This window comes from Eschrichtius robustus, chromosome X (genome assembly GCF_028021215.1).
Source record: "Eschrichtius robustus isolate mEscRob2 chromosome X, mEscRob2.pri, whole genome shotgun sequence".
Taxonomy (NCBI): Eukaryota; Metazoa; Chordata; class Mammalia; order Artiodactyla; family Eschrichtiidae; genus Eschrichtius; species Eschrichtius robustus.
Genome location: NC_090845.1, coordinates 92,573,286 through 92,645,374, shown reverse-complemented (window position 1 = coordinate 92,645,374; position 72,089 = coordinate 92,573,286). Strand labels below are relative to the sequence as shown.

Below are 72,089 nucleotides of genomic sequence, written 5' to 3'. Positions count from 1 at the left end.
TCTGACCACAATGCTATGAGACTAGATATCAATTACCTGAAAAAAAAAAAACTGTAAAAAATACAAACTCACGGAGGCTAAACAATACACTACTAAATAACCAACAGATCACTGAAGAAATCAAAGAGGAAATCAAAAAATACCTGGAAACAAATGACAATGAAAACACGATGACACAAAACCTATGGGATGCAGCAAAAGCAGTTCTAAGAGGGAAGTTTATAGCCATACAACCCTACCTCAAGAAACAAGAAACATCTTAAATAAACCACCTAACCTTACACCTAAAGCAATTAGAGAAAGAACAACAACAACAAAAAAAGAAACCAAAGTTAGCAGAACAAAAGAAATCATAAAGATAAGATCAGAAATAAATTAAAAAAATGAAGGAAATGATTGCAAAGATCAATAAAACTAAAAGCTGGTTCTTTCAGAAGATAAACAAAACTGATAAACCATTTGCCAGACTCATCAAGAAAAAAAGTTAGAAGACTCAAATCAACAGAATTAGAAATGAAAAAGAAGTAACAACTGACACTGCAGAAATATAAAGCATCATGAGGGATTACTACAAGCAACTATATGCCAATAAATTGGACAACCTGGAAGAAATGGACAAATTCTTGGACATGCACAACCTTCCGAGACTGAACCAGGAAGAAATAGAAAATATAAACAGACCAATCACAAACACTGGAATTGAGACTGTGATTAAAATTCTTCCAACAAATGAAAGCCCAGGACCAGATGGATTCACAGGCGAATTCTATCAAACATTTAGAGAATAATTAAAACCTATCCTTCTCAAACTCTTCCAAAATACAGCAGAGGGAGGAACACTCCCAAACTCATTCTAAAAGGTCACCATCACCCTGACACCAAAACCAGACAATGATGCCACAGGAAAAGAAAACTACAGGCCAATATCACTGATGAACGTAGATGCAAAAATCCTCAACAAAATACTAGCAAACAGAATCCAACAACACATTAAAAGAATCATACACTGTGATTAAGTGGGGTTTATCCCAGGAATGCAAGGATTCATCAATATACACAAATCAATCAATATGATAAACCATATTAACGAATTGAAGGAGAAAAAACATATGATCATCTCAATAGATGCAGAAAAAGCTTTCGAAAGCATTCAACGCCCATCTATGATAAAAAACCCTCCAGAGAGTAGGCACAGAGGGAACTTACCTCAACATAATAAAGGCCATATGTGGCAAACCCACAGCCAACATTGTCCTCAATGGTGAAAAACTGAAACCATTTCCACTAAGATCAGGAACAAGACAAGGTTGCCCACTCTCACCACTATTATTCAACATGGTTTGGAAGTTTTAGCCACAGCAATCAGAGAAGAAAAAGAAATAAAAGGAATCCAAATCAGAAAAGAAGAAGTAAAGCTGTCCCTGTTTTCAGATGACATGATACTATACATAGAGAATCCTCAAGATGCTACCAGAAAACTACTAGAGCTAATCAATGAATTTGGTAAAGTAGCAGGATACAAAATTAATGCACAGAAATCTCTTGCATTCCTATACACTAATGATGAAAAATCTGAAAGAGAAATTAAGGAAACACTCCCATTTACCATTGCAACAAAGAGAATGAAATACCTAGGAATAAACCTACCTAAGGAGACAAAAGACCTGTATGTAGAAAACTATAAGACACTGATGAAAGAAATTACAGACGTTACAAACAGATGGAGAGATATACTATGTTCTTGGATTGGAAGAATCAACATTGTGAAAACGACTATACTACCCAAAGCAATCTACAGATTCAGTGCAATTCGTATCAAACTACCACTGGCATTTTTCACAGAACTAGAACAAAACTTTTCACAATTTGTATGGAAACATAAAAAACTCCGAATAGCCAAAGCAATCTTGAGAAAGAAAAATGGAGCTGGAGGAATCAGGCTCCCTGAGTTCAGACTATACTACAAAACTACAGTAATCAAGACAGTATGGTACTGGCACTAAGACAGAAATGTAGATCAAAGGAACAGGATAGAAAGCCCAGAGATAAACCCACGCACATATGGTCACCTTATCTTTGATAAAGTAGGCAAGAATATACAATGGAGGAAAGACAGCATCTGCAATAAGTGGTGCTGGGAAAACTGGACAGGTACATGTAAAAGAATGAAATTAGAACACTCCCTAAAACCATACACAAAAATAAACTCAAAATGAGTTAAAGACCTAAATGTAAGGCCAGACACTATCAAACTCTTACAGGAAAACATAGGCAGAACACTCCATGACATAAATCACAGCACTATCCTTTTTGACCCACCTCGTAGAGAAATGGAAATAAAAACAAAAATAAACAAATGGGACCTAATGAAACTTAAAAGAGTTTGCACAGCAAAGGAAACCATAAACAAGATGAAAAGACAACCCTCAGAATGGGAGAAAATATTTGCAAGCGAAACAACTGACGAAAGATTAATCTCCAAAATATATACAAGCAGCTCATGCAGCTCAATATCAAAAAAACAAACAACCCAATCCAAAAATGGGCAGAAGAACTAAATAGACATTTCTCCAAAGACGATATACAGATTGCCAACAAACACGTGAAAGGATGCCCAACATCACTGATCATTAGAGAAATACAAATCAAAACTACAATGAGGTATCACTCACACCAGTCAGAATGGCCATCATCAAAAAATCTACAAATAATAAGTGCTGGAGAGTGTGTGGAGAAAAGGGAACCCTCTTGCACTTTTGGTGGGAATGTAAATTGATGAAGACACTATGGAAAACACTACGGAGGTTCCTTAAAAAATTAAAAATATAACTACCATATAACCTAGCAATTCCACTACTGGGCATATACCCTGAAGAAACTGTAATTCAAAAAGAGTCATGTACCACAATGTTCATTGCAGCACTATTTACAATAGCCAGGACATGGAAGCAACCTAAGTGTCCATCGACAGGTGAAAGGATAAAGAAGATGTGGCACATACAATGGAATATTACTCGACCATAAAAAGAAATGAAATTGAGTTATTTGTAGTGAGGTGGATGAACCTAGAGTCTGTCATACAGAGTGAAGTAAGTCAGAAAGAGAAAAACAAATACCGTATGCTAACACATATATATGGAATATAAAAAAAATGGTTCTGAAGAACCTAGGGGCAGGATAGGAATAAAGATGCAGACGTGGAAAATGGACTTGAGGACATAGGGAGGGTAAAGGGTAAGCTGAGATGAAGTGAGAGAGTAGCATGGACATATATACACTACCAGATGTAAAATAGATAGCTAGTGGGAAGCAGCTGCATTGCACAGGGAGATCATGTTGGTGCTTTGTGACCACCTAGAGGGGTGGGATGCTGAGTGTGGGAGGGAGACGCAAGAGGGAGGGGATATGGGGATATATGTATATGTATAGCTGATTCACTTTGTTATACAGCAGAAACTAACACACCATTGGAAAGCAATTATACTCCAATAAAGATGTTTTAAAAAAAATCTGTGTGCAGGTTTTTGTGTCGACATACTTTCCACTCCTTTGGGTAAATACCAAGGGCTGTAACTGCTGGATCATATGGTAAGTGTATGTTTAGTTTTGTAAGAAACTGCTAAACTGTCCTCCAGCATGACTTAACATTTAGATTTTCAGCTACTAGATTGTAATTCACAAGACCAGGTGCTGTGACTGTTTTTGCTCATCACCAAACTCCTACATTCTAAAGCAGGGCCAGACACAAAGTCAGCAAGTATATTTGCTGAATAGATGGATGAATAATTACCTGAATTGTGGAATCAAGAACATGCTCACAAAATTTGCAAATAAAACCAAATTAGATGAGTCTAGCATCTTAAAATACATAGTAAGAATTTTCTGTGACCCTGACAAATGGGTGAAATGTCCAGAAATGAAACATAATAAACATTGATAGGGCAAAAGAAGTAACCATTTTCAGAAATGATTGTTAATATTATAGATGTGGTCAATGCATATTTGTACTGACTTCATGTCTAGCCACCATATTTCTAGAGGAATAGTGACAAAGTTGTGGGTGTTTAGTGAAGAAGAGAAGAATGAAGGATGTAAAAGTCAGGTCCACATGAAGACTGATTAAATGACTTGCACATAATTAATCTGGGAAAGAGGAGACTTAAAGGGTGTATGAAAGTAATCCAGATATTTAGAGGTTTGTTACATTGAATAGGGATCGCACTGGTTAGCACGTGGTGTGCAGATTGCCACCATCCCAGTCCTGTCCCCACAGCAGATATCACAACACATTTTCACATTGTGACATAAACAGTAAGTTTCAATTGATCTAAATTGGCAAATGAGGTGAAACTGTCAGATATTAACTAAGCAAACAGATTTTATGCTATATATAAAATTTAAGAAAACTATTTTTATTTCTACAGCAATAGGAAGATGAAACTTTACCTTAACTTTAAAATTACAGTCAATATAAACTGATCTTTCATAGGCTTAAAACAAAATGCTTTCTTTGCTTTTCAATTTTTTTTAATTAATTTTTTATTGGAGTATAGTTGCTTTACAATGTTGTGTTAGTTTCTACTGTACAGCAAGATGAATCAGCTATACATACACATATATCCCCTCTTTTGGGGATTTCCTTCCCATTTAAGTCACCACAGTGCATTAAGTAGAGTTCCCTGTGCTATACAGTATGTTCTCATTAGTTATCTATTTTATACATAGTAGTGCATATATGTCAATCCCAATCTCCCAGTTCCTCCCACTCCCCCCTTTCCCCCTAGGTATCCATACATTTGTTCTCTACGTCTGTCTCTATTTCTGTTTTGCAAATAAGATCATCTATACCATTTTTCTAGATTCCACATATATGCGTTAATATACAATATTTGTTTTTCTCTTTCTGACTTACTTCACTCTGTATGACACTCTCTAGGTCTATCCACGTCTCTACAAATGACCCAATTTTGTTTCTTTTTATGGCTGTGTAATATTCCATTGTATATATGTACCACGTCTTCTCTATCCATTCCTCTGTTGATGGACATTTAGGAACAATTCTCATAGAGCACCTGTTGAACATTAGTGGAAGACTTCAGACACCTAAAAGGACAAGAAAAATCCCCTCACAACTGGGTAGGATGAAAGAAAGAAGGAAAAAAGGGAAGAGGAATCAAAAAAGGGACCAGCAACCCTAGCGGGAAGCTGAAAGTGAGGGGAGGTCTCCGCACTCAGAAAAACTCCCTCATGGTTGGGAAATCAAGCTGAGACAGAAAAGGACCTTTCGGGGAATCAAAGGAGAATGCAGCAGAAGGTCTGTGGAAGGCAGGACAAAGTAAGAACTGCACACATGGTCTACACTGCAACTCTGTGCATTCCAGCCTGAGTCGTGAGTCGCCCGCTGGGGAGGGGGTTTGGGTGCTGGGAAGTGGGGTTTGGATCGTGGACAGAGGGAGGGAACAGCTGTTGGCTGTGAAAAGACAGCGTGAAGGGACAGGAGTAAGGAGCTCCACAACCAGGAAAGTTTTCGGAAAACGTGCGGGACCCCATAGAAGAAAGGCGTCATTGTTCAGTGGCATGCAAGGGGTGGGACCACTATCACACTGCTTTCTTTAAGAAAAGTGAGTGACTTCCCTGGTGGTCCATTGGTTAAGAATCCGCCTTCTAATGCAGGGGACGCGGGTTCAGTCCCTAGTCGAGGAACTAAGATCCCACATGCCGGAGAGCAACTAAGCCCAGGCACCGCAACTACTGAGCATGCGGGCCACAACTAGAGAGCCTGCGTGCAGCAACTACAGAGCCTACGCGCTCTGGAGCCAGCGCACCACAATGAGGAGCCCACGCACCACAGCGGAGGATCCCGAGTGCTGCAACGAAGATCCTGCGGGCCACAACTAAGATCCAACACAACCAAAAGTAAAATAAATAAATAAGTATTTTAAAAAAAGAAAAGTGAGTAACCTTACTTTGGATGTTTTACATTAGCCAACACAATTTTCAAAACATTAACTTTTACACAAACCATCATGTTATGACTTACACATTCATCTGAACAATGTTTTGCAGCATTTGCAATAACTATAAGACAACAGATCTGTAATGATCTCAAAAGAAATAAAAGTAAAGTGTTGAATGTTTCAGCCTTAAGAAAATTCTTATCTTTTAAAAGAGAAAGTTTGGGTATTTTAGGGAACAATAACTTTTTGCACAGAGATGCTGAACATTGTATTCGCTTTGAATTTTTTTCTTTTGCTGACAAGTACTCTATTTTTAGAAGCTACTCACCATCATCAAAAGAGGAACTTGTATTTCTGATTTTATTTTTCTTTCAATTAAGAGAGACTTCTACAAAACCTATCGGCCATCTCTGAGGTCAGAACTAGTGCCAAAATAAGGAGAGCTAGAGGTTGCAGATTTCATCATTTCATAAGAAAGAACTTCCTAACAAAGTAAACTGTCTAAATAATGGAATGGGCTGCTTGTGAAGTCATTATTCAGAGGCTGAATGACTACAAGTCAGAGAGTTGTCAAAGGAATTCCTGTAGTAGGTGAGAGGCTACAAAAAGTTCAGGGTTCCTAAATACTTGTACATGGGCCAGCTTATCACAATCCCCTAGGGAACTTGTTAAAAACATACATTTGTGGGCCCCACCACAGAGATTTCAAAGTCAGGGACTTGAAATCTATAGTTTTGATAAATCCTCTATGTGATTTTAATGCGCAGCTAAGTTCGGAAATCAGTGGATTCAATCAGTCACTCTAAAAGCCCTGCCAAAACCAAGAGTCTATATATTGAATTCTGAAGGTACCAGGGGGAAGTGGGTTTTCTATTAAAGGGGAACGTCAAAGGGTAGAAAGGCTTCAGTGAATGGGCAAGATGTAGGATACTATCCTTAGTTTTTCAGGTTCCAGAAACTTGAAAGGAGACTGATACATGCTATTCAAACTCATGATGGCCATGTGCCAATTTATCCGCTTACAATGGTTAAATTGTAAACTTACAAAATTTCCATATGGATTTTAGGAACAGCTTATAAATATCTACAAAGGCACTAGCTGGAATTCTGGTAGGGACTGCACTGAATCTGTAGATCAATTTGGAGAGTATTGCCATCTTAATAATATTAAGTCTTCTGATCCACAAACATGGAATGTCTTTCCATTTATTTAGATCTTTTTAATTTCTTTCAACATTTTGTTGTTTTTAAGAGTATATGTTTTGCACTTCTTTTTATAATTACTCCTAAATATTTTGGTTTTGATGTCATTATAAATACAAATTTCAGATTCTCCTTGCAATTTATTTATTGAAGAAACCATGCTGTTTTCTGTGGAGTTCCCCTTCCCAACCTCCCAACTCTAAACTCAAGTCTTACATGTTCTTGCTTACATTCTTGTGATGTTATTTAACATCTTTGTCCTTTTTCCTAAAAATTCATAGTTATATCTAGAGGTTTGATCGGATTCAAATTTTACTTTTTTAGCAAAATACTTCATAGGCACTGCTTTGTTTTTCCATTAAGAGTCAGATGATATTTGGTTATTACTCTTGTAATGTTAGCAGACTTTGATGATCATTGCCTATATCCATTAATTCATTAGCCATTGTAAAATTCTATCATTCCTTCTGAATTTATTAGGTGGAAATCTTCCACTGAAACATTCTCCTCATGAACTATTTGGTTACACAGAGAAAGAATGTATATAAGAAAGGCAGGTTAAATGTTCAGTTCATTATTTTATTTACCAGTTTTAAAATAATGAGCTAGTTTCATAACTTTCTCCAAGTTGACAAATTACATTTTTAAGTGTCATCGTGAATTCATGTATTTAAACATATTTGATATATTTCAATCCATTGTAGTTATTGTGTTTACTGATGTTCAAATTGCTTCATGTTTGGCTAGTGAGACTCTCTTCAATTTGGCTCCTAAGTCCTTTTGACACAGCCCTAGTAGTGTACCTGTATAGGGAAAAAGCCAATCATAAGTCCAGGCTGTTATCTGTGCTTCTGACCAATCAGCTATAAAACAGAGGTTCCCATGACCTCCTCTCCATTGAATTTTATTATTTGCTAGAGCGGCTCACAGATCTCAGGGAGACACTTAAGTTTACCAGTTTACTTGAGGATATGATAAAGGATACAGTAAACAGTCAGATGAAGAGCTACATAGGGCGAGGTCTGGGAGGCTCCCGGTGGAGGAGCTTCTGTCCCTGTGGAGCTGGGGTGCATCACTCTCCCAGTATGTGGATGTGTTCGCCAACCTGGAAGATCTCCAAACCCTATAATTTGGGGTATTTTTATGGAGGCTTCCTCACATAGGCATGATCAGTTATTAACTCCATTTCCAGCCCCTCTCCCCTCTCTAGAGAAGTGGAGGATGGGGATGAAATTCCAAGCTTCTAGTTATGGCTTGGTCTTTCTGGAGATCAGCCCCCATCCAGAAGCCATGCAAGAACCCACCCAGAGTTGCCTCATTAGAACAAAAGATACTCCAATCACTCAGGAAATTCTAGGGGATTTAGGAGCCTTGTCAGGAACTGGGGTCAAAGACCAAATATTAGAACAAAAGATAGCATTCTTATCACTCAGGAATTTACAAGCATTTCAGGGGCTCTGTGCCAGAAACTGGGGGTAGAGACCAATACATATATTTTCTATTATCTTGGGGTTCCATAGCTTCTTTGCTATCTGGTGTGACAAGATATTCCAGATTCATCTTGGACATATCTTGCCACAGACCTAGAATCAGCCATTTCTCTAAGAAACCTTGATTCCTTTTACTGGGAAATGATATTTAGAATCTCAGTCTGGGCACTAGTGGTGCTCTTTGGTACTGGGATTTTCACTGTTTTGAACTGTTTTCAGTGAACAGAGCTTGAAAATACATGCATTTTTAAAATAATAAAACTGAGTTCATACTGATGTTTTCAATAATTGGATTATCTTCAGAGATCTTTCCTTCAGGCTATGGAAAATCTTGCAAAGCATCCCTATTCCACAAGATTATTCACATACCAAGTGATAAAAAATTATTGTGCCACCAGAACAAATGACTTGCTTTTGGACAATGATAGGTAAATATTGACAAATTCTTACTGCCCAATTTCCTTTTTACAAATCTGTGCTACTATATTTTCTGAATAAAACATCAGATGGTCCCATAAGTATTATTGTAAATGTGGGGAAAACAGAAGAAAATACTCAAAATCAGAATTATCTGGATATATGACATGTATAGTTGCCATGTAAATACTCTAGGCCAAGGATGCCAAACACATTGCCTCATCCATGGCAGCCACCACTAACTAATCACTCTTTTCTACTGAGCTAGATGTGCCTTAGAATCTTGCACAGCACAAGTCTCCAGGAAGCCACTATAAATTAATCTGAGTGGCCAAGCAAGATGACATATACTACCATCCACGTTTAAGGCAAGCCAATGTTCTGTTATCACATTACAACTTTGTACAATTAAGACAGCAGTTGCCAAATTGGGTTCTGAGGTATACTAGTCCTGTTGACAGATGTTCAATAAACAAAAGGAATTTGTCACAGAAGTTTGGTTTTTAAAAAATGCTTTCTTCACTGCAAGATTCCAAGAGCCTTTAATGCTCTAATATGCATTGTGATTCTCCAGGAAAGGAAATAGTATGTGGTGTTTATGAATTTATTTGAACCCTTCATGGAACTCTTTTTTTCATAAGCATCTTATGAACATGAAATCAGGCTTTTCTTTTATATTAGTCACATTCAAATTATGTCTTCTTTAAGCCCAGATCAATGTATTTAAAACCGAATTAGGATGGGGGGCTTTTGGACATAATAGATTTCATACACTGAATGCTGATTTTTGCATGTGTGTGTCACTCTCCAAAGGTAACTTTTTCTCCAGCACCTAGAGACAATTTTGGTTTAGTCTCCAACCTACTGACTACAGTATGATTCTCGCTTTGGTAGAAAAGTGGTGTTTGGGTGTGTGTGGAGGCGTGTGTGTGTGTGTGTGTGTAACTGTGTTACAAGGATAGGATTATATTATTTCATTATGCATGGAAGCATCATTGATGGAGGGCATGGTTTGACAGATCTCAATGATGGATCATTTAGAATAGTCCAGTCCAAGAGCCACAAAACCTACAGCTGGTATTTTGAAACTTGAGCTATCCACCTTGTGCTGTTCCCTCCTAACTAGTGGTAGTCATGTTGCTTCTATTCTACGTGGATGGTAGTTGCTTTTCAAGTAACCTCTAGAGAGTCTTTTAATATAGGATTTGTTTAAGAGTCTTTGGGCTAACATAGGATTTTGCTTAATCCTAAGGATTAATTAATTAATCCCTAAGGACTCCAACATTCTGCAAATATGTAATGCCTTCAGCAGTTATGAGCTTCTGACTACAGAACTGGGTATCCAAGCCTAGCAATTAAAAGGCCCTTAAAACTTGCAAATAGGTTTGGGGAGATTCTCAGAGATGACTAAACTGTTGAAAAATAGCATCTACGAGAAAAGGACAAAAAAATCTAGATTCACATAAAGATGAGACTCTAATTTGAAGGACTGTTATTTTGAGCAGTTCACAAAACAGTTCAATACAGTGCAGAAAGAAAACATTGGAACATCAACATGTTTGGTTTTTTTGTCATTCTTTTAAAATTTCTGTGTTGGAGTATTTTCAATGTATATGTATTATAATGTATATATAAAATAGATATGCACAGTAGGACATGTATAAAATCTATAAATACATATATGGGGGCCCATGCTCAGAAGTTTTCTTTTATCACAGATAAGAATGTGTGAGTAAAAAATTTCTTTAAAGGATTATGTGCATTTCTTCTCCAACAGAAGAGTGTTTTAGTGTGTTTGTGTAGCGGGCAGGACTGGTTTAAGTAGGAGCACATTCATATTCAACAAATATTTTCTGAGCATGTCCTATGTAACAAGCACTGCCCTAGGCTCTGCAGGTATGGTGGTGAATCTAAACAGTCACAGTCCTTGACTTTATAGTGCAATACAGTATAGTGGAGGAAGGCAGTTATCAAGCAAATAATCATACATTTAAATATCTCATCATAAAGACAAGCTACAGAATGGGAGAAAATATTTGCAAATGATATGACCAATAAGGGGTTAATATCCAAAATATATAAACAGCTCATACAATTCAACATCAAAAAATCAAACAACCCAATCCAAAAATGGGCAGAAGACCTGAATAGACATTTTTCCAAAGAAGACATTCAGGTAGCGAACAGGCACATGAAAAGATGCTCAACATCACTAATCATCAGAGAAATGCAAACTAAAGTCAAAACGAGATATCACCTCACACCTGTCAGAATGGCTATCATCAAAACGAACACAAATGACGAATATTGGAGAGGATGTGGAGAAAAGGGAACTCTCGTCCATTGTTGGTGAGAATGTAAATTGGTGCAACCACTGTGAAAAACAGTATGGAGGTTTCTCAAAAAACTAAAAATAGAACTACCATATGACCCAGCAATTCCACTCCTGGGCACATATCCAAAAAGAAGGGAAAACACTAATTCAAAAAGATGCACACACCCCAATGTTCATAGCAACATTATTTACAATTGCCAAGATATGGAAGCAACCTAAGTGTAAGTGTCCATCAACAGATGAATGGACAAACAAGATGTGGTGTGTATATATATATATATTATATATATATATATATAAATATATAATATATATATAGGAATACTACTCAGCTGTAAAAAAGAATGAAATTTTGCCATTCGCAACAACATAGGTGGACTTGGAAGGTATTATGCTAAGTGAAATAAGTCAGACAGAAAAAGACAAATACCGTATGATATCACTTACATGTGGAATCTAAAAAATGAAACCAACCAGTGAATATAATAAAAAAAAAAAAAAAGCAGACTCACAGAGAGAACAAACTAGTGGTTACCAGTGTGGAGAGGGAAGAAGGAAGCAGCAAGATGGGGGTAAGGGATTAAGAGGTACAAACTATTATGTATAAAATAAGCTACAAGGATATATTTTACAACACAGGGAATTTAACCAATATTTTATAATAACTATAAATGGAGTATAACCTTTAAAATTGTGAATCACTATGTTGTACACCTGTAACTTATACAATATTGTATATCAACTATACTTCAATTAAAAAATTTTTTTTTATAAATTTATTTATTTTTATTTATTTATTTTTGGCTGTGTTGGGTCTTCGTTTCTGTGCGAGGGCTTTCTCTAGTTGCGGCGAGTGGGGGCCACTCTTCATCGCGGTGCGCGGGCCTCTCACTGTCGCGGCCTCTCTTGTTGGTGGAGCACAGGCTCCAGACGCGCAGGCTCAGTAGTTGTGGCTCACGGGCCCAGTTGCTCCGCGGCATGTGGGATCTTCCCGGACCAGGGCTCGAACCCGTGTCCCCTGCATTGGCAGGCGGATTCTTAACCACTGCGCCACCAGGGAAGCCCCTAAAATTTTTTTAATTAAAAAATTTTTAAATAAATATCTCATCATAAACTGCTAAGTATTACAAAGAAAAGTACAGCAGGCTATATAGGAGGCTACGAGAGAATAAATTGGGGCACTTACTCTATTCTGGGGTTGAGGTTACCCTGAGAAAGTGACATTTAAGCTGGGGTTTATGGAATTGACTGAGTGGTTGACTTGGGAAGAGGCAGAAAGAGCGTGGCCTAGGTAGAGGGAGGGTGCGTGAGGGCCATGACGGGGCACGTGGAGAGTGAGGCATAGTGCCACTTTAGGGACGGGTTATCAGACAACAGGAAAGCTTCAAAGATGAATCTGCCTGACAGAGATGGAGTGCAGGCTAAATGACCCCAGGAGCTCCACCCTCCTTTGATTTCAGGGGAAAAAATCACGAATTAGTTGGAGGAACCAGAGGGGCACAGGAGACAAAAAGAAATGACTGGTTGGGTGGCTAGGCACTATTGGAACATTGCATTCTACCCCAGCAACATTTCTGGGAACCTCAGATAATGCTCTTAGGATGGCCCTCTAGAACGGTAACCTGTAAGGGTAAATGGCAGTGTGTCTTCTATGCCTGAGCTACAGATGTGAACCTTTCCTTTTGGATTGCCATGAGAATTTCATGAGCAGTAGCCAGCTAGAGGGCCTAGTAATGTTTCGTGATCATGTGTTTCCCTGAGTTATTTTAAACAAGAGTGTGTATGTGCTATCCTCTTGGCAAAAGCAGAGGGTTTGGAGGTAGGATAAATGAGGTAGGTCGAAGAGTAATTGCCAGAAATGGGGCTGTGGCTACAGAGGAGCTAAGTGGGAGAGCAATATTTGACGGTCCATTGTCGCTGTGCCTACTGATCTGCAAGGGGAGAGGAGGAGGACAAAGGAGACCAGGGTTGGACACTGATCATGAAAGAAGTGTGAGCGAGCCAGGGAGCGCTCTCGACGCGCAAGGGCGGGAGGCGTCTACCCCGGGTCCCTGGCGCCGAAAAAGGGGCGCGAGGAGGCGGTGCGGGCCCCGCCCCCTCCCCTGGCGGGCGCGGGCGCGAGACGCTGCGCGGCGGCAGCAGCGGGCGCGAGCGGCAGCTGTCAGGCCACCTAGGTCCAAGCTGCACTTGCCGCCTCGTTGAGGACGAGGAGGCGGCAGGAGCAGTGACGGTGTCGCCGAAGAGCCGGACTGCCGGCACGCAGAGCTGACCGGCCTGGCCCCCGCGGCCCTCTCCCGCCTCTCTCCCATTGTGTTGGGTAAGGTGCCGGTGCGGGGGCAGCGAGAGTGGCTTAGCGGCCAGAGGACGCGGGAGGCCAGAAGGTGGGAGGCCCGGGGCCAGAGGGAGAGAGGGAGGTCTGGGTGATCCCCCGGGGGCAGTTGCATCTTGGGAAAGGGGCCTAGGCGCCGCGGGGTCGGAGTTGGGGTTGGGTGGGTGACGGTGGAGGGGGGCGTTGCTGAGTAATCAAGAGCAGCTGCCAAAGCCCGGCAGAGAGGCGCAGGGCTCTGTGGGGAGCGGGCGTGGCTCAGTGCGCATGCGCCACAGCCGCTGGTTCTCAGAGCTGGGGGCGAGGTGAGACTACCTGGGTCCGAGGTAGTTGGAACTATGCGTGACATATCACTTTCTGGGTCCCCGATGCTAACAGTACCCCTGTCATGGAGATGCCAGCGTTCCCAGCCTCCTAAGGAAGCTTCTTTTCCCTGTACCCTGCTCACTTAATGTCACCCAAACCTTACCTATTCGTCTCCAGGCGGTCTACTCAGGAAGAAGTGACCTGTGGACAGTGCCAAATTGCTATCTAGTGTGCCTTCGGGCTCACAGCCCCAGAGCTGTCGTTGTGAGGAGTGAAATGTTGGAGGTGAAATTCCACATTGCACGCTTCTAGTTGCATGTAGGATATAAATATGGGCATAAATGTAGGAATATGCATGACAGCTGCGGAATGACAGCTGTGGCATTTGCACTCAGGGTATAGATGTAGCTGATAACTTGTTAGCTCTACAAAATGAATCCAGTGCGTCAGAGGGCTTCCCTGCTACGGAACCCTCCCCCAGCCCCAGCCCCACGCATCAGGTTGTATTGGAAACAATCTACACCATTTAAGGTCGAGGGTCTCAAAATCCAATCATTTCTTATTTGTATTGATTTTTACGTAGATTAAAGAAAGCCCCACCCAGTTCTCCAGTGCAGTATTTCCAAATATTGTTCCAGGAATCAACAGCGAGTTGAAGAGCCTCAACCGGTGTGTCACCATAAGATGGGCTTTCCCCACAGCTCTAACTACGGCTCCTCGCCTGTGCAGATTGCCACCAGGGCCACTCTCACCCACTGCCTAGCCCTCCCCTGTTTCTCTTCCCCCACCCTTAGCCCTGTAGTACACATCCCTCTCAAAACTTGCTCCCAAACAATCTGCACTATGGATTTGAGCATCATTCTACCCATGGCAACCGAACTGGTGTTGCCAGTTCGCTTTTCTTTTTCATCATTATCACACTAAAATGTACTATTTTCAAAGGTTCAACCTCCTTCTTATCATTGTACTGCCTCCTCCCTCACCTCCATCCCCACCCCCAAGCATCCCCAACTAAATACAGTAATTTTAATAAGCCTGTGTGGGTGCAGACACAGCAAATTCAGAAAGTTTCAAGTGTGTTGAACAAAGAAAGCTAGGGAGTATCAGTTATATCAATTTCTAATTCACCTTACTGTCTAAGACGTAGACCCTAATTGGGAAAAAAACAGTGAATAAACTATCCTTAGAGAATGATTGTTATTAGAGAATGATTGTTACTCTGTTTTGGGGAGTGGGGTAGGAAAGGGGAATGGCATCTCTGGGATATTTGAATCATTTAAAGCCAGATCTTTCTCTGAATAGGATCAAAATTAGAATAAACATTTTAGTCCAAATCCTAACCTGATATGGGATCCTTAAGGGAGTTGACTTTCCTATTAAATGTACTTAGGGTTATCAAAGAATTCCTTTGCCTACTTAATGCTATCTTCTTTTAAGTTTTGATTTAAATTTGGCATATTTTGGGGGAGAAAAAAAATTGTCTGGTTTGCTTTTGTACTGTGCTAGTTCTTTTTAATTTAAGTATGTACTAAAGGATATCACACTCAAATGAGGATGATGATGATGGTGATGATGGGGATGCCAGCAGCCACTGTAAACATAATGTGGAGATAATTATTCTGCTCTTGTTTTTGGTGGGAGTGGAGAAATTTATATATTTATTTTTTAAATGTGAAGGGAGATGAAGGGAAACTGGAGCATTTCCACTGGCTTTCAACAGGTGGAATTCCTGTTAAGTCCCATCTAGAAAGTGATCCAGATAAGTCCATAACTTCTGCTCTTTAGTCACCTTGTAAATAATAATATTTGGATACCTTACAGAACTGTGGATCTGTTGTACCTGTGCATCAATTCAGAGGCATTAGTTCTGGGTACTTATCTAATTAATAAACAAATATTTATTGATTATCCATATGGAGGACTCTGGTGCTGCATGAAGAGGCTTCAAAGACACATACACACTAGGGCCTTATGATCCAGGAATTTAGAATTTGGTTGTGCAGAAAAAAAAAGATTTTGTTAACAAAATAAGACAGTATAATGATACTATTTCAACTGTAAACTATGAGATCTGAAGCTTATATGTGAATTTATAAACTCCTTGAGGGTAAGACCTTGCCTTAAACATGTATGATTTCCAACAGGGTCTACATTCAGTGGGTGCTCAAGCGATGACGCTTTGCAAAGTAGATTAGGTAGGGAGAAACTAGAGGCAGGGACAGAAGAGCCAGGAAGCTTTCACAGTAGATTAGATACAAGGAGATGTGGACCAAAATGAGGATGGTAGCAGAAGACTAGAAAAGGATATTGCAAAGAAAAATCATCAGGATTTAGTGACTGAAAGCAAGGAGACAAGCCTAACTGTATTCATTTTTACCTCCAGCAAATAAATGGGAGTTGGAGACAGCAGAGGAAAGTGTAGGGTCACCTTAGTAAGGACACAGCACACAAGAGGCACTCAAATGTTTTCTCAAGCATCAGTTTCAGGATTGGACAAGAAGACCCTTAAGGTCCCTCCAACGCTGAGATTCTGTGGTATATGCAAATGCTCAAAACTGTTGGGGAACAAGGCATTCTCAGATATGGAAGAAAGAGAAAAGGAAGAATTGTTATCCTCCCACTGGCAGGCGCTTTCTGAGAAAGGTTAATATTGAGTCACAAGGGCCCCACCAGTGAATGAAAGGAGGTGGAGAGCAAGAGGAACAAAAATACCAAACTAAAAATTTCAATAAGTGCTTACAAATCTTTGCAAACTTCATAAGTTGTTTCCTCCCAAATCCTGTGAGTTAAGTAGGGCAGGTATTACCAGCTCTATTTTTATATAGGAATAAACACAGCAAGATTAAGTGACCTGTCCAAGTTCATAAAATCAATGAATGGGAAAGCAGTGATGAAGACTGTCCTGATTGCTGCCAGCCCAGTGCACTTGACACTGAACTGCATTGTCCTTCCCTGGTATAGACCCTATGCACCCAGAAGTTATGTGTGCACATGACCAAATAGGGGATGCACGAGCAAAGGCAGCAATATCTCAGATAGTTATTAATACTTCATTATTCCTGGAGCCGAGTATTTGGTTTCCATATTCACTCAGTCCTTGACCCGTCATTTGCGTTTATTCGCAGCAGCCGGGAAAGTAGAGTTAGTGAGCCGTTTAATGATATGGACACCTGTTTGCTAGGAACTTAAGGAAGCTCACTTGGCATGGGCGCGTAATACTGTCAATATTGTGCCCAAGTTTGTACTTCCTTCAAGTGAGAGTTCAAGAGTTCTGCTCTGTAAAATTATCCTACAGACCAGTATAAAAAAGAAGTGTGCTAACACTTGGTTCATCTCCATTTAAAGAAATGTTTGTTACTTGAGCTAGTTCCAAAGACAGCAATTTGAGAGCAGAAGAAAAAACAGGACAAAAATCAGGAATTGTAGGAAACTTGAAAATTTTTTTAGAATAGATATAGACCAAGAAGGAGGATAAAACCTATCAGTTTAAAAGACATTATTTAAATTCATAATTACTGATTTAGATCTCTGATGAATCCCTTATTATATGCTTTTTTTACATTTGAAAAAAATAACATGAGATTGTTAAGCAGCAGAGATTTCTTAAAAGCTTCTTTATTCCTCAGTAAGAAAGAACACTCAGCAAATGTAGGAACTGTTTTTTCTTTTTAGAACAGTACTCTTGATGCTGCTGAAATAAGACACTTGCCATAATTAACTATAATTTTAAATGAAGTTGTGTTGGAATTTAATAAAGCCAGTTAAATGCTAAAACCTGTGTTCAAGACAGATGACTGAAATTAATGAGTAAAATAATTAGCCAAGATTATATATTGTAAACAAGGAGTCCCCAAACATATTTTTTCTTCTCTGATCTTGTGGAATCAGTTGCAGAGACACCCTCAAGGCTGAGTGTATTAATAACTTTCTTGGAGATGGGAACATTGGTAGGTAGAAAGGTAAGGAGTTTCATCTCTGACTTAGAATTTCAACATGTCTTAGACTCCTCTGTGCTTTCTCTTTCCTGAATATCATCTATTGTGAATATCATCTACTTTCTTTGATTTACTTTTACTTTGAATGGAAAGCTCAATAGAGAGACAATATAAAACTTTAAAAAATCATATAAAGTACACTCAAGTTAGGACAAGTTAAAGTCCATGCAATAAAATTATTTTGTCCATGTTAGGTATTTGTAGTATTTGAACTCTCAAGTATATTTGTGAAAAGCATCCTCTGTAGGTAAGTTGAGGTTGGTCTGTTTTTTTTTTTCCTGACTTGAGTATATTTATATATAGATAGCCTTAACTTTATTTTACATAAATTTTTATAAATAATGTTTCCCAATCTGTTTTTTAGAATCCTAAAAAGAAAGAATATAGCAACAACAAGAAAAAGACTAAGATTGTGACAAAGACCCAACTGGGTAGGTTTACATTTTATTCTCAACTAGGTAGGTATATATATTATATGTTTTTATTTGATCATCACTGTTGAGTTCCCACAATGGACCTCGTTTGAAAGAACCTAACAAAATCTAGTACAAGGTAGTTGTTCAGTAAACATTTGATCTTTTTATTTTAAGATGCATTCTAGGTATTTCATGTACAGAATGTGGAGGTAACAAGACGGATACTGTATAATTATTAGCTGTTTAGAGTTTACAGTATGTTTTGATTGGTGTTATTATGGAATTAGAACCTAAATCCAGAAATTAATAAGCTATTCAAGATTTTCTTCTTCAATGATAGCTGTTATAATGATACCAATCAACAATCATCAACTTGAGTGCCATTGTTCCATGAAGAAAAGATTATGGAAGATCTTTTACTTGTGAGGGTATCCATATCAATGCAAGTATAATGGGGCAAATGCCTGAAGAAACCTGATCTTTTTCTCTTTTCCAAGTTCTGGGGTCCAATGTAATTCTAACCTAAACCTCTACTAAGAGAATCAAGATTCCAGCTTACACAGCTTTCTCTCCTCAACAGTTCTTGGGTCCATCAGGAACAGACTTCAAACCCCTCTAATCAATTTCATACTCTTTGCCTCTTGTTTGGAACTGTCCAAACCAGAAGCTAATATGTTACACATTTGAGTAGCATTCCTGTTCTAGGCTTTCTCCCCTAGAATAGGGTCAGAACTGAACCAGATGACAGCACCATCTGCTAGTCCATTTATGCATGGCATTCAGCCATTTTCCTGGCACAGGCAAGAGACTTCAGAAAAACAAGACATATTTTCTCCCTTATGGAAAAAGAGTTTTATTCCTTCTGCTGTACTATATCATTTAATGAGCATGAATTAAGAAAAGTTAAATAATAAGGCCTTGTAATTCAGAGAAATTTACTATGAAGTTGATTTCAGTTTCAGGTTTAACTGTTTTCCCTTCTACTTTTTCTTTTATTTTCAGGTTCTCTTGGTTATAAACTCTTCTCCATCTGGTGCTACAACAATGAGTGGGAAATCCCTGCTCTTAAAGGTCATTCTCTTGGGTGATGGTGGAGTTGGGAAAAGCTCGCTCATGAACCGTTATGTAACCAATAAATTTGACTCCCAGGCTTTTCACACCATAGGGGTAGAGTTCTTAAATCGAGATCTGGAGGTAGATGGACGTTTTGTAACTCTCCAGATCTGGGACACTGCAGGGCAGGAACGCTTCAAGAGCCTTAGGACACCCTTCTACAGGGGAGCAGACTGCTGCCTCTTGACTTTCAGCGTGGATGACCGGCAGAGCTTTGAGAACCTTGGTAATTGGCAGAAAGAATTCATCTACTACGCAGATGTGAAAGACCCTGAGCACTTCCCCTTTGTAGTTCTGGGTAACAAAGTAGACAAAGAGGATAGGCAAGTGACTACTGAGGAGGCACAGGCCTGGTGCATGGAGAATGGAGATTACCCTTATCTAGAAACAAGTGCCAAAGATGATACTAATGTGACAGTGGCCTTTGAAGAAGCTGTCAGGCAGGTGTTAGCTGTAGAGGAACAGCTGGAGCATTGCATGTTAGGTCACACTATTGACTTGAACAGTGGTTCCAAAGCAGGATCTTCATGCTGTTAAAAGTGGGAAGCCTTTTAAAAGTGTGCCCCAACTGGTCAGTGAGTAGTGTAAGAATAACTGTGCCCCTCTAAGACTGCACACACATACAAAAGGGTAAGAGATAAGGTTATGATTGTAAATCAGAGCCTTTCAAATTGAAGTTGTAGAGCGATTAAAAAAAAAAAAAAGCTTTATCAAGCCAAGTGTATTTTGCGTGATTTCTGCTATTTCCTTCTTGTGTGTTTCAGGACATTTCAGAAAGCTTTAGTTCTGAAAGATTTAGATATTTTTCAAATCACAGTTTAAACTTAGAACCCAGCCGCATGAAGGAGTTAAAGAGCTACAGCTATCCCTTAAAGCATTCCATTAATCAACTAACAAATGTCACCATCAACTCTTGCCAAGCAGTTTCTGACATGTCTGCCAAAGGGGAAAAAAATAAGACTCTGAGTCGTATTACAATAAAGATTATAATGCAAACTAGGATGTCCTAAGCTTGAATTATAAAGAGGTTGTAATGATTAGGAATGCAAAAGTATAATGATGTACACTGCCTTGTTTAAATCCTTATGTACGGTTTGCTCCCATCCGAGCTTTTCAAAAAAATACCATCTCAATAAGAGATACACTAATGACACTGGAGATTTATTATACTCCTTGTGTTTGAAGTAACAGGGTCCTAGTGAATGGATTATGTTTAAATATGCCAACCACCCTTGCAAGTAAAAGGTTGGTCTGCTTTCACTTCATAAGTCTACTTTTGCTGCACAGGGATGTTGCTTCTCTGACAACCTCTTATTAATTTAGCAATGCTGCTTAGTATATGGCTTTGGATGCAGTGCACTCTGCTCATAATTTTGATGGTCCTTTGGTCCACCATACTGTGCTCTCAGAGAAGCCTTCAGAACAGGTTGGAGGATACTGGGCTTTTCTCCTAAGGTTCCGTAACTCGAATATTTATTGTAGAAGAAGGAACTGATTTCTTGTATGCACTGTATGTTGAGCTGGCCAAACTAGGACGTTGAAAGTAACAAGAGAACATACTTTAACCCAGCATTAGAATGAACTTATGAGAGTTGTCCAACAATAGAATGGACTGCCTTAATAGTGAACCCCCTTCCAGTGAAAATATTCAAGATGCTGGATGACCATCTGTTAAAATATCATAAAAATAATTTCTGTACTGGCTAGATGTTTGGTTTAAGGTCCCTTCCAGCTCTGAGTTCTAGGAATCTATGAGCTACAAACTACGTTTCAGTGCCATGTTATAGTTAGATATATCTTAAGACAACAGCTAAGACTATGGAAAGGGACTTTAAAATTTCTCAAACTACTCTGGGATCAGCATTTAACAGCAACTACATAGCTCTTTCTTTTGCTTTTGCACTATGGCAGGAAAAATTCTTGAGCTCTGAGTAATCATTATGTGCCCAATATAAACATCCTGAAGATACCATATTAAAATACAAAAACAGTTTGTCAAATTTTGATTACCATGACTGCCAGCTATATACTATATTATGAATATGCAGCTAGTTCTTGTCAGTTGATATATTTGCCCTGCATAGCTTTTAATCTATACTTTTACAACATCTATGATAAAAATAGTGACCCAAGGTAGTGAGAGACAGTTAGAAATGACCCCAAAAAGAGACCTAGGTTGGGAAGGGGGCAGGAGCTTTCACAGGAATATAGCCTAGCACTCTCCATTGTAGCCACATATGGAATCAGCCTTACATGTGGGACCTTATGTGCTTTAAGAGCTCTGGGACTTTTTGGCCACATTGATAAGTGGAAGATGATATTTTAACCCAGTAATGCTCAATATTTCCAATTTAAATATAGTCCAGACCCCATTGTCCAACTAATTTTGATGCCAGAAGTCAAAGCCAGAACTGGGACCCCACAGCTCTCAAGTATTGGTCTCTATCCTGCCTATGCCTATAGCCAGCCACACTGGTTTCCAAGTTCTATGATCATTTTGCTACAATCATGTTAGGGTGAAAATATGTATGTCGGAACTATTAAATGCTAATTGTTTTTAAGTGCATGAGACCTGGGGCCTTCTCTTTCTACTTGCACTCTGCTTATAATAGTTTCTATTTGTAGATCTCAGGCCTTCATAAAGACCTCCATCCACTCACAAAAGTACTTGTCACTATTAGAATGGCATGTGATCATTTAAGTAAAAAAAATTACTTAGGTATCCCATTCATAGGCCTCCTGTCCATACAAGACAAGTGTTAAGTCATTTGAAGCCCCTTTCCTCTTAGCCATACCAATTTTTTTTTCTGCCATATCACTACACAATATCTTAATGAAAGCACTTAATATTCAGTGACAAAAAATAGTGGCATTTTGGTGAGTAATACTCAGTGGGTTGTGGACATATAGTTTGCGTAAAATTTTAAAAAACACCAAAGGCTGAAATCTGTGAGTACAAGAAACTGTGCATATAGGCTTAGAAATTGTTTACTCTAGAATGTGCAGTGCAATATTTTCAGTAGGTGTTTTTTTTTTTTTTAATGAACACTAGATTTTTTGGAACAAGATATTTCTAATTGGAACTATATTGGTTTTCAATGGTCCATTAAAACATCATACAGAATATCTATTTAATTTATTTTCATGTGTTGGGCTAACATTCAGGGGGCCTCAGATTCCATATGTCTTCAGTGGATTGATGAATTTCAGGTTAATTTGTGCCTGCCTCAGCCATCTCTACTTTACCCTGAGGTATTCCACAATCCTCTTGTTGCAGGTGCTGCTAAAAACTCAAAATTGTGTATCAGATATTTTGTTTCAACTGTAAAAATATCATCTGTGTTAAAGTGAATAAAAAGTGCATTTTGAATAACCAGTATACAATGTTTGTGCTTCTTTTCTCCCTTTCCCTTTTTGAGCAACTGGTGGGTGTGACAGAGAGTATTTATCAATCAAGTCACTCTTTCAGGCTGCCCTACATGTGGCTCTGGATCATTTTTTCACATGGTACTCCAAGCAGCCACTACCTACTGATCAGACAGATACCATTCTACTGATTGGGAAACAAACTCAAAAGATTAAGGTGGGGAAGTTCCTTTTATTTTATGCCATTTTTTAAATACATGAAGAGTATTGGAACTAGAACTTGGATCTTGACTCTCCACTTTATATCTTCATTATAATTTAAAACAAAATTAGACCATCACAAAATATAAACAGAATATACATATTCCCTTCATTGTCTTGACTGGAATACTGTCCAGATCTTAGGAAAACATGAAAATATAGGCAAAACAAATCAGAAAGCAAAGGATAATTTTGTTAAATATTCTGTTCTGTTGCTTCTCACATATTGGACTTTAAAGAGACTTGGATTAGCATCGAACGGCTTGAATATACAGTACGTAGTGGTGACTTTTAAATTACAGACACAAGTCTCTCCACAGCAAATAATTACATTACAGTGATTCCATCTGTCACAGATTTAGCCCTCTTCTCCCCTCCCTCTATTTTTGCCTATTGGAACTTTGGGCAGTCGAAATCACAGCGGGTAAAAAACAGATTTTTTTTGCCACATGTACTGTTTCCATCGCTAAGGATAATCATTTAACAAGTTATCAGACCAACCTCAACTACAGCACCCGAAATCCTTTTGATTAGGCTATAATGATGTAACTTTTAGGCTAAAAGGTCATAGGTTTAAAGCTCTTAAAAAGGATTTGCTCAGCCAAAACTGATACTTTAAAAGCAGAAAACTAACTTTCTGTCTTTGCAGGTTTTCTACCTGATTCATAGCCCAGTAGGAAATCTCTTTCTCTTTATGTCTCAAGAAATGGTATAGTGGGAGGCAGGGGCGGGATTGAATGAAGGCAGTCAAAAAGTTCAAACTTCCAGTTATAAGATAAATAAGTCCTAGGGATGTAATGTATAGCATGAGAAATATAATTAACTCTGATGTATGTTATATATGAAAGCTGTAAAGAGAGCAAATCCTAAGAATGAGAGAGAGAGAGAGAGAAAGAGAAAGAAAGGAAAGAAGAAAGAAAGAAAAAGAAAGAAGGAAAGGAAGACAGAAAGAAAGGAAGGAAGGAAAAGAAATAGTATAGATTCTCATATTTTGGAAATAGTTTGGCTATGGTTCTTCCAGGAAGTGGAAGGTGTGGAATAGATGGTTTCTCCTCAATTCTATAATTAAATTTTTAAAACACACTGGAAAAATTGAAGCACCAATCTGAGTAATTTCAGGCTGGGAGTGGCATCTCTACTTTCCTTTGAATTACCTGTAGTAGTTCTAAGTGCAATATATATATATTTTTACCTCGGTGATCCAGATAATCATTACACTTTTTTACCTCCTTGCTATGGAGATGTAGGATTCATTACCGCAGAGTGCTTTTCTTACACTTGATTTTAGGGCAGATAAACTGATACATTTTTTGATAAAATATTCATATATGTGTATGTCTTTTTCCAAACTGGTCTCTTTTTTCCCCCAGCTTTATTGAGGTATGATTGACAAATAAGAGTTGTATATATTTAAGGTGTTCAACTTGATGATTTGATACATGTATACACTGTGATATAATCACCACAATCAAGCTAATTAATATATCCATCACCATTCAGAGTTACCTTTTTTTTTGCTGTCTTTTTAATTTCCTCAAGTTAAAATCACCAATAAAGCCCCCATTCTTTACTCTTTTCTCTTTAGGAGAAGGAAAGGATAATGATAGAAACTAGGCATAAAGAATGAAAGTAAAGTTATTAAATTATTAAATGTCCCCTTATTGGTATGTTTGCAAAAACTGGTAAGCAAAGATCTGGCTTTTATTTTGCTGATGGAGGTGGTGATGTTTGTGTGAGGATTGGTGAGGGCTTTTTTTTTTTTTGGAGGGGGTTGAAGGTTTATTTAGTGCTTTCCCAGCTAGAATAAGCATCTTCGAGGCTCAAGATGTAAAGGAATTATCACCTTTAGTCATATAGGAACTGCTGCAGTGATCTGTGTGTCTTCATAAATCACTTTGTCTTCTCCAAGGCAACACAGAGAATTTTGGTTCAGCCATATTTAAGTGCATTTTTAAATGGTGGGTTCTGTGAGTACAAGTAAGTGTATTTTTGAGCAATCTGTGAATTCCTTTCATGCTTTATGAATTATGGGTAAATGTGTAATGTGTAATGAGTCTTACCATAGCACTCCTGAATTTTAGCCAGACATGCCAAGCTGTGCTTCTTCTACTTAATTGATTGATGGAAAGGACTTCAGAAACGTTGCCTTGATGAAAGAAACGCTAGCTGTATTGATTAGTGTTAAAATACAAATCATGCCTTCCTGTGGTGCATTCGTGAAGAAGCAAGAGACAGGCTCATCTCTTCTCTTTTCTCTTTCATTGTTCTTGGCTGCCGTAGAAACAGCCAAGGGTGTGTCCTGTAATATATTGTTCAATATGGAGTCTAATGAACAAGTATTGGTATAACCTTTGAATTGTCTCTTTTTCCATTTCTTCCCAACAGGAAAACAGTGTCACCAGTAAACACTTTAAAACTTTGTCTTTATTTTTTTCTGATTACAAAAGTTATACACACCTGTGGTAAAAAAAACAGAAAGAACAAAAGAAACAGAAAAACAAGACAAAGAAAATAAAAGTTTTCTGTAATCCTATTATCCTGAGGTAACCAGATTTTTTTAATATTACTTTTTAGTGTGGTTATGTGTGTGTTTTAATATATTTATGTAATAAAGAAAATTGATGTCATATTGCACATACTGACTGTAATCTTTTTCACTTAACATACATGACACTTTTCTCTAAGTCATTATATATTCTTCTAGGGATTATATTTAACGCTTGCAAAATAGTCTATTGAAGGATTTACCATAATATATGTAATCAGGGACTTCCCTGGTGATACAGTGGTTAAGAATCTGCCTGCCAATACAGGGGACACAGGTTCGATCCCTAGTCTGGGAAGATCCCACATGCCGCAGCTAAGCTAGTGCGCCACAACTACTGGGCCTGTGCTCTAGAGCCTGCAAGCCACAACTACTAAGCCCACACGCCTAGAGCCTGTGCTCTGCAACAAGAGAAACCACAGCAATGAGAAGCCCACACACCACAATGAAGAGTAGCCCCCACTCACTGCAACTAGAGAAAGCCCGCACACAGCAACGAAGACCCAACACAGCCAAAAATAAATAAATAAAAAATAAATAAATTTTAAAAAAATATATATGTAATCAAACACTTATTGCTAGACATTTAGGTAGTTTTCCAACAGTCTCCTTTTTATAAAATAAAGCAGCAGTGCACGTCCCTAATATTTATCTTAATTCACATCTCTATTTCCTATAAGTAAAATTTCTGGGCCAAAGAGTATGAATATTTTTATGGCTTTTAATATATATTAGCAGATTGCCCTCTAGAAGAAAGTTGTCCCAAGTTACATCAATGAGAGCCGAATAAGAGAAGGCCTATTTCTCTAAACAATCTCTCATGGAATATTATCATCACAAACCACATTTGCCTAATTTGATGAATGAAAAATAATCTCATGTTTTGATTTGCATTTCTTTCATTCTTTGATAGTAAATAGTTGTTCATGTATTTATTTATTGACTTTTTATTTTTTCTTGAGTAAATAGCCCATTCTAGTCCTGAGCCCATTTGGGATGAGGAACATTCATTTTTGTTTCTTATTGATTTCTAGAAACTCCTTTTTTATATAAATATTATGGGCATTAACCTTTCATCTTATCTGTATTGCTGGTTTTCTGCAGTCCTCTCCCATATCTCTTCCCTTTTAATTTTGTTTATGATATATTTAAAACCACTGACAGACTATTGAAAGGGTTGTGTTCTAATAAAATAGAAAACCAGGATGGTGGGGGAGAGAGAAATGCCTACTTGATCTGTCCTTTTTTCCTGACCACATTTGAGACTGTAGTTATTTTTGTTTAGAAAGGTTATGAGTCTAAGCTTGTGCCACCATGATAAAAAAATGATAGAAAGCAAAATATTCATTCACTCTTCTTTATCTGCATGATGTCAAATGGCTGGTTTGATTTGGGTTTATTGCTGTTATTTTAATGAAGATTATTCTGAAATCTTACACGAATACAGAGATAGTAACAGTTCAGCTTTCACCCACAAGGGGGCAAAGAAGACCAGTTAGTGTTCGGTGGTAGACTAAACACATGACTGCAGACTGTTAAGAGCTGAAGAAGAGCCTGGAAATCATCCAGCTAGTCTACCTCTCCCTTATTTTATAGATGGGAAGACTGGAATCTGGAGGGGTGAAATGACTTGCTCATGGTTGCAGAGCTGGCCAGTCAAAGAGCTGAGTCCTAAGCATTTTCCAGTTGACCATACTGTGATTTAGTTAAATTGACACACACTATAAACACATATAATTTTTCTGATTTTTAATATTTATTTTGCCTTTTGAAATAAGAATTACATAACATTAACCATTTTAAAGTGTACAGTGCAGTAGCATTTAGTATATTCACACTGTTGTAATCATATACATTTTAATCTTCTGGGTTCAAATCCCAGTCCTGCCACTAAATAGATGCGTTACCTTAGGTTAATTGGGTAACCTTGCTGATCTTCAATTTCTTCAGCTTGTGTAGTGAGAAAATGTCTTCCATAACAGGTTGTTGTGAGGATTACCAGAAATAATATTCACAAGGGCATAGCAATGTTCTTGGCACAGAGTAGATGACAAATAAATTCTTTCTTTCCTTCAAGATATTAATCAGCTACTCCCCATCTAGTATTAATATATTTATTTCACATTAAGAATAAAAACAGATTCCAGGGTAGATTTTTTTCTCTTCTCATCACTATTACTGCATTATTTATACTGAACTTTAAATGTGCTCAGAGGTTAAAAATGACTTCAAAAAACTTTACAACATAGGTTCTTGTGACATAATTGGCAAAGGATTGCAGTATTTAATATATGCAAAGACCCTCTTTAAGAAAAACAAGTTTCTTAGAGGAATTTTGAAAACTGGAAAAAGATTCTGGTGAGGTGTGGAAAGCATGGTAATGTGTGTGCTACTTTGGGTCAAATTTTGGAACTGACTCTAAGGTAATACGATCCAGTCCCCTTTTTATAGATAATAAAACTGAGGAATAGAGAAATTAAGCAAATTCCTGAAGGCCACACCACTAGCCAGTGACAGATCAGGCCTTAGAACTCTTATCTCCTACTTCTCACTCCAGTGCTATTTTCTGTACAACTCACAGTCTGGGGCCAGGATTTTTTTCATGTTTTCCCCAGCATTATTGAGATATAACTGACATATAACATTGTGTAAGTTTAAGGTATACATGATGACTTGATACACATATATATTGTGAAAGTTTTGCTAACAATAAAGTTAGTGAGCACATTCTTCACATTATATAATTACCATTTTGTTGTTGTTGTTGTTGTTGTTGTTGTTGTTATGGCGAGAACATGAAACTCTACCCTCTTAGCAACTTTCAAGTATACGACATAGTATTGTTGTCTAGTCTCCATGTTGTACAATATATCCTTAGAATTTAGTCATCTGATGTAGTTTGAAAGATGCAGAAGAGATAGGGATAGGGAGGGAATGAAACTAGAGGGGCAAAGAAAGGAAAGGTGGGCAAGTTTCTAAGCAGAGCAGGATTTAGTCTTCACATAGTGGAAGAGGAAGAAGCCAACAGTAGCAAGCAGCTCTGGTCTGGGAGAAATTTCCTTAAGAGTCAGTCATGTCCTTACTATGCCTCCCAAGGAAATAACCCTAGGAACTACCAAGAAAGTGTGCCTCCCCACAGCATTTGCCTTATTGAACAAACAAAAGCTACTGAAAATTGTTGTTGTTGAAATCAGAGCTGTCGGGTTTTGTTAGCATCCCAAGTCTTTAAAACTCTGACTAAAAATTACCCAAGTGACTAAAATCTAAGTGTCCCTAATAAACAGAGCAAGGAAAGAGGTACCTGACAGAGAGGTTCAAAAAAATCCTGTTCTTCAGCCCCACATTTTCTCTCCTTTATTTTATGTAGGTACAATAAGAAAAAAAGGTACTGGCAATCAATTGTGAAAATTGCTGTTAATTATGTACCTACCAGGTGTTAGCTTTTGTTATTAGCTATATCTCAGCCAAGTGAGTTTTCTGATCTGTAGTGTTATTCTTTTTTATATATATAAATTTATTTATTTTATTTTTGGTTGAGTTGGGTCTTCGTTGCCGCGTGCAGGCTTTCTTTAGTTGTGGTGAGCAAGGGTTACTCTTCATTGTGGTGCTCGGGCTTCTCTTGTTGCGGAGCACAGACTCTAGGCACGCGGACTTCAGTAGTTGTGGCTCGCGGGCTTAGTTGCTCTGCAGCATGTGGGATCTTCCCGGACCAGGGCTCGAACCCATGACCCCTGCATTGGCAGGTGGATCCTTAACCACTGCACCACCAGGGAAGCCCCTGTAGTGTTATTCTTTAGTTTGTCATGGCTCTTTGTTTAATAAAAAAAACTTGTGACATAATAAATTGAGCTGAAGAATTATTATCTCTGCATGATGCACTTGTTTTTTTTTTTCTAGAATATTTCTTTAGTTACAGTAATAAAAGCTGATTTATCTGACATTCTGGCAGAGATTTTTGTTATCTGGTACTTCCATACTTCAATATTATAATGAGAATTACTTATTGGATCATCAAAGAAAAAATAAGGAATATTACGGTTTGGTCTATTCTGTAGTATGGAAAACAGGTATTCCATATATGATGTATATGGGTATGGTGTGTATGGTAACATAAACCATAATACTCTACTTACCTGAAATGGAGAGTTCATTTTCTTTCCTTCTCCCTTTCACCTTTATTCCACAGAATCCTAGCTCAAGAATGGTAGGTTATTTCTTCCCAATTTCACCAAATGCCTGCCAAGTGGTCATAGAATCAATGCTGAATTACTACAGGAGACAAGAAACGTAACCGTTTTACAAATGCAGGTGATTACATCTTTGCAAAAATGGCACACACTTCCTTATATGGAGACCTCTTATGACTTCCACTGACTGGTCCTAGGGCTATTCAAAACAAGTGTTTTACATGACACAGACCTCCCAATATTTGAAAACAGCTCTATTTTTATGACTTGAAATATCCCCAGGTCCCTAAGTAAAATATGATATGTTTTAAATTCCTCATTTTCATAGTAATAAATAATTTTTTGTCCAGTGTCTACCCCGCACCAGGCACTATTGGAGATGAAGAGGGTAAATGGGAAGAAGCAGGAGCAGAAGTTGACGCAGACACAAAAGCACAAAGAACCATTTAATCCCTACTAAAGAATGTGGATGTATTTTGAAAGTAATAGGCAATAAAAGAAGAGGTTCTAAGAAAAGAGGTAGGAAGCTCAGGTTTGTGTTATAGAATGATTCCTCCAGTGATGTGGTGGGAGTGGGGGTGAGCAGCACAGACACAGGTGACCAGTGACAATAGCAATAGACATGCCAGTTACTCCAAGAATATCCCACAGAGCAGCAGACCACCTATAACAGAAGCACCTGAAGGCCTTGTTAAAAATACAAATTCTTGAGCCCGCCCTGATCTGCTAAATCCAAGTCTCTGGGGGGCTGTGCAGCCCAGGCATCTACCTGTTATCAAGTTTTCTCTCAGACTCTCATGCCCATGGTCTGAGGGCTAGGTGTTGAAAAGCCTCGGCGGCGGCAGTCAGAGTCTGTTTGTCAAGTGAAAGCCAACAGGCACCCAGACCCCAGAGTCTGACCCACAAAGGCAGAATGCTAGGAAACACCCTGACCCGGGGCAGGGACACACCTGGCCCTCCTGCACCCTCTCCCCTCACTCATTGCCTGGCTGGTACCTTCTCTCCCTCGGGGTCAGGCCTAAGCATCACCTCCTTGGACTTCTTTCCTGGCTTCCTACTCCATCTTACACGTGTTCACAACACCTCTCTATTTATTTCTTGGTGTTTCTCACAATTTGTAATCTCACATCCATGTGTGTGGCTCCTCCTAAGTCCCCCCCACCACTAGACTGTAAGCTCCCTGAGGCCCAGGCCTGTGTTGTTCTCATTGCTGAGCTCCCACAGCACCTAGTGCAGGGCCAGGCACAGATACGTGGCAGCTAAATATTTGGGGATGAATGCATGCATCAATGGATGGATGGATGGATGGGTGGGTGGGTGGATGGGGAGGCACTGCTGGCAGCCCCTGCTTGGACGGCAGTGCTGAGTGGCAATCTTCTGTGGAGTCAGTCCTGGCTGCTCTGTTGGCGAGGTTGCCTACAACACCTTTAATGGGCTTGAAGGTGACAGGACCCAGGGCCCTTCTCTGAAGGTTCCTGGCTCTTGGCAGAATCCTCGGTCACTCCCCAAATGGAAAGCAAACAGAAGCCAAGGCAGCCAGGTCTGGGGTAAGAGGCCAAGGGAAGCAGCCCATTTCTGGCTGGTTGGTTGGGTACCCGGAGGCCAGCGGAGGAGGGGCCTGGGACTTGCTGCCCTCTTGCCCTGGCCCTGGCCTCCCTGGCTGTGGCTCCCCCAGGGTGGGCACAGAGCGGGGCAGAATTTACCACCCCAAAATACGTCTCTTTGGCCTAAGGATTATCTTAGGCTGATTATATCTGAGAAACAGCAGACCAGAAAAAGCTCTGAAAACCTAGTAGAAGTTACTCTTTTGTAAGAGACATTTACATTTACAAGGGAAATCTCCATTTGGAAGGGAGTCTCTCTTTCTGTACCAGGAACAGAGAGAAGGATGACCAAATGTCTAGAAACTCTTATCAATGGAGAAGGCAACAACTTAAATATGCATAACACTCTTACCCTTGTTCAATGAGCTTTTCCTGAAAATCTCCCATAACTGGCTCTTCCCCGCCCCCTCATCATCTTCTTTTGTTTTTAGCTGGAGATGGTATTTAAGTTGGTGGCTTGGACCATTTCGGGGTGTCGCTCAATTTTCCTGGGTCTCTCTCATAAATACAGGAGGTATATAGGTTTCTAAGCGTCTGTTTGTTTTTCTCCTGTTAATCTGTCTTTTATTACAGGGTGGGGGTGGTCTCAGCCAAGAACCCAGAAGGATAGAGGGAAATCATGTTTCCTCCCCCACAGCCCTTGCTCTGTCCTATTCAGAGTTGTGGGCAAATGTCCTGTAAGCCCGGGAGCACTGGTCTCCATGGCAGTGTTCCCCAGGATGCCTCGAAAGTGAGGAGCCCCCACGAGCGTTTGCAGGACATCACACGGGGAGTGCACCCATAGGGACATACGCTGCGTATTCTGAAGGGCTGGCCCAGGCAACTTGCAAACCACATGTTCTCATCACTAGAATGTCGTGCTCCTTCTGGAATGAAAAGCCAGGTCCCAGGGACTTGAACAGATCAAACTCTGGAGAACGAAGACCTCTGATGAGATGCACATAGCTACCGTCTACTGAGTGTCTCTCAAGGCTGTGTGCTGACTGCTGTACAGTTTGCAGCGATCTTTTGAGGTGGGCACTACTGTTGTTCCTGTTTTACAGATGGGAAGACTGAGGCTTTGTCGGGCCAAGCAGGTTTGTTACTGTCACGTACCTCGGAAGAGACAGAGCTGAGATGTGAACCTGGGCAGCCTGGTTCCAGAGCCCACGCCCTGGGCAGCCTGGTTCCAGAGCCCACGCCCTGAATCGCCGCACTGTCTGTATTGCCTCCCTTGTCCAAGTGAAAACTCAGGCACAGAGAAGCCAAGCGGTGTGCCCAGGGTCTGGCTAATGGCAGAGCTGGAACCAGAAATTAGGTCTCGTCTCCCCACTCCGGCTCTCTACCCCACATGGCTCTGTCCCTCTAGGTACAATAGGGATGGACAACTTGTCCTACTTTACCCAGCCAAGCAGAGTCCTAACGGCAGAGACCGAGTTCTCTTCAATTCCGTGACAGTATTTTTTGACTGCTCAGCATTTGGACGTTCTAGGGCTGAGAAGCATGGTGGGTCAGGCCTTCTGTGTTTGTCCAAAGCTTTTGAGAAGGCTGAAGCCCCAGACCACCACGCTGGTCACCCCACAGTGAAGAGCCTGCCTGTGCCCCATCACCCTCTCGAGTCCCCGGGTCTCAAGGACTCCGTCTCACAGGCCCTTTGGGGGAACCTCCCACGCCGGCCACTGTGTCTCTTCCTCCCCTTGGCTTTCTCTCTGGCTAGCTGTGTGGCCTGGGGCCCGGTGGGTCACCCCCACCCAGGGCTTTTAGTGAGAAGTTTTGTCATGCTCAGTCAGCAAAGATGAATAATTCAGCAAAGGGAGCTCAGGAAATGTTATTCTTTCAGTCCCTTGACAGTGGGAGAGACAGAAAGGACTGCATCTTATTCTGGGAGGGATGGGGTAGGGGTGACAGCCATACAGGAGAGGAGGGGGAGGAGAAAGAAGGCTGTACAGAAGTCACTAACAGTGTAGGCTTGCAGTAGAGTTTTAAACAGAGAAGTTACTGGAGATCAGAATTGCCTTTTTAAAGAGTCCTCTGACTCCAGTGAGGAGGGCAGATGGGATTGGAGGCTAGAATAGAGGCAGGAAGAGCAGAGAGGAGGCTACTGCAGTCATTCAGGTTTCAGTCGTAACAAAAGGAAAAAGGTAGAACGGACAGTACTAGGTGTGGTTCACGAAGGTAGAGTCTAGGATGATTCTTCGGTTTCTGAGCACTGACCTCAGAGAAAACTCTAATTTGTTAATTTCTCTCTTAAAATGTGTCATTTTAGGTGTGTTTGGCGCACCACAGAGTAAATTTTGACCATCAGCTACTTTCTTCACCAGCATGGGATCTAGTGACAGCCTATGTCCTGGCACATAGAGGGAAGGTGGGGCAAGCTTTGGGTGGTAAGTGGTCCTCCACCTTCAAACTATTCCTCTCCCAGGAACTTCATTGCTGTGGGATTTTCTTGAGATAATCAACTCCTGCTACTTCAACCTAAACTTACATTACCTTTCTTTGCAGTTACACCAAGCTTTCTTCTTGCCTTCCTCCTTTCTTTTCTTTCCTTTTCCCTTCCTCAAATAGTTATTGCCAGGCACTTGGCTAGGTACAAGGAGCTCATTATTCATTATACCTCCTAGGTGGCTTTCTCATGTGGTACTGATCAACCTTGTACCCTCATCTTGTATTAATTCAATTCACTAGAGGAGATAGGGATAGGAGGCTATTACTATATTCAACGTATGGCACTTAATGCTGTGGGAATACACTTACCCCTGCTAAATTGCGTCTTGTTAGACTCAGCCCATGGTCACAATTTGTTAAGACGATTTCTTTTCCTAATTCTAGCAGCCAGTATATTTGCTATCACTCTCAACTCTTGTCATCCTCAGATTTAATATGCAAGCCTTTTATTTTTTTACCTTAGTCATTGATCAAAATTTTGAACAGGACATGCTGAAGGACAGAGCCTTTCAGGTTGACATAAACCTGCTAACCTGCTAATTAGCACTTTTATGATACAATCACTCAACTTATTACAAACCCACCTAAGTATATCATCCAAAAACCAGTATTTTTCCATCTTATCTGCAAGACTATCATGAGGAGTCCCAGTTAAATTTCTTCTTGAAATCTGGATATATTCTCCTATTACTTTGACATAGATGGTAGCTGAGCAACCTTCAAGAATCTATCCAATATATGCATCTAACAACAGAGCCCCAAAATACATGATGCAAAAAACTGACAGAATTGAAGGAAGAAATAAACAATTTAACAATAATCACAGAGGACTTCAATACTTGACTTCCAACAATAGATAGAACAACTAGACAAGTGATCAGTAAAGAGATAGAAAACTGGAACAACACTATAGACCAAGTAGACCTAACAAGCATCTATAGAAAACTTGATCCAAAACAGCAGAATACATATTCTTCTCCAGTGCACAAGGAACATATTTCAGGATAGGTCATATGTTACACAATTACAGAAAAGTCTCAATAAATTTAAAAGGATTGGAATTATGCAAAGAATGTTTCTCTGACCACAGCAGAATGAAATTAGAAATCAACAACAGAAGGAAATTTGGGAAATTCACAAAGATGTGGAAATTAAATACTACTCACCTAAGTAACCAATAGATAAAAGGAGAAATCACAGGAAAATTAGAAAATACTTCAAGATGAGTGAAAATGAAAGTATGACATGCCTGAACTTAGGGAATGCAGTAAAAGCAGTGCTTAGAGGGAAATTTATAGCTGTAAACACCTATATTAAAAGAAGCAAGCTCTCAAATCAGTAGCTTAACTTTCACCTTAAGAAACCAGAAAGAGTAAATGAAAAACAAAACAACTAAAAGAAAGGAAATAACAAAGATTAGAGTGTAAATAAATGAAATTGAGAATAGGAAAACAACAAAATCAATGAAATCAAAAAGTTGGTTCTTTGAAAAGATCGAAAAAGCTGACCAAACTTTAGGTACACTGACCAGGAATAAAAGAGCAAAGGCTCAATTTATTAAAATCCGGAACCAAACATAGTCTTACAGAAATTTTTAAAAGATTATAGAGGAAACTATGACCAACTCTAAGTCAATAATTTATATGTGACGGACACATTTCTAGAAAGGCACACACTGCTGAAACCGACTCAGGAATAGAAAATCTGAATAAATCTATAACAGGCAAAGAGATTGAATTAATAATCAAAAACCTTCCCACAAAGAAAAGCCCAGGACCAGATGGCTGCACTAATGAATTCCACTAAACTTTGAAAAAGGATTAACACCAATCATTCACAAATTATCCTCAAAATAGAGGAGGAAGGGACACTTTCCAACTCATTCTATGAGACCTGTATTATTACCCTGATACCAAAGTCAGATAAAGACATCATGAGAAGAGAAAATACAGACCAATAACCGTTATAAATATAGAAGAAAACAACCTCAACAAAATACCAGCAAACTGAGTCAAGCAACATATAAAAATGATTATATGCCAACTGGGATTTATCTCAGGAATGCCAGGCTGGTTCAACATACAAAAAACAATCGTTGTGATACACTACATTAATAGAATAAAGTAAAAAAGACACATGATCACTTTAATAGATGACAAAATTGAACACTCTTTTATGATAAAACACACACACACACGTGCACACAGACAACAAACTTGGAATATCAGGGAACTTCCTCAACCTGATAAAAGGCATCTGTGAAAAATCTACAGCTAACATCATGCCTAAAGAGGAAAGACTGAATGCTTTCCCCCTGTGATCAGGAATAAGACAAGATGTTCTCTCTCTCCACTTTTATGCATTACGGTAATGGAAGTTCTAACCAAGGAAATTAGGCAAGAACTAGAAACAAAAGTCTTCCACATTGGAAAAGAAGAATTAATATTATCTCTATTCACAGATGACATAATATTATATATTTAAAATTTTACAGAAAGCCCAAAAAACTATTAGAGTTAACGAAGTCCAACAAAGTTGCAAGTTACAAGATCAACACACAAAAATCAGTTGTATTTCCACATACTAGCAGTGAACAACCCAAAAAGGAAATTAAGACAATTTCATTTATAATAGCATCAAAAAGAATAAAATGCTAAGAAAAAAATTTGACAAGAAAGTCCAAGACTTGTACACTGAAAAATACAAAACGTCATTGAAAGAAATTAAAGACATCCTGTGTTCATGAATTGGAAGACTTAATATCGTTAAGATGGCAATACTTCCCAAATTGATCTACAGAATCAACACAATCCCAGCAAAATCCCAGCTGGCTTCTTTGCAAAGATTGACAAGTTGGTGCTGCAATTGATATGGAAGTACACAGGACGCAGAATAACTAACTTGAAAAAGGAGAACAAAGTTGGACGACTCATACTCCCAAATTTCAAAACTTACTGCAGGGACTTCCCTGGTGGCACAGTGGATAAGACTCTGCGCTCCCAGTGCAGGGGGCCTGGGTTTGATCCCTGGTCAGGGAACTAGATCCCACATGCAACTAAGAGTTCCCATACCACAAATAAGGAGATGGTGAGCTGCAACTAAGGAGCCCGCCAGCTGCAACTAAGACCTGGCACAACCAAATAAATAAATATTAAAAAAAAAAAACTTACTACAAAGCTATAGTAATCAAGACAGTGTGATAATGACATAACAATAGATGTATAGATCAATGGGATAGAATTGAGAGCCCAGAAATAAATCCTTACATTTGAGGTCAATTGGTTTTCAAGAGGGGTGCCAGGATAATTTAATAGGGAAAGAATGGTCTTTTCAGCAAATGGTGCTGGGACAACTGGATATCCACATAGAAAAGAATGGAGTTGCACCCCTCTGCCTCACACAATATACAAAAATTAATTCAAAATGGATCATAGACCTAAACATAAGAGTTAAAACTATAAAACTCTTACGAGGAAACATAGGTGAAAATCTGTGACCTTGGATTATACCATGGATTCTTAGATATGATAACAAAATCAAGAGCAACAAAGGAAAAAAATAAATCAGAATTCTTCAAAATTAAATACTTTTTTGCTTCAAAACTACCATCAAGAAAGTGAAAAGGCAACTCAGAATGGGAGAAAATATTTGAAAATCATGTATGTGATAAGGGATTTGTAGTTAGAATATATAAAGTACTCTTACAACTCCATAATAAAAAGACAATCCCAAATAATACAATTTAAAAATGGGCAAAGGATCTGAATAGCTATTTCTCCAAAGATATGCAAATGGCCAATAAATATAACATACAATAGACATATGAAAAAATGCTCATTATTAGTCATCAGGGGAATTCAAATCAAACCATAATGAGATACCACATCACACCCACTAAGATAGCTATAATCAACAAATCGAATAATAACAAGTTTTGGCAAGGATGTGGAGAAATGAGAACATTGATACATTGCTATTGGGATTATAGAATGTTCCAGCCCCTACGGAAAACAATCTGGCAGTTCCTCAAAAAGTTAAATATAGCATTACCACATGATTCAGCAATTCTACTGCTAGGTATATACCCAAAAGAATTGAAAACATATGTTCTCACAAACACTTGCACAGTAATGTTTATTGCAGCATTAATCATACTAGCCAAAAAGTGGAAAAAAACCCAAATATCTATTAACTGAAGAATGGATAAAATGTGGTATATCCATACAATGGAATATATATTATTTGGTAATTGGATATATTACTTAGCAATTGGAAGATATTTTATTGGCCAAAAAAGAACAAAGTACTGATATATGCTACAACATAGATGAACTGCAAAAATATTATGCTAAGGGAAAGAAGCCAACCACAAACGACCACATATTGTATGATACTATTTATATGAACTATCAAGAATGGACAAATTTTTAGAGACAGAAAGTAGATTAGTGGTTGCCTGGGGCTGGAAGGCTGGGGGTGAGAGAATGGGAAGTGAGTGCTAAAGGGCATGGGATTTCTTTTGGGGCTGATGCAAATGTTCTAAAATTGATTGTGGTGATGGTTGCACAACTCTGTGAACACACTAACACTCAATGAATTGTACACTTTAAATGGGTCAGTTTTTTTTCTGTGGATTATATCTCCATAAAATTGTTAAAAAGTAATCTGTCGCACACTGGTAGCCTGGGGTATGAATTTATTTTCACATCTAACTGCAAAGAAAAGAAGAAGCAAAGAATAGCCTAGTCATTTCCCAGTAAAGCAAAGGCTGCATACATTACGGTTCATTCCTATACAGCCACCTACTAGATTTTACTTACCCTTGACATATATCAGACACTCTATATATCCAACCAGAAAAATTATAAGCATCCTCAAAAGCAAAGGATTCCATTTCAGGGCAACTATTTATTTGTTTAATTTGGATCTCGGGTGGCTGAGAATTGAGTTGATCATACTCCACAGTTCTTAGTAAATTTTTGTCATCATTCTGGGCAAGGCCTCTCTTTCTCTCCCTGTCTCTCTATTTTTCCTTCTTCCATGATTCCTACCCCCATTTCCCTCTCCCACCCCAGGCATCCACCCTAATGTATTTAATAGTCTTTAAACATGCTGGCATCCCCTTAAATTATGTGCTAGTGCTTTATGTAGTACGTATTTTTTAGCTGTTTATTTTTTTTATTTTTTAGTTTATTGAAGTATAATTGCTTTACAATGGTATGTTAGTTTCTGCTTTATAACAAAGTGAATCAGTTATACATATACATATATCCCCATATCTCTTCCCTCTTGCGTCTCCCTCCCTCCCACCCTCCCTATCCCACCCCTCTAGGTGGTCACATAGCACCGAGCTGATCTCCCAGGGGCTGGGGGTGGGGAGGGGGAAATGGGGAGGTGTTGGTCAGGCTACAGAGTTTCACTTATACAAAATAAATAAGTTCTGGAGATCAACTTTACAACATAGGGCCTATGATTAACAGTACTGGATTGTATACTTAAAATTTTGCTAGGAAGTTAGATCTTAGGTTAAGTGTTCTTACCGCAAAAGGAAAAACAAAGCAAAACAAAGGGGACAGAGGAAACTTCTGGAGGTGATGGCTAAGTTTATGGCATTGATAGTGATGATGGTTCCACAAGGTATACTTATTTCTAAACACATCAAGTTGTAATATATTAAATATCTACTTCTTTTTGTATGTCAGTCATACCTCAATAAAGTGGTTAAAAAATTCTTAGTTCCACCATTTATCAGCTTGTAACTTTGGGCAATGTACTTAACCTACATCTGTGCTTCAGTTTCTTCAACTTTATCATTGATAATAATAGTACTGACCTCTGAGTTGTTATGAATCTTGCATGAGTTAATATCTGGAGAGCACTAAGAATAACACTGACACACAGCAGAAGTTATATGTGTTTGCTCTTATTATATTTCCAGGTTGTTATTCATATTACAGGATTGTCTGGTGAAGCAGGTAATTTATTTATACTCCAGTAGGGTGAACAGAGTGCAGAAAATAGCAAACAAATCTAGAGAGGTTCAGGCAGGTTTGCCAGTGGCCATTAGAAGGCCTGTCACCGTTTAACAGAAACAGGGTAACTGAGAAGGTGGCAGACCAACTGGTAAGGGCAACTCTGAGCCACACTCCTAGGAGGGGACTAGAGTTATAAGTGACAGTTGTAGTGATCCAAAATGGGGACAATCCTACTATGTATGATGTACAAGGTGAGTACTCAGGCTGGGAGAATGGGATGCAGGAACGGAGGAAGGGCCATGAATATCAACATAGGGGTCACAGCAAAACCCACTCCTAGAGACATCATTGTACCCAACTGTAAGCCCAGGAAGGCAGAGGTGGAGCGAATGAGGCAGAGCCTATAACGGATCCACTCTTTCGGTAACCCTGTTTTAAAGCAATAATTTCCAGATATTTTAGAACTGAAAAGTATTACTTCTTTTATTTTAGTTTATTTCATCATCTTTTCCTAAAAATGTATGGCATATGCCTTTAAAAATTAAATTGCATTAAGATCTTTTTTATATCTTTTTTTGATACTCCTTGAAACAATTGCAGAACCCCAGGATGTGGAGAACAGCCCTGGGAATTAGCTCCCCTAGGCTCTTATTATGCGAAAGAGGGTAATGAACACTATAAAAGCCTTTCTAACCTGTGAAAGTAAAAGCTTTGGGCATGGAGCCATTTTAATTCAAATTTATATCTATTTCTATAAGGGTTTGCCAAACAGGGTACATTCCAGGATGACGTATTAAAAATGACAAAGAGCCTGGAGTTCTTATTAGGGTTGGAGTATCAAATCTGCCCAGGTCTGGTTGAGAGATGTTACTTCACCATAGAACCCATGCCACATCTAAGCCCAGTCTTTTAAGGGTTTCTGTATTCTGGAGTTTGAAGTGGAGGCTGGGGGAAAAGAAACAGACCTAGAACTGTTTCTTTCTTCGTCCTTCAATCCTGACCACCCTGTGCACCTCCAGAGGGGAAAGAGAAAAACAAAGAGAACCCAACAAAGCAAAAGGCTGTTTTGGAATGGTTTCAACAACTCAGAAATGGAGTAAATTACTAAAGTGCTTGAATGTGCTCCAGAAAAACATCCAAAACACAACAACATCAGTAATCGTAATGAATTTACCTTACTCCACCACTCAAATAAAGCACAGCCATTTTTGATACAGAGATTGCAGAGAAATGTCTCCACTGTAGCCTTCTGGATAAATATAGTATAATGAATGACACCCACAAAAACATGCCCATAGAAAACCTAGTCACTGTTGTAAAGGACTGCTTTTTAAAAATGCCGCTTAATATAGGTCACTGACATCACAAAGCAGAGCAATTCACTAAAAGTAATTCTGTGGGGGCCAATATGAAATGATTCAAGTATATTGTCACCTCTTGGTCTGGTTTAAATCACAAAGAGATTTTAGACTCTAGACTGAACCAGTTCTCAAAGTTTTGCTTGTCTGTCCACAAGCAGGTGGGGTAGAAAATGGCAGCATTTATGCAAGGAGTCACCATATCCATCTGAACACCAAGAATTGTCAGTAGAATAAATGAATGAATGTCTTCATTCATGTGGACAGCAATAAAATAAAAGCTCATTTTAAAGTGTTATTGAATGTTGATCGTTGTTGAAGTTGAGTAAAGGATATGTGGAGTCGATTGCAACATTCTCTACTTCCGTGTATATTTGAAATTTTCTATAAGAAAACGTTTTAAAAGAGTGTTATTCAGTATGGAGTTTTCTTAAAAAACTAAAAATGGAGTTACCATATGATCCAGCAATCCCACTCCTGAGCATGTATCCAGAAAAGACGAAAAATCTAATTTGAAAAGATACATGAACCCCAATGTTCACAGCAGCACTATTTACAATAACCAAGACGTGGAAACAACCTAAATGTCCATCAACAGATGAATGGATAAAGAAGATGTGAGATATATATATATATATATGTGTATATATATATATATATATATATATATATGTGTATATATATATATATGTGTATATATATATATATATATATACACACACGCATATATATATACACACATATATATATATATATATATATAATGGAATATTGCTCAACCATAAAAAAGAATGAAACAATGCTATTTGCAGCAACATGGATGGACCTAGAGATTATCATACTAAGTGAAGTCAGACAGAGAAAGACAAATATTATACACTATCACTTATATGCGGAATTTTAAAAAATGATACAAGTGAATTTATTTACAAAACAGAAACAAACTCACAAATATAGAAACAAACTGATGTTTACCAAAGGAGAAAGGGGGGGAGGGAGGGATAAATTAGGAGTTTGGGATTAACAGGTACACACCACTATACATAAAATAGATAAACAAGGACCTACTGTATAGCACAGGGAAATATATTCAATATCTTATAATAACCTACAGTGGAAAAGAATCTGAAAAATAATATATAGATATAGATATAGATATGTATATATGGATATGTATAACTGAATCACTTTGCTGTACACCTGAAACTAACACAACATTGTAAATCAACTATACTTCAATTTTAAAAAGAAGAAAAAAAGGGAAACTCTTTAAAAAACTCTTTAAAAAAAAGAGTGTTACTAAATTAATAGTAAATTTTAAATGTTTTATCAACCAATTGATGGTAAAAGTACAGCCACTATCATGGTGGAGGCCTGAGAAAAGGTTTTACTTTAGAAAGAGATTTTCATACTCAAAATGGTTTGGAAAAACTGCTACAGAGTATGGTCTCTAATGTGGGATTTGTGTACTCTATGAGACTGCAACATGATCCATTAGAGCTAGTGTTTATATTAATTTTTAATCTTAAAAGAAGAAAGAAACTGTTTCATTAATATCTAACATAAAGATTGACTCTTATGTCATCACTCAGTCTATCTGTCAGTCAAGGAAAGATGCCTTTTTAACAATGGGTGAGAAAGGAAGTGTTTTTCAAAGGAATAGGTCATAGAGAGAGCATTTTGATAACAGATATTTGAAGATGTTTTCATCATCTTGTAGTTTTGTTGCTGAGAGCTAAGTGTGTCACTATTTGCACAGTTGTAAGAAAAACTGTAACAGGACGTTATAAACTTGCCTAAAACAGTCTACTCCAATAGCTTGAACTGGTTTGTGAAAACATTTTAATGTGCAAGAGCCACTGATTGATGTCAGGGAGAGTGGAAATTTAATAGCCAAACTTTAATAAAAAACCTTTGCGTAAATGAAAAGTTAGTAACAGGATTTACTGAGCACAGCTAATGTCATACTGCAGCCATTTAGATCTATGAATCTTTGTGAGGTATCGTTTCTAGCTATGACATTCATTGGAGCCAAGCCTTAGTTTAAACTGAACTCCATATTCCAAAATGTTAAACCATCACTTCAAAATTAAGGAGGCATAGTCAGTCACATTGTTCTCACTAAAATATTTATCATAATATGTTTCAAATAAGAGATAGATTCACATATATAATCAAATAAATTTTATTTCAAAATATTATTTCATGTTTATCTCATACTTTAAATGTTCTGTTTTGCATGCTTTATAATCTGTATAATATATTAGTAAGGCAGTATACAAATATCACATTAATTTTTTAAAGATAAGTGTATTACACGTAGTATCAGTTCCACTATATTGATCTCAGCTGTGAGATCATTTGAGCCTCATTTCTTTTCAATAGTAGTTCTGTAATCACCATTTCTGTCTATTCTGTGATTGTTCCAGTTTTCTAACTCTTCTTGGGTCCATTTCAGAACTTTATATTTTAAGAGGAGACATTCTGTGTTCTCAAGATTTTATAATAAATTGCCAGATTGTTGTACATAATCATCTCTAATATTTTTAATCTCTTCCATCTTTGTATCTCCTTCCTTGTTACTAACATGGTATAATGTTGCCTTCTTTCTTTTTATTTAATAAGAATCAGCAGGGAAATATCTATTCTATTAGTCTTTTCAGATACCAACTTTTGGTTTCACTTATATTTTCAACTCTTTCTCTGTTTTCTAGTGAATCAACATAAGCTTTTATCTTAATACCTACCTCCTGCTTTCATTTGTTTTACTTTGTTTTTCTTTTTCTCATGTCTGAGGTTATATACTTTGTTCATTTGATTTGGGTCTTTTCTCAAAATTAAAGATAATATTGTGTACAGCTATACAATTTTCTAGAAACCTAAGTTTGAAAAAGAGTGTTATTCAGTATGGAGTTTCGGGAATGAAATATTTTCTTTATTATTACATTTGAGAAAATTTGGGGTTTTTTTTTTTAGTTATGATTTCTTATTTGGTTACGAGATTACTTATAAGCATTCCTCAATTTATAAAAAAATCATTTTGGGTCCACTTTTCATTGTTTATTCTTAGTTTTATTGGATTATGATGAAAGAATGTGGTCTGTTAACTTTCTACTTTTGGTAAATTATTAAAGTTTCTTCTGGTCAAGTAAAAAGAAGATAAAAGATAAGTGTATTATATTGATACATTTTAATACCTTTTTATATGATTGCATTCAGAAAATCTTCTCAAATTTAAGTGTGTACACACATCATCCTAAGATCTTGTTAAAGTTCGGCATCTGATTCAGTAATTCTAGGGCAGGGCCTGAAAGTCCACATTTCTAACTAGCTCCCGGGTGATTCTGATATTGCTTGTCCTCAGACCACACTTGGAACAGCAAGGTCATGGGGCAGGGGGACAGTGGGTATGTTTTACTATAGGATTGCACAATCAAACATATGTGGAGATGACTAGGGGATGAATGGACTACACTCCCTGCAGGTTGTCCTTCATAACTACTATTTCTCTCAGTGGAGTTTCTGGTAGGGACTGAGCTGTAATGACTGATGTTCTGCTCCCTGACAAGCACCTGGATGCAGCTCAGCTCTGCAGCTTTAGCAGTCAGCTGAACTGGGATAGACTGGCCATCCTCAGATTCAAACTGATGTGACCAGTAATGGTGCATTGCTCCAATCTGGAGCTGACTGATAATAGCTGCTGCTGCCTCATAGGACTGATGTGAGGATTAAATGATATAAGACATCGAAAATACTTTGTAGAGGGCTTAGTAAAGTGTATCTATTATTGTTGGAGGTGTGGCTGCCTGTGGACTGGGCCAAGATCCTTTTCAGATGGTTATTTTGGGTCTTCTTTAACACTGAGACAAACAGGCCATCAAAACCCCATGTCATAAAACGTGACATTTAAAAAATTTTTAACCCGGAAGTATTTGAAAGTGGCTATAACCACCTCAGCTACTAAAAGCAAAGAAACAAACAAACAACACACACACACACACACACACACACACACACACACCACAAACTCAGTAAGCACCCATAAACCACCTGGCTTTGAGAAATGTAATTTACTTGTGTGTCCTACCAAATATACTAGCTGCAGAATATATCCTCAAGTACTTGCTTTATGGAATTATTGACACTATTCACCAACGAGAAGTTGGGAGCATCTACTGAAAATGACAAATTTGTTTACTGATATGTAAACTTTCTTTCTAGAAATAATTAGCTGAGACATTTGTTTACTAAGATCACTCGTAGCTTGTGATAATAATATCATCTGCAAACAGAAGAATGTTTATGTTTATGTTCGCATTTTTTGTTAATGTGGGCTGATTTCACATTTTAAATCAAATAAGATTTCACCAAATTCATATCTAGTACATTTGTGGGCATGGAAGAGAGCTTTGATTGCAAGCGCCACAATTCCCTTCTTTTTTTTTAAGCTGTTCTACATGTGAGCTCAAGTCATCAAATAAAATTAGAGCTACCTAGTGAGGATGTGGGGAAAAGGGAACCCTCGTCCACTGTTGGTGGGATTGTAAATTGGTGTAGGCACTGTGGAAAACAGTATGGAGGTTTCTCAAAAACCTAAAAAAAAAGCTACCATATGACCCAGCAATTCCACTCCTGCGTATATACCTGAAAAAAAACAAAAACACTAACTTGAAAAAATACATGCACCTCTATGTTCATAGCAGCATTATTTACAATTGTCAAGATATGGATGCAACCTAAGTGTCCATCAACAGATGAATGGATAAAGAAGATGTGGTATATATATACAATGGAATACTACTCGGCCATAAAAAAGAACAAAATTTTGCCATTTGCAGCAACATGGATGGACTTGGAGAACATTATGCTAAGTGAAATAAGTCAGACAGAGAAAGACAAATACTGTATGATATCACTTATATGTGGGATCTAAAAAATACAACAAACTAGTAAATATAACAAAAAAGAAGCAGACTCACAGATATAGAGAACAAGCTAGTGGTTACCAGTGGTGGGTGGGGAGGGGCAATATAAGGATAGGGGATTAAGAGGTACAAACTATTCTGTATAAAATAAACTACAAGGATATATTGTACAACACGGGGAATTTAACCAATATTTTATAATAACTATAAGTGGAGTATAACCTTTAAAAATTGTGAATCACTATATTGTACACGTGTAACTTATATAACATTACTGTACATCAACTATATTTCAAATAAAAATTTTTTTAAAAAAGAACTTAATCAGAAAAAAATATTAAAAAACTAGAGCCACCTATAAATTTGCAAGTATCAGCTCACTTGCTTGGTTTTAATGTTGTAACCCTCAGAACCCAGCTTTGTGGTTTTTCCCTTTTCATGTTTGAAAGGTAGAGCTTCACATAATACATGGAGTATCAATCAATATAGTTCTTTCAGAGCCCAGAGCTGGCCTACTGTCCATGTTGGTGAACAAAACAGTAGAAGGCCTTTTAACATTTTTCAACCCTAAATACCATAGCATGTCAGGCCTCTTTCTCTAGACACAGTCACATGTCTCCATCTTCTTTTACTTGACTCTGTTTCTCATGGGACTGTACAAGTTTCTCCCTGATTCTGTTTTTTCCACCTTTTCTGTCATAGGATGTTAGTCTCATTCTTTACCACACTTCCAGTCTCCCTCCCTAACCTTTTTTGTCTTTAGTTGAGTTCTCTGAGGGCAGAGACTGTCTCTGTTTTAGTCACAGCTGTATTACCATCATCTAGCATAACACTCGGCACAGATAATTTGTTAAATAAATATTTGTTGAAGGTTTGAATAATGTTAAGGTTGGATTTCCTTTGATTATTTCATGATGTGGAAAACACTCATTACTTTATCTTATTTTTCTTTCCTTTGGAATAAATTTGATGAATTCAAGGAGTTCCAGAGCAGGAACACATAGACACCAAACTTTCCAGGACAATAAAAATTGTGAAAAGCTTTTTGCTTGCTTCAAAGTGGACATGGAAAATCTTTCCCAACTTATAGATGTTGACTTGAATTCCTTACCTGCTTATTGATGTAGGAAAAGGCCAAGTATGATTTTTTTTAATGTAAGAATGAATATTTCTTCCCTCTGTTACTTAATATTCATCAAGCTAACCATGAATGCCCAAATAGACACACTATCTGTGCTCACAGTATGAAAAATCAAAGAGAAGTACCTTGTGTCTTATATTACCCTCATGGCTTCTCAGATTTAGCCTGGATGGAAAAAAAGGCAGGCTGAATAGCCTGTGTTTATATAAATCCTGATCTGTGTGCCCTCTGACTCCCCAGATGACTGAGTGGGTGGAAGCACGCACATGCATTGTGACAGTGTGTACATAAATACTGTCACATGTAAGGCCAAGAGCAGGGTGACATAGAGAGCAAGTCACAAGTTGTCAGGACTCTAAATTGAAGTTTTGTTTTTATCAGGGCCCTAGAAAACCAGAGCCACGTGAAGTCATGGCCCTTAACCACGACCTCTCCCACATACTGAGGGGAGAATTCAGATGCCCACTGCAGTCAGCCGGTCAGACTGCTTCTGGCATGCTCCCTGCCTCCACTCTGCTCCACCCTGGAACTCTTCTTTGCTATGGCTGAGGCTGAGTGAGATCCTTGAGATCATATCTTTATCCCCTTTCTACCCACATCACCCCCAAACTTGAAACTCCCAGGGTTTAGCACAAAGCTTAGTAAGTGCCCAATAAATATTTGTAGACTGAATTAGTGAATGAATGAATGTTGCTCTGGCCAAAGCCACAGCTTCCACACCCTGCATAACTGCACTCAGTACTGACCCTGAAGATAGGAAAAGCAGTACAACTGATGCTGTAAGAAAATATTTCTTGTTTATACTGCTGCATCTTGATCTTTGGCTGATCTAAGCACAAAGAGAATTCTTTCAGTTCAGAGAAAAGAGGTTTATGGTGTATGGCAGAGCTAAGAACAATGGGCTCAATTGACAGACTGGAGACACTCTCAGCTTCTGAGAGCCTGGAATCTCCATCTATAGATCGGTCCCAGAGGGCAGAGCCAAATAAGGGCAGATGGAGAACACAGCTTTCTTGGGAACTGGTCTTCCACTCCTCTGAGGCAAAAATACATCACTCTATAGCACCCTGAATCAATTCTCCAAAATATAGTGCTGTGTCCTTGTTTGCCAGTGTCTAAAAATAAGTCCTTGTCATATTTTTATTCTCTTTGTCTTAAAGTCATCCAAGCAGCCTTGCTTGCAGAATATTGATTGCAGTGAAGCAGAAACCAGGAGATGAAATTGAAGCTACTTTTGGACAGAGCTCCTTAACTGATGACTGACTTGTTGCCCCCAAGCTAAACTCTCCTTTCTCTCTGATCACGCTCCTTGCCATCTGCAACTACGGGACAATGAATCGACAGCTAATTTTAAGTCAGCTTTCCTTAGGCTGGTCATTAGAGTGCCTACTGTCCGACAGTGCCAAATTCTAGCCTATGGTTGTGACAGGGATTTAATGCTGTGTCCCAAGTGGGCTACTGGGCTGGCCATTAGAGTAGCAGGTGTCACTAATTTATCTTAACACTGCCCTGCCACAGACTGTTTAAATTCACATTGCCCTTCCCATATCTGCTCTGCCCCTACATTAAACCTTTCAACCAGTACTTTCCAGAGAAAACTAAGCATTATTCATGTATGAAGCACTAAGTGTTCATTTTTGGAATATACAAACAATTCCAAGAAAAGTTAACAATAACTGAATCCTATACACACCAGGGCTGGGACACCATTGTCATATTAAAGAAGAAACCATACTTGACTGAGAATTAGTAGAACAACACTCTGAAACCCAATTTCTAAGAGAAAAGAAACCTTACAATTCAATGAGTTGGTAGCAAGACCTGAGTTGAGTTCTAGTCCAAGCTCAGATACGTATTTATTGGATTATTGGATTTCTTTGGGTACTTTATTTGCCTCTATTTCTTAGTGTCTCCAGCTATAAAAAATAGAAGTGATTTATCTACTCTTTATTTCAGAAAATTGTTGTGGGAATGACTTGTATGACCTGAAAAATAAATAAGCTCCTTAAACAAAGCACAATAAAGGTACAATTATTTTGAGTTGCTATTGTAGGGTAAAACAGAACAATTCAATCAAAAGACACGGTGTTTGAGAACATTCTTAATTTTATTTTCTTTAATTTTATAAAATACATTTTGTAAGATAAGTTTCTAAAAGTTTATCCTTTATGTGTGTTAAAAATGGAATTCTATATCAGAAATGAAGGAAACACTTTCAGTTGATTAACTCTCTTCATGTGTGTATATGTGTGCATGTATGCATGGGAGGTTTTCAAGGAAGGGTTGGTTATTTGTTATGTTATTAAATCGAAACAAAACACAAGGTATGGATTACTTCACTTTCCTTGATCTTGATTGGTTTCTTACAGAACCTTTTCCATCTGCTCCCTCTATGCAGCCTGGAAGCTTGTCTTGTATACTGTTCTGAAAGCAAATATCAAGTGCCTTTTTGTAAACCTTACATCTCCTTAAACGTTGTTGAAACCACTTTGGGGGAGAACACAAAACGACTCTTTACAGCAACAGAGCCACCTACAGCCATATCCATAAAATCTTTCCCTTAATAAAGACAAATCAACTTTTTATTTTTTAACCCAAAGTTAAAACCCAAACACAGAAAGGGAAGACTGAAACCTGGGATCTATTCGAATTTCAAACTCTTTCCACTTTTCCTTTTCCATGGAAGCTTACCAACTGAATAGCTGATGGCTGGTGCATTCAGGTATATGATCTGCACCAGGAGAGAATAACCTGTATGTTAAACCTAACTCTTTAACACACCAAGGTAACATTGCTAAATCAAATCATCTCCCGCCAGCTAGAAAGAACGATCAAATAGGTTATTCAAATTGAGGTTCAAATTCACCAAATCTGTTTCTGCAAAGGACGGAATAATTGGTCGAAAATCCCAAGAGATGCAAGAACTAGCCAATTTTACACATCATTTGCGTTGTTTAATGTCCAATTTTCATTTGTTAAAGAATCATAATCAAAGAATCATTCTCCAGACCTTTCTGGTACAACCCCAAACAAGCGATAGACAAACTGAAAAATGTGAAATGTGCATCATTCTGAAACAAATCAAGATCTTCAAATCACCTGCTATGACTGAATGGATAATACCCCATGAAAAGAGCACCATTGTGAAGATGTGACAGAGGCCAAAGTACACAACTAATTAACAGAAAGAAGACATGCTGTCCAAAGAGTTATCTATCCTGTGTCTACCAGAGGGCTGGCTCAGTTTACACCGTTAGCCTCTAGCAACTGCTGCTCCTTAGGCCAGGCTTTTTTCATATGAGCTAGTTTCTCTCTATCCTCAGCTCCTTGGAAACCACAGGGTTGTCATGGTAGCTATTATCAAGGAGAAGGGAGTGAGAAAATGCTGACAACACCTTGTTTCTCTTCTCTAAGGAGGTATAAGGCCAGGTGCCCCCTTTGTCTACACAGACACTACGCTCCCTTATGCTATAAGTAAGGTTGGCTGAGTTAGGGCTTAAATAGTCCATTGCCATCGGGGTCAGTGCTCTCTTTCTATGGGCGAAAGATCCTTGCTTTGACCCCCTTCTCCCAGCTGCAATAGGTAGATTTGGGCAAATGCTTTTATTGTTTTGCTGGCATTCTTTTTTTCTTCTATCGTCAATGGTAATAGGGAGACAGGAGTGAGTTCTCGGTTTTGTACACCAACAAGAATATATTTGGCCCCCAAAATGGCAAGGGGGCCAGGTACATCCCTTTTCTCTACCTGAGCATCTTTCTTTCCACTTTGTTTCCATCAGTGGAAGTGCCCTTTGAGAAGAAAACACTTCCTGGTCCTCAGGAGATGCTTGAAAATTGAATTAGAGCCTCCATTTCTTTGTGACTTGCAGATGGGGAGTCACCATCTTAAGCATTTCCCATTTCTAGCAGGAACCAGCTATGAAGCAAAATGACTAAAAGAGGTACGTAAGAGGGGAGAGTCCACGGAGAGACATTAATCGCCACGAGACTCTCCTTTCTTGTTACACTCGTCAAGTAAGAAGAGGGCCAGTCAGTGGCAAAGGCAAAGAGTTAACATGGGAGACGCAGCATTGTAGGCTGTGTGGTTAGAGCCTCGCTATTAGAGAAAGGAAAATTTCTACAGGATATCAGAACTTGGTGCCTCGGCCCATGAGTTTCAGGACGGCAAAGTTGTAAGTGGCAGCAATCATGAAGGTGAGCTGTAAGTAAGAGAAGAGAGAATATGAGTGAGAGTAGAAAAGGCTTCCTCCTCCAGTCCTTTTGGGAACGAGGAAGGGTAGAAATAAAATCATAGTTAAATAAAGAAAAAAACTCCTGTTCTGCAAAAAGCAGCACATCCAGGCTTTTGCCCTGTATACTTGACTAGAAGTCCTCTCTGAGACATTTCCTTCCAATGGCCCAGGCCCAGAGAATCAACTCGACAAGGAATTTTTCCACACCTCTGCTCAGCCCAGCACTGAGTTTTCCTCAGGAAAGTGAACACTACCTGGGCTCTGCCATCATCATATCTTACGTGTCTGAGCGACCTGGATTCATAGGGTGCTTGCTGTAGACACATAGCCACACCGTGCAGCACAGCCTTCCCCTGCTTAATGCATCCATTTATTTCACAAGATGAAGAACAACTCGACTCCGTAGAAAAGCCTCAGCGGTGGGGGCCAGGAGTGCTGCAAGCTGATCCTTGGCTGATCACCACTTATTCAATGACTCGAGATAAGTTGCTTCACCCTTCAGTACCCCGGGTTCTTAATCTGAACAATGAATGCACTACATTGACACTGCGCCGAAACACCATCCATAATAACAGTTCTAATAATCTTAAGAGGTCCTTCCAGTATTTTCAGGAGAGTAAGTAAATCCCTTGGAGAGCATCCAAGATGATTCCTATTTACAGTATATAGAATTCCAGGCTACCAAAAATCACGTTTAGTAAGGTTTCAGTGTTCTTGTCACTGATCTGACCGGAATGTGTTGAGAATTAACTATAATTTCTGACTGCAAAGCACCTGGCAATGTTACATGCTCTGTAAATGCTCTATCTTATTATTCTTGACCACGAATCTCTTTCCTCTTCCTCACACCACTTTGCTTGTTCTTGTCTCATTTCTGAAAATTTTCTGCCTTGCCAACGCAAAGTAGAAGGCCACAGTCTCTACACTCTGGTGTCTCTGCCCAGCAGCTTTTCTCCAGCACTTCAAGGTTAGAAGGAATCTACCTCTTTTTACCTTTCAGCATAGCTGTACCCAAGCTATCCCAGGACCACTTATTTGCCAAGATCATTAAAAGACAACTCACCAGGGAAACCAGTGTGGCTGCGGCCCCCACAAACGCAGCAATAAACAGGTGGAAGGTCATTTGGAACTGTAAGAAAATGCAAAAGGGAGAACTGGGTCTTGCAACAGCTGAAATAGGCTCTGCTGCAGATCATGAGTGCAACTTTCTGAACGTGTTGATATCTTTCTGTGTGTTAATTTGGCATCTCTAACTAAGTTGTCATATCCCTGAGTGTAGGCCTCCCATTCTTCAATGTACACCATAGCACCTGACCCCATAGCACCCAGAACACAGAATACTCATAAAATAGTATAGTCTTCCCAAATAATCAACTGGTTCCCCTCGGTTGTGTCCAGAATCCCAAAACATTTTGCTTTCAAAGAAATAGCTTACTGCCTTCTTCCTCAGGATTTACTTTTATTCCCCTGCCTCATTTGTGTATAATATCCATTCTCAATACAGTGTTTCCTTTTTCAAATGTACTTTCTTTTTAAATGAGATTGAGAAGTTCCGAACTAAATGTGTTTTATAAAACCTACGTATGTCTGGGCACAACCCATTTTCTTGATAAGGTTTTTAAGTAAAAGAATGAAAATTTTCACTTGGGGGATTTTGCCATTAAGCTCTATCTTTACCTAGAGCTACAAATTTCTCTTTTAAGGGAGGAAGTCTTTGAATGGAAGGCTTTCTCTGCAGCTTTAAGGAAAATAGATATTTTACCATGTATGTTCATTGGCTCAGGCAATATTTTATAGAAGGCAATTTGCTAACTCAAAATCCAGCAAAAAGAAATTGTGGTCCTTAAAATCAAAGTTGGGTAGAAATTTTATGTTACTAGCCATTCCATTGTAAAATAACCCAGTGCCCCACTCACCTCAGCTGTTTTGCAGATGGACAGAAGGTTGGAGCCACACACCTTGCCAGGGAAAGCATTCCATGGGAGAACACCTATGTAAGACACAAATATCAACCAAGGTAAGCTTCACAGAGTTATGGGGCTACATGGAGCACTTCTTCCATCTTTAATCATCCTGGCTGAAAAGTTGGGTCCTACTGACAATCAGGATCTTCTTTTCTAAAGATTTACCCAAAAAATAGAAGGTGGTATTGAACAGTTGCAAAAATTTTTGTTTGTTATTGAAATGTGCTGCTTCTGGGCTGGGGACAGCAGTCAACTGGGGTAGAGCAGTGCAAAGAGCCAAGAAAACTCCCACCACCTCCAAGAAGTTCCCTTCTCAGGGAAGAAACCTCTCCAGTTTCAATAAGAAGGATTAACAAACTAGATCCAAGCATCCATATTTTAATTTTTCCCCATAATTACCACCTTCCTTACCCTAAGAACCAAATATATAGTGCTTCTATAGGGGGTAGGGGAGCCAAGCCACCTTAACTCACCATACATTCTGGCATCAGCACAGAGACTGCCTATACTGGCAGAGGTCTTGCTGGGGGAGGCAATAGACTGGCAAGTGGTCCAAGTGTTGAAGTAAATGTACACAGGCACAGCAGAGCAGGCAAACACCAGGAGCCACACAATGGTCAGGGCATAGGTGATGCCCACAAACTAAAACAATTGACATGGGGTGGTTAGAAGTCAACATCAGCCTGCAGACATTGAAATATAAACAAGGAGATCCTGGAATGGCATGTACCAGACATGAAACCAGGTTCCAGGGATTTCCACCAAATGAAATTAGTAAGCAGGGCACCTCTACCAAATGTCATTGGCAGTATCTACTAGAGAACTGGCTCCAAATATGACAGAGGGTGGGGGGAATGGGTGGGGGTTGGAGTGAGGAGGACCCCTGGGTTAGAGAGGCTTCAGGAGATTGTTTGGGCAGATAAGGTGTGAAGAAATCAAAAGAGATCTTGAAAGAAAGTCGTGCCATTTAAATGCCTTAGGCTGAGCTTAGAAAATGTTCTTTGTCAAAGGACTTTGGATCCCTAGTTATTGAACAAAGCCAATAGGAGATTTAAATTTCCAATCCCAAAACCTTTCTAAGCCAACTGCTAGCCACAAAAGACATCACCACAACCCACAGATGTTCAGCCCCCAAAGGATCTTTAACTCTAGAGGCTGGAAACCAATGTGTACTTCACTGGAAGCATGGATAGCCCTCTGACAAAGATAAAGCATTAAATATGCAGATCTACACTAGCTCCCTCTGGGGCCTCCAACAATGTAGGATCCCAGAATATTATGGATTCCATCTTGGAGTCAATTACTTAATTTCTATGATCCACCCTCCCTCTCAGATCAGGTACCTACCTACATCTCAATCCCACGAGTAGCATTTTAAACTCTCGGGCAGTCAGATCTACTCTTGTTGTGGTCCCAGATAGGAGGGGAGTAAAGGGGTACCAACAGATGGCTTAGAAATGGTCTGATTGAACAAAGCATCCCACGAAACTCATGCTTTTCCTTTTGAGATGAAATTTTCTAGGGAACTTTTAAAAAGTGAGGCTAAGCCAGCTGGGCACCACGTTCTTCCTGACCTTCTCGTTTGGCTGCAGCCATCACGTCCTCACTCAAAAGCCAGGCCCCTAAAGAGGACCCAGCCTTGGGTGGGGGGTGTGGCCACAGACTCACGCCCAGTTGTCCCCCACCCCTTGTTATTGCCACAAAATCCTGAGGATGATCACCTTGTCGGGATGTCCTAGCCATTTTCCCAAACAATGACACACCCGCTCCAAAGAATGAGCTTGATGTTGGCCTCTGGAACCCCTCCCCTTCTGGCCCCCTGTTACCGTTGCACTCAGGCCCTTGCCGCAGATGGTGGTCTTGTAGTCGCCAAAGATCTGCCTGACTGCGCCGGTGGTGTAGAAGCCCTCAGCCAGCAGGAGGGCCCCATAAAGGAAGAAGAAAGAGGCAGTTCCATAGATGACATACTGGAAAGCATGGATCCTACATTAACAGACAGACAAAAAGCCAGAAAATCTAATGAATTGAGGACCCAGTTCCCTTGCTGCATAAGTTAGTTGGACCCTTGAGTGGGCACCTAAACAAGGCTAGGGATTCTTTAGAGGGATCACTAGGTTCTTCCTCTGTGCTTCTACCTTATCTTTATTGAAGTAAAAGAAGATGCTCCTCCCCAACACCTGGTTTACCCTGTAACCTGAAGAACTGGGGCACTACTCTCCTTGACCTGACCCTTCAGAGATGCTCCCTCAGAGGAGAGAGTAGAGAGGAGCTAGGCAAGAAGGAAGAGGGATGAAAGAAGAGGGATCTAACTTGCCCCAGGAACAGGAGAGGCTTAGTACTGTGCCTGAGTGGACTCAAGCGGTGTGGTAAACCAAGAGAAGCAGCCCCACTCTGTCTAGTCATTGTGCCTCCGCCGAGTTCTTTATACGGACCACTTCAGAGGCTCCAACTCTGTCCATGTTAACCCTACCTAGCAGAAATTAAAACATGTGGGACAAAGCAAGGGTGGGGTGGGTGTGGTTAGGAGTGGGCTAGCAGGCAGGCAGACCTCCCCCTCTGAATGTGGCACTTTCCCTTCATTCAGGGCTTCAGATGTGGCACAGGTAGAACCTGCACACAGAAGGAAGATCCAGGAATTCTGTCTGGCCCCACACCAATCCCCTACTAGTCACTAAGGTACTGATGAGTTCTGTATCTCCAAGATAGACAGGGTTTGTGTGGGACAGTAGGTACTTACACATTGATGAGATACTCATAGTCCTGGTAGTTTTTGGAGAAATAGGTCTCAATTAGCTTTTCTGTGCCAGTGAGTGCTTCATGTCCACAGCCACAGAACAGTGCCACCCCAAAGAAACACAATCCAGTGGCCACCAGGGAAGCAAAGGGGGCCCCTACGAGACATCTCGCACAGCACTCTAACAAGCCTGAGGACGAAAGAGGGTAAACAGTCAGGGATGGGCAATACATAGCTCATCACTCATCACTCTCCACCAGCCCAGCCAGGCCCTGTGCTCACATGCACGGATGGTAGGGGGTGGGGGGTGTCACCCCAGAGGACAAAAGCAGGAGAGTCTAGAACCTTAGACTTTTAGAATGTGAGATTGACCCCCCCCCCAAACTATACTTTGTTCCATTCTTGAAGATAAATCCTTACCTTTAATTCCCAGAATGTACGTGGGTTTTTGAACAATCGGTATTCAGGTAGCCAGCTAGAGAGATGATGCAATCATTCCCTCCTTTCTTCTCATTCTGATTTGTTTTCATCATTTATCAACTCTTACGGAGTACTTACTATGTGCCCAGCATTGTGCTAGGTATTATGTGGAGTGTGAAGGCGTAAAGACATAGACTCTGCCACAGGGGACTTGTTTGTCTACTGAGGCAAATGAGCTAGGTAGACCTAATATTTTCAACTAACAATTCCAGGCCGCCAAGTAAATGGTTACAAAGGGTAAACGCCCTTAGAATTCCAGGAAGGGATGAGTGCAGGCCAGAGATATTGACATTGTCAGACAACATTTGAGCCTTAAACAGCATTCCAGGTGGAGAAACTTTGGAAATTGCATGTTCCTGGATATTCCTGAATGTTGTGTATATTTGCTGCATGGAATGCTTGATTCTTCTTAGTCTGGATGTGTGGAGAGCAGTCCAAAGGAAAGGAGGGAACTGGCAGAGGATGGGAAATGGTAATGGGAGGATTACTATTATTCTCAGTAATAAACAATGCAGGCTGAATGATTTTTGGACACTTTGCATGGCTGATTTGTCCCCCAATACTACAGTTTGGCCAATGTCCCCACCCTCAGTCCTACCCTGGAGTTCTGTCAAAACAGCTACAAAGAGACTTTATACAAAGTCAACAAAGCATGAAACGTCTTTCTGGAATGGCAAAGCACACCAGGGCCTGGGAACACAGGTTCTTAAAGTGCTAAGAGCCCCTGAGATTCCCCAGACCTGGTACCTCAGGCTCCAAGCCAGTGTTGCTGAGAAGCAGGAAAGGCACGCAAGTCACAGGCTCTGAGAGCAGCTGTGCCCCCAAGTACTAGCCCTGAGCTCTAAGGTGTCACGTGGAGTGAAACTTAAAAAATATCCAGTAGATGACTGACTAGATGGGAAAAGGATGGCTCCCTCTGGCCTCTCAGCCAGATCCCCAAAAGGTGGAAGAAATGAAAGTGTTAAACTCTTCAGAAAAAAGTTATATATACACTGATTTTATCTATCCACATATCATAGAGATATGGCATATGAATTATTTTTGTATTTTTGTGTATATATATAGTATACACATATATAAAATATTTGTGTGTATACACACACACACACAAATAATCAGCAAATGTGCTGAGAAGCTGCTATTTTGGAAAAGCATGTTGGAACTCCTTACACAAATAAAATAAATTGTATTAATTTTTAGGTTTGGATTTTATCCAAAGCTCGCTTGTCTATTCCAGGGTACCAGGGACCGGGGGAGTCCTTTGCCTGAACCTCTTAATAATAGTACAGTTTCTTTTTAGACCTGAGTGCTTGACCATCTGGTGATTTGCCTGGCTGAACTGCATCCAAGTGAACAGATTTTGAAGGACCAAATTATCTCTATCATGAGAAAGTTGAGGCAGAGACATTTATTTATCTCCGTTCTCAGAGCCACAGAATGAGTGAGTCCCCTTACCCACTGTCCCCTAAAATGACAGCCCTTCCTTGGTGCTCAAAGAGCCACTTCCTCAAAGATTCTTGTATGTCACACCAGAGACAAGACTCAGAAGCCCAAGCCAAGCAAAATAAGTAGCTAACATTTGCAGCAGAACTGAATTTCCTCCCTTTTCTAAGTACTGAAGCACTGCTGTCAGAAAACTTGGCCTCTATGGGAAGCAGTGCTTCATTAGAGCTGGCCCACGGGGGGTGTGCACGTGCGTGCACACGTGCCAGGGCGGGGGCACATGCATGAATGCAAATGTTCACATAAACACATGTATATACCAGAGAGAAAACCATAGCAGTTGAAATTGCTCATTGTCCTCAGGAAACATTCAGAAATTGATCTTCCTCTTTCTCAACAGGTTAAGATACTAGATGCATCCTGTGAGTCAAGAAAAGGAGCTTGGAAATAAACAGTGCTGCCATTTTCCTTCTCGGCCTATCCCCAAACTCTTAGAATCTTCTAGTAAAGAAGGTCTCTGAAGCCTGGGGGTGGGGGAAGGGAAGGTCAGTGACCCCACTGTTCCCTCTCTCCCCAGCACAGGGTCAAGTCTTGGACAGAGCCCTCCATAGCTCCCCTGGACAAAGAAGCCTTGTTTTTCCCTGAGATCTCAGGAGCCTCATTGGTATTCTGCAGGGGCCTGCAGGCCTGGGGGTGGGGAGGGGATCAGACCCAGGGAACAATGGAAGAACTGTTTGTTTAGCCCAGAGTAAGGAGAGCATCATCCCTAGCAAGTGACTGTCCTGTGCCCACTCACTCACCCCAGCTTTCTCACCCTGGAAAGGGCTAAAATGGTGGTGCAGGTGTGAGCAGGGATGGAGAAACTTGAACTCTTGCTAACCAAACAGAGAATTCCACTCTAAGTTTTAGCTGATGCCCCCTCCAGGGTTGTAAAGATGAGGAAAAAACCCGCCTTAGTCTATCTGATCCCTCAGATAGAGGGATAAGCATCATCCAAATAACCAGAGACTATCACATATAGTGTTCTTACTGGGTGATAAAGGGCTAAGCCATGGGAGCAATTCTGAATCATCAACTGATATTATTTCTTCTTACATCCATTTTTCCTCCATTTTCTTAAAGCTCAAATAACTTAGCACCCCCTTTTCTGCTCCATTGCCACTCGAAGCAAGGTACAAAAGGACATAGGCTTTAATGCGTCTCTAACATGGAGTTGGAAATAAATGGCCCTGGATAAATCTATCACTCCTCAGCTATAAACAGTTCAACATTATAAGCACAAGCATCAGGTGTCCACCTCTTCACATTGACATTAAATGTTTGTTCTGGGGGCATTTAAGTTCAGCAGAAATGAGGGATCTCAGTCAGTCAGTCCAAGCAAAAAATCAAATTTTGGATTCCAACTGGGAAAAACTCAGAACATGCAAGAAATCGTGTCATCACAGTAGTTGACAATCAGAACATTCTGAGAAAGGTCCATTGGGTTCCCTTTGATTTGGGAATGTGTGAACCTAAAGCCAGAGAGTCTCCATTTCAGAAGACTTCACGGTTGAAAAGATATCAGTTTGATTCAGGAAGGCTGTGAGGGATTCTGAAGAAGTTCCTTGGCTCTTGAAAGGACATTCTCACATTTCCAGGCTAAGTATAGACTCCAACATGGTGGAGTTGGCATAAAAGAACTATATAGCAATAATATTACCCAATGCAACAGAATTGGATTAAACCACCTGACTTTGTTGAGAGGTGATAAAGAAAAATAATAACCTTCCCCAGTGTTTTCCTTTCATTTCTGTTCATTGGATTCAGTACAATTATTAAGCATATTAGCAGTAACCTAGACACTATGGGAAACAAAAGGGAATTATAAGGCCCAGTCCCTTTCTTCAAAGACCTTTCAGTCTTGTTGGGGAAAACAAACATGTCTGTGAATCAAAGACCAAAGCTGCCTATAACCTAGTGTTAAAATGTGTATGACCAAGTCCTGTGGGCAAAATGTAAGCAAAGGGGAGATATTCAGTGTTGGCTAGATATATCTGCGAACTCCCCAAACTAGTCTAATCAATCTGTGATAGAACTTCAAGCCCTTCTCATTAATGCTCTTCACAGGAGTCTGACAAGGCTCAACGGGACTGCTGTGACTCATCCAGATTCGTCTATCCAAGGGACTGGATTGATCCTGATGCTGTCTCTTTAAGCAGGAGCCAAAAGCTCCCAAGCCCTCCCTCCTTTCCCATGCCCTGGGCACGCCTCAAGGACGAGCTCCATGATGGAAATTTAGTGTGAATCTGGGAACCCATCAAAGGGAGGAAAGGAAGGGCTTTCATGGAAAGGGATGGTAGAAAGAGACCAATTGTGCCCTGCACAATTCCCAGCCTGTCCCTTGAATCCAGCTGACAAAGGGAGAGATAGAAGAACCCTATACAATAGAGCTAAACAACAGGCAGGCTCATTGAGTGAAAAACTGGCCCCATCTCCCTAAGTCTCTAATCTGAGCTAAAGTCTTACCCTCCTCCCAGAACCCACCCCTTAACCTCACCCCATGAACAGAGGCTCCCTTGATCAGGACCTATCACAGTTGACAGGACCAAGATGCTAGAACAGCCGTGACTGGTACTGGGGATGGATGGGGATGAGTGGGTGGGTTCTAGGAGTAAAACAACAATCAACAGGAGGTGCCAGAGACAAAGACTTTTGCTTCTGGCCTTATCCTGATCAGACAAAGCCCTGCCTATAATCTTGTCTTTCCTACATGAAATCAGCACTTATACCACATTCAAGCGCTGGAAAGAGGCCCTGTAGCCCCTGAGGCATGGGAATCCAAGCTTGCTAGATGGTCAAGTCACGCAGAGTTAAATATAAAAGGAATCTCAGGCTCCTCTTTGAACAGGTATTATTATTGCCATGGCAACAGCAACTGGACCACCTTGTTTCCTATATTCCCTACTCCTCCCCAAACACACACACCCAGGCATGCATGCATGGATACACATGTGCACACATGTATGCCAATTTATACCCAAACATTGGGAGACTGGGGTAGAGGCTGGATTGTTAAACTCTATCTCTGACACATTGTCTTCGCCTTGCCCACTTCTGGAAAGGTTAAAGAGAAGCACCTGGCACTAAGCTGAGAGACAACAGTTTCCATACCTTATTCCTTAGGTTAGTCTCCCACCATTTCCTCCTCTCCCCTTGGTTGCAGTGTGAAGCTGATCTAGGGAACCTTGTTCTCTTCCTCGGAATGTCACTGACTCCTTTCCAGAGCCCTGTCTGGCAGAAAGCTCAGAGGCCAGTGCAGAACTGAACGATCACCTTTAGGACCATTTTAAAATAACCAAGGAGGAATTACTCAATCAGTACTTGCTGAGCTTTTGCTGTGAGTTTGACACTGGGCAGGCCCTGACAGTGGGAAAGGAAGGGAAAGCTACTCTGTTCACCTCCCATGGCTGCTGTGACCCTTCCTGATCAGATCACTGCCCTGACTTGATGATCTCTGGACCTGAAGTTCTGTGGGCAAGGAGGCATTTTTATTGTTGCTTTCTTTCAGCACCAGGAATCCTGGGGATGGTTTTCAAGGCTTTAATACACAAAAAGGTAACAAGGGAAAAAGATGCCACTGGCTGGGGTTCTGCCTTCACAGGTTTGGAGACTATATTTCCCCTCCCACCCATTTCCCAGGGGTTTCTTGGGCCTTTTTACTACTCAGAGAGATTTGAGAGCATAGTTCTAGTTGTCAGGCTATTGAGTAAATTGCTGGCTTTCCTAGCACAGAGCCAGAGCAAAAGGTCCTCGAAGCAGAGCAGACCTTTCAATCTGCCTGGCTCTCCAAGAGCGCCTCTGGCTCTGCAGGGCCAAGGTGAGGAGTGGGGTGGGGAAGGCTGCCTATGATCATTTTGGTCAGTGTCTCTAGGAAAAGTAAATGAATGTGCTGGTTTGAATCTGCTTTCTTTTTAGCTCCTGGCATTCTTGCAGCATTCTTGCCATCGTGATGGGATTCAGATAGTCTTCAGGCATTTTGTAAAAAACTGGACCCCTGCTCTGCTTCCACACTTTTTGCCTGGGCTACACTCACTTACTCTGAGCCAGCCAAAACTACGCTGCTCGGCAAACAGCCACCTTTGGAGGGAAGCTTCATAGTCTGGTTACCGGGGTCACAGCCACTGTTCTCAGACATCAGGCTTTGCCGGAGCCAATGTTTTGCTGTTCAGTAATGGCATTGTGTTACTAAGCAGAGAATAATCAGCTACTGCTCTTTGGCTCTTTTCCGGTTCCATTGTTATCCCAAAGACTCATTTGGAACATCCCTCTCCCAAGTCAGGACAAGTTTTAATGAACTATCATTTCCCCCGTAAACCTTTTGTGTGGACACTACTGAATTCCCTGCTCCTCTTCACTTCCAATCCTACTGGATTCTGTATGGTTGAGGCAGTGAGCTCCCTGTTCCTGGGGGTGATTAAGAAGAAGTTGTAGGAATGTTTAATTGGGTGTTGTAGAAGGGAATCCTGCATTGAGAATTAGCTCAGACAGCTTCTTAAATTCCTTCCAATCCCAGATTCCACGATATAAGTTAACAATAGTTAAACAGCAACACACTCCATGTCAGAGGTAGTAGCAGTTCAGTACCTTGCTGGAGATGGTCTATTATTTACAAAGTATTTGAGATACTTTGTCATTGAATAACTGAGAACTCAATGGCTACTCCATCATGTGCACCTGGCCCAAGCATGGCCCACCCCCAGGATCTGGGATCCAATACACAACCTCTACTGTGCCCTCACTATGGTAATCTCCCCTGAAGGAAATCATCCAGCCTCCATAACAGGAAACTATCCCTATGGTCACCTTATTTGTTCCTGCCTTCTCCTCAGGGCTTTCATCCCCTAAGGAAGTAATATTCAGCATCCTTCTTTACTCCCTCTCCGTTTTTTAATTCACAAGCTACCCAATCAGCTGCCTTGACATTAGGTAGGGTTCTTGATGTTATCTAGGGCAGGAATTGAGTTCCTCCAACATTCACCTCTCACCTGGCCACACTCAACTGGACAAATGATTCTTACCCAAGTGCACAGAGTACATACAAAGAAAGCCCAAACACTTTGGAAAGAAGAGTCAGCCTGTATATGCATTATTGTATAATAATTGGTATTATTATCATTTACAATTGTTGTAGAGCTTGCCCATTTTCAAAGGACTCCCACATCATTATTATTTGATTTTTATAACCCTGAAAGTAGACAAAGCAGTTATTGTTATCCCCATTTTCCAGATGATGAAGTGATAATTCACAGCAACCTACCCAACGTCATGAAGTTCATAAGTGGCAGATCTGGGATTCAAACCTGGTTGTGTTAACTTCTAGTCGAGTTCTCTGCCCTCTTAATTATCCTGCCTGAATACATGCTTCAAAAAGCTCTCTCAGTGTTTCAGGATGAAACAACCTAAAGTCTGACACCAGCTTAGTATAATTGAAAACCTATCTATCTCCGTGGATGTTGTTGGAGCCTTCTGAGTATTACATTTGATGGTGAATACTCAGGACAATTGATTCTCATTTCATTTAGGATGTATTCAAGCTGCTGCTCTTGTTTTGCCAAATGTGAGCAATGTCTACATGTTTCTGTGGCATCCTGTGTGGACAAAGACCCTTGTGCTCTGCACACCTTGCTCTGAGTAGACACCACCAGAGACCAGACCTCATAGCTTCTCTACGGAGAAGCCCTCAGTACTCAACCAAGTCAGCAAGAGCCCTAAGGTCCCATCAACCTCGTTGTCATAGCAGGGATTTAGAGTCTGAGCCATGGCCTCAGGAAGGCTAAGTCTTTAATATTTGCTACATATGGTCACCCATACATGTGCGTGCACGCACGTACACATACACACACACACACACACACACCCTTAACCATATCCGTTCCCTATGGTAAAGCCATTGAGGACTTTATTTTCATTTCCTGAACCTGAGATTGGCCTCCTCAGCCATGGCCAAGCCTGAGCCCATCTCTCCCAGTTTCCTTCTGATGCCCAGCAGGGTCCAAATTTTGTATCAAGCAAGCAGTCATTTTGAACAGCTGAGGGCCAGCCAACATTAATTGCCTCCAGCAAAACCAGGGATGTCAGCTGACTGGGCCATTACCAGGGCCTGGGGACCAGGGGAAAAGAGAAGGTAGAGGGAAGTGAGGGGGTAGGAGGACACATGACCACATCCAGCCCGCCGGGCACTCTCTCCAAGGACCTGTGGGGCTCTCCACGTGCTGCTGGAGTTCTTTGACAATAAAGCATCATTCTCAGTACAGCAGAGAAGGAGTTAATTTAATTGCGTGCTAAGGAATTAAAAAGAAAACAGGTGCCAAAACACAACTCATTTCAACCATTAGAAACCCCGAACCGCAAAGTTCTTGCAAATTCCTGTGCTTTGGCTTGAATCTTCTATGCTAAAGTTTTTGAAACTCACCCATGTCTTTGGGACTCTGATTCCAATTGTAGCCGGCTGGCTAGTCTGCTTTGCAGCTGACTTTGTTCAGCTGGAAGGATCTTGGTCTCTCCAGTCTCCTTCTTCGGTCCTTTACTTTTTCTCTCTGAGTATCTTTGTCCTCTTCTCCTGCAATGAAAAGGGCTTTCTGGTTGACAGCCAACCCCCTTAAAGGGACAGGCCCGCTTTCCTCCTCCTCTCCTCCTCCCCTTCTCCTCCCCTTGTCCCCACCTCCTCAGGGATACTCCCTTCTCTAAGGCCTCCATCTTCTCTTTCTGCTTTTCACTGCCAATTGTCTCATTTTTTTTCTCCCCCCCCCCCACAAGGCTTGCCTGTGTGGAATTTCACTTTGCTGCAGAGACATCTGCAAATGCGGTTTGGGGGGTGGAAATAAAGAGGTCCTGCAGGCCTCCAACTGATCCTTGGATCTATTTGGTGTGGGATGTGGCAGCACAAGTGTCAGAAGCCAGGAAGGTGGTAGCCCTGGCGAGGCAGTCAGGGTCGAAAACCTAGGTGCCATCTCCCAGTCCTTCCAACTCTGCCCCAACCCCACCCCTCACTCCTAGCTGCCCTTGACCCTATCCACCTTTACTCTCTCCCCACCCTTTGGAAAATAATTGCTCCTTCCCTGCCATCCTAGCTCCAGAAACACAAGAGAGAAGAAAAATTGTCTTTTAAAATAATTTCCTCCAAATCCTTAGTTTCAACTGAATGAGGACAAAACACAAGCTGTTGATTCCACGAACAGATTTTGAACAAGCTGGAGAAAAGTAGAATTGTAATCATTTTTATAGACGGGATAACAGAGACCCAGGGACGGGGCAAGACCTGTTGTGCAGGTTCACAGAATAGGCTAAAGAAAAGGTCAGAATTAGGGATGTGGGTGATTTCCATGGAAGGTAATTGACTTTGACACGAGAACACAATCTGGGAATTAGGTAGTCAATATCCCACCCTGAGAATAGTGTCGTCAGAGAGCTGAACCCAGGCTGGTGAGAGGCAGGGAGTGGGTTGAGGTGAAGTCATGGGTGCCAGTGAGGATGGAGGGAAGGGGAAAGTAATACGGTTCTTTCCACAGAGAAAGAAACACTAAGAAAAAATAGCCAAGTAGCAAAAACAAGGGAATAATATACTAAACCTAATAATATTTATTTCTAAAGACTGTGAAGGTATTTGAGTGCCCAGGACTGGGTGGGATTAGCCTATGGAAGGTTTGCTAGAAGAACTGAATCTTAACCAGTGTCTACCTAGCTCCTTGTTCGTGTTCCCTATCCCTTCAGGAGTCTCAGAGAGACACGACTATCTTGACCTTGAGGCCCACATCTTCCCATAGATGGCCTATAAGGAAACTGGTTGGCATATAACTGGAAGAGTACCATTAAGACTCCAGGGAAGTAAGGGATGCCCCCTCCCTAATTTTCCCCATGGCTTTGCCTTGGGGTAAGAGAGGAGAGGAAGGAGATACTGAGCAGAGTCTAGAATCTTCCTATGGGGGGAGAGAGGCAAAATTGTGTCTTACAGTTTTCTCTTTGGATTGTGGCCTTGGTCACTTTTCTGGCTTGGGCTCTTCTGTTAGGAAATGGGTGAATCTTCTGCAGAAGCCCTTGTGGGTCCCCTCAGTTCCTGAGTCCTGTAGTAGTTGAGGCTTGTCCAGAGTCCTAGAACTCTATATCCTCTGCTCTTATACCAGCCCCAAGGAGAAAGGATCCCTGTAAACACTGCCCCTTTGGCAGAACCGTATAATAGTAGCTTTCTGGAGCAGACCAGACTAAGGCCATACGACTGATGGTAGAGGGTTCCAGGACCCCTGACCTCGCCAGCCCTTTTCTCCAGCCACAGACTCCACTTACTGAGGAAGCTGAGTTGTAGGATTGTGCCAACAATTAACTTCTGGATGGTTGTTGTGAGAATGGCCTTGGAGGAGAGGCGGGGACCAAAAGCAAGAAGTCAAATGGGCCAAATGTGTGCCCTCAGCTTCTCAGATGGCAGAAGAAACTGAGTGCAAACTCCGGGGGTTCTGTTTAGGGGATGAGAGAGATGGTTTTTCACAGCTCGAATAGATGAGACAGCTCCATATGCAGGGGGAATCTCAGGCTGAGCTTCTCACAAATCTGCCCCTGGATTCCCAGCAGCAGCTCTGGGGACTGCTAAGCTACTTGGAAGAAAAGATGTGTTCCCAGTAAATTCACAGATACCAATTTTTCAACCATATTCCCCGACATTTCTCTTCTCCTTCCCTCCAACTCTCTTGCCATACTATTCATTTTGTCTTCTCCCCAAGTCTCAATCTCTCTGTGTCTCTGTTTCTCCATCTCTGTCTCTGCTTCTCTCTGTCTTTCTTTTTCTCTCGCCACAGTCCTTGATGGAGCATGTCTTCCTGTCTGCACCTTGTTCTCATGCCTGGGATGGCAAAGGGGCTCAGCCAGGTGACTGTGTCATGTTCACTGTCCCCGGTGCCTTAAGGTTCCCAGCTCCCCAGGATCTACTGTGTTACAGTGGCTCTGTAGGGCCTGACACTCTGCCTCAGCACCCACTCACCACCCTTCTCCTGAGCCTTTCCCACAGCCCTCATAGGGTTTTTTTCTAGGTCCCCAAAGGGGCTTTTTAAAAAATCTATCCAACCCCACCTATTTCTGTGATTTTGCTTCCAGTGGTTCTGCTGGCTGCCCTTGGCAAATGTTCTCCAGAGTCCGGCTGGGTCCCCTGCAGTACCCAGCGATTCCTCAAGAGGGCACTGCCAGCCTTCTTGGTGGCAGCCTGCTGCCTGCACTGGGTGCCTGTGGGAACAATACAGGATTGTATGAAACTAGTAAACAGTTTGCTTAATGCAATTCTGATGGTACCTCAGAGGATCTGGGCCCCCTTGATCACAGCTTGCTTTGGTTGTGCAGCTTTCTTGCCAATAACTCCAAAACGTTTGGATAGTACCTCCCCTCTCTGCTGTGTGATTCCATATTACCAGATTCTTGAAGGCCACTGGGCAAGTGGGTTCTCTTTGCTCCATTATATAGAATGAACTCTGAAATTCAGTGAATTCCAGTGAATTTCTCCCAGGAAAGTAAATAAGGGCTCAAGTGCCCAATCTGGCAGGCCACTTCATGTCCTCAAAAAAGATTGTAAAGGGAAACAGAGAAGGCACAGTACCTGAGGTCACCTGCTAACACTGGGGCTGCGGAGCTGAGGCTTTGCTTCTGCTCCCCAAGATAATGTCCTCCCAGATCAAATTTAAGAAGGCAAGTGGCTTATTCTTACAGCTTTTCTAGCCCTGGCACAGAGGGCTGGCTGGCAGACAATATATTATTTCCTAGGCACTTGAGCTAGAACTTTCCACACCCAATTTCATGCCGATAGGTGGCCTTGCCTTTCCGGCCAAGAGGACTGAGGGCTGAGGACCAGAGATGTCACATACTTTGAGCTGGCAGGGGGTGGGAGGAAGTAGAGGGTGCTCTTCTCTCCTGAAGATTCAGAGAGCAGAGCAAGGATGAATGGGGGCAGGGGGTGAGTTGGATGTGTATTTGTGATGAGGAGATGCCCATGGCTTAGAGGTAGAGTGAAGGGTAGTCTGGAAGCCAGAATAGTCAGATGAATAAGCTCAGGAAAGGAGTGTCTAGGGACCACCAAATAGCTACTAGCAACGTGGAGAAATAAGCTGTCCACAAAATGCACCTTCACCAAAATGAAAACTCGGCCAGTCTTGGCACAGTGGTCCCTGCAGAGGGGCCGTATGTTTGATACAATCTCTGAGCACAGCAGAAATAATACTACTATCCTTGGCTGTCAAATACTCACCTGACTTCTGAGGACCAATGTTATTTGTTCTAGTTTGCTGATGGGGTACAGAGGCAGCTCTCCCAATGCCACCCAGCAGGCAAGGGACAGAGCCACCTCTAGAGGATGCACCTCTCCAGACTTTCATTGCTTAGAAGTTGCTTGGAAGATTGTTCTGCTCCAAAAGAATGTTTGCACAGAGAGCCTCTGGCCTGAACAAGAACAGCCAAGGGGAGCATGGACAGGTTTCAGGCTGCTGTGGCCCAAGTCTCCAACCCTTTGTACTTCTCAGGCTAAGCAGGGGGTCCACGTTCAACTCCAGGCAGGGCAAGTTACGTGTAATTTGTAGATCAGTGGGACTCAAAATCAGTCACTGGAGATTAGATAATACTAAGGACTTTCTTATATTTGTTAGGTGTAATAATAGCATGATAATTATGTTTTTAAAAAGGATCTTTTATCAGTTAGAGTTGCACAGAGAAATATTTAGAGGTGAAATGTCATGATGCCTGAGATTTTTTTCCTCCCCCAGAAAATTACAATAGCAATGTTAGATGAAATAACATTGGTTAAATGTTGAAAATTTTTGAAGCTGGGTGATGGGGACATGAAGGTTCATTATACTATTTTCTCTACTTTGTGTATGGTTAAACTTGAGGTCACAAAAGAGGAGTCATTAAAGTTAAGGTTGAAACAAACTCAGGAAAAAAAGAGAACACTTTCAAGAGAGATCTCCAGTCTTTCTGGGAGAATGCACATAGCCTGATAAGGGTGGCCTGCTTCTGGGGAAGGGGATAGGGGGCTTGGAGCAAGAGGGAGACTTTTCACTCTACGCACTTTGGTGTAGTGGGAATTTGTACAATCAGCCTTTGGTATCCTGGGGTTCGCATCCTTGGATTCAACCAACTGCGAATGGTTGAATACTTGGATGCGGAACCTGTGGATACCGAGGGCTGAGGGCTGACTGTGGGACTTGAGCATCCGCAGATTTTGGTATCTGCACCAGTCCTGGAACCAATCCTCTGCGGATACCAAGGGACAATTGTAATTATACGCAATGCCTTGGTTTTTCTATTGAAAATCTCATTCGAAAAATGCTTCAGGCAGATTGAGGGACAGCAGCCTGTGGGTCCCTTGAGTCTGCTCCACTGATGCTGGTGGATCACGAGAGAGAAGTCCTCGCCGTGGCAGACTGGCCAGCCCCCATGCCGCCCACACCCTTCTTTGCCTGCGTTTCTGAAACACTGACCTCCAGCCGCAGGAGAGTACTCCCAGGAACCCCTCCTGAGGCACAGCTGGATGGGGAAGAGGGGTTGCTCTTGTCCTGCTCCCCGTGGGAGGAGAAGACATGAGCCCTTGAATGCAAGAAAGGTCCTCAGCACAAGAGGCCGGTCCCTCCACCTTCCAGGGGAACAAGGCCCCTCCTCGCCCCTCTGCTGACCCCACGAACAGTGAAGGCTACGTCTGCCACTGAAGGGACCCACTCAGGCAGCTGCTCAAGCCTCCCTTTCAAAGCTGCTGCTCAGGCCTCCTCCTTTCAAAGCTGCTGCCCAGGACTGCCTTTTCAGAGATATGATTCTGCCCCTTCAATCATCATCAGAATCATCATCATCATCATCAAAGTTTGCTGTCCCTTCAGAGAAGCCAGGCCAAGCCCTTCAGCCCTGGCTGCTTGCCTGATTCAAAGGAGTCGCTCTGGGCTGTGGACAATACCTCAACGCAAAGCCACGCGCCTATGGAGTGGCTTGTCTACCCTCGAGGCTGGGGTGCCTTCCTTGGGAAACTGTGCCAGCATCCAGGATGGAGAAGAAGGGGAGTCTCAGTTCTCCCTGCTGAGAGCTGCATACTCCACGTAAGCACAAATCATGGGGCCAGAGCTTAGCGCAATTGCCCCACAGGGCTGAGGATTGCTTTCCCCCCTCCTCTTCCCACACCCTGGGCTGAGCCCTGGAGGAGTCCTGGGCGGTTGCTCTCCCCACCAGCATGGGCTCCTCCTGCCACTGAATAGGATGCGGCAGGCACTGGGCCTTGGGGGAGCTCCCACCCTCCAACCATTCCCCGCCTAGGAACTCTATTGCTGTGGAATTGTCTGTGACAGCCAGGGGGGCACAAGGGGCGCAGGGAGGGGTTAATGCACTCCTCCATCCTGGCCTGCTCCTTCCTAGGCTGTAGACACCCAGGCCCTTGGAGGGAACTGGGTTCTTTTTTTAAGCACAATTAGTCCAAAACCATAAAGTCTAAGAGGCAATTCCCCTGGAGGACCCTCCAAAGAGGGTTTTACATGCTCCTTGGGTTATCCTTGAAAATCCTTCAAATTTTCTAAAGCACTGCAATTATTTCCACAAGCTGAATCCAGCAGTTCTTGCAAGGGTTTCAAAGGATAGAGTGTCACCAGCTTCCCTTAGCCTCTGCTCCCTCCCCGCAGCAGAAACCTTCAGGAAGGAAAGCAAATCCTCACTGGTATGTTCTCTCTACCCTGGCTGTACTGTTGCTGCCCAGCCACAGAAGCTCTATTCAATTCTCAGCCCATGAGACACCCTCCAAGGAGCTGGCCTTAGAGAGAGCCACAGAGCCTAAGCTACAAGCCGAAAAAGCCAGTAGGGTTCTTCATTCTGGGGCAAGAGCTCCCCAACTGTCCTCAGATTTCCTCAAAAAGGGGACATGGAGGTGGCTGGGGAATGCTGGGGTGGGGCTGGCTGTCCCAGTTAAAGCTGAGTTTAGAGAGAGTGGCTAGTCCTGGGTTTCCTGGGAGTAGCCATCCTCTCTCTGTTGATAAATCAAGAAGGAAGTTGATAGAATTGCAGCATGAAGGATTTTTAGCAAGATATCAAGTGGGCCTTCCAGATGATCAGAGCTCTCTATGAGCAGCGGAGCAGAGTGATTAATAACATAGACTCGGGTTTCCCTGGTGGCACAGTGGTTGAGAATCTGCCTGCTAATGCAGGGGACACGGGTTTGAGCCCTGGTCTGGGAAGATCCCACATGCCGTGGAGCAACTAGGCCCGTGAGCCACAACTACTGAGCCTGCACGTCTGGAGCCTGTGCTCTGCAACAAGAGAGGCCATGATAGTGAGAGGTCTGTGCACCGCAATGAAGAGTGGCCCCCGCTTGCCGCAAGTAGAGAAAGCCCTCGCACAGAAACGAAGACCCAACACAGCTAAAAATAAATAAATAAATTTATTAAAAAAAATAATATAAACTCTGAAGTCAGACACACCTGGGCTTGAATATCAGCTCTACCAAATACCAGCTCTGTGACTTGGGGCAATTCAACCTCTCTGGGTCTCCATTTTTTCATTCCAGAAAATGAACAATAATAATAGTGACCTCGTGGAGTTATTGAGAAGATTACACAAGATAATGAACATAGTTAGCACAGTGCCTATGCTACGGTATAATTATAACAATAATAACTAGGGGAGGTGACAGAGTATCTCTGCAAACGTTTAATAAGCATTTAACAAACAGAGGCTGAACTTGAATGATCTCTAGAACCAACGCCTTTCAGATCCAGGATTCCTAGACTTCCCCGGAACCTCTTCATCTTTTAAATGGACCTGAGGAACTATGCTGAGGCATATTGAGACTCTTTGAGACTCACCCAGCGGTTCAGCTGCATGCTCCTCTAGGTATGGTCCTCACTAGGATGACCAAC

At 40.8% G+C, this 72,089-nt stretch overlaps 2 protein-coding genes across 2 annotated transcripts; one reads left to right on the top strand and one right to left on the bottom strand.

The window, feature by feature from the left end:
- Positions 1 to 19,489: 19,489 nt before the first annotated feature.
- On the top strand, positions 19,490 to 20,095 carry RAB9B (RAB9B, member RAS oncogene family). Its single transcript, XM_068534058.1, has one exon. It carries the CDS (start codon positions 19,490 to 19,492, stop codon positions 20,093 to 20,095), a length of 606 nt encoding a protein of 201 aa, XP_068390159.1.
- Positions 20,096 to 51,414: 31,319 nt separating this feature from the next.
- PLP1 (proteolipid protein 1) lies at positions 51,415 to 64,784 on the bottom strand. Its single transcript, XM_068533348.1, has 7 exons — positions 64,649 to 64,784; positions 56,278 to 56,464; positions 55,367 to 55,523; positions 54,014 to 54,182; positions 53,493 to 53,566; positions 52,640 to 52,705; positions 51,415 to 51,543 (listed from the first exon to the last, which is right to left on the bottom strand). Exons 1-7 carry the CDS (start codon positions 64,650 to 64,652, stop codon positions 51,472 to 51,474), a joined length of 729 nt encoding a protein of 242 aa, XP_068389449.1. The 5' UTR covers positions 64,653 to 64,784; the 3' UTR covers positions 51,415 to 51,471.
- Positions 64,785 to 72,089: the final 7,305 nt, after the last annotated feature.

Bases quoted from the DNA above. Each gene is read 5' to 3' on its own strand.
- RAB9B (XM_068534058.1), top strand. From the start codon at position 19,490: ATGAGTGGGAAATCCCTGCTCTTAAAGGTCATTCTCTTGGGTGATGGT.
- PLP1 (XM_068533348.1), bottom strand. The intron at 54,183-55,366 runs GTAACAGGGGGC...CAATTGTTTTAG, and splicing joins GCAAGGGCCTGAGTGCAACG to TTTGTGGGCATCACCTATGC. The intron at 53,567-54,013 runs GTGAGTTAAGGT...TGTCTTACATAG, and splicing joins TGCTGATGCCAGAATGTATG to GTGTTCTCCCATGGAATGCT.